This window comes from Aegilops tauschii, chromosome 2 (assembly GCF_002575655.3).
Source record: "Aegilops tauschii subsp. strangulata cultivar AL8/78 chromosome 2, Aet v6.0, whole genome shotgun sequence".
Classification (NCBI taxonomy): Eukaryota; Viridiplantae; Streptophyta; class Magnoliopsida; order Poales; family Poaceae; genus Aegilops; species Aegilops tauschii.
Window position 1 is genome coordinate 39,091,535 of NC_053036.3, and position 71,498 is coordinate 39,163,032.

General features: G+C 45.9%; 3 protein-coding genes, 1 long non-coding RNA gene, 1 other non-coding gene and 1 pseudogene across 5 annotated transcripts; 4 read left to right on the forward strand and 2 right to left on the reverse strand.

Moving 5' to 3' along the window:
- Window positions 1–2,583: 2,583 nt before the first annotated feature.
- Window positions 2,584–4,202, forward strand: LOC109761554 (F-box/kelch-repeat protein At3g23880-like; annotated as a pseudogene).
- A 12,361-nt stretch (window positions 4,203–16,563) lies between these two features.
- LOC109761536 (uncharacterized) lies at window positions 16,564–21,811 on the forward strand. The gene is made up of 6 exons (XR_006669255.2): window positions 16,564–16,714; window positions 18,379–20,355; window positions 20,720–20,775; window positions 20,864–21,316; window positions 21,451–21,596; window positions 21,706–21,811. It is a non-coding gene; the product is annotated as an uncharacterized protein (transcript).
- Window positions 21,812–25,424: 3,613 nt separating this feature from the next.
- Window positions 25,425–27,400, reverse strand: LOC109761527 (uncharacterized). Its single transcript, XM_073507803.1, has 3 exons — window positions 26,879–27,400; window positions 26,448–26,769; window positions 25,425–25,540 (listed from the first exon to the last, which is right to left on the reverse strand). The coding sequence occupies exons 1-3, from the start codon at window positions 27,398–27,400 to the stop codon at window positions 25,500–25,502; spliced, it is 885 nt and encodes a 294-aa protein (XP_073363904.1). The 3' UTR covers window positions 25,425–25,499.
- Window positions 27,401–27,983: 583 nt separating this feature from the next.
- On the forward strand, window positions 27,984–29,598 carry LOC120974907 (uncharacterized). The gene is made up of 2 exons (XR_006670981.2): window positions 27,984–29,054; window positions 29,174–29,598. It is a non-coding gene; the product is annotated as an uncharacterized lncRNA (long non-coding RNA).
- A 1,314-nt stretch (window positions 29,599–30,912) lies between these two features.
- LOC141040700 (uncharacterized) lies at window positions 30,913–31,641 on the reverse strand. Its single transcript, XM_073506817.1, has 2 exons — window positions 31,475–31,641; window positions 30,913–31,384 (listed from the first exon to the last, which is right to left on the reverse strand). Exons 1-2 carry the CDS (start codon window positions 31,639–31,641, stop codon window positions 30,913–30,915), a joined length of 639 nt encoding a protein of 212 aa, XP_073362918.1.
- A 20,742-nt stretch (window positions 31,642–52,383) lies between these two features.
- Window positions 52,384–54,509, forward strand: LOC109761547 (protein FAR1-RELATED SEQUENCE 5-like). The gene is made up of 2 exons (XM_073506818.1): window positions 52,384–54,107; window positions 54,506–54,509. Exons 1-2 carry the CDS (start codon window positions 52,384–52,386, stop codon window positions 54,507–54,509), a joined length of 1,728 nt encoding a protein of 575 aa, XP_073362919.1.
- Window positions 54,510–71,498: the final 16,989 nt, after the last annotated feature.

The window sequence follows — 71,498 nt, forward strand, 5'->3', positions numbered from 1 at the left end:
AGAGCCACACGTACACTTCATCAGAAACAGCAGAAGTAAAATTGCTCGACCATATCAAGTTTGTGAGCAGAGCATATGGAGTGGAGGTTTTTTACACACTTCCCACGGAGCTTTCGGTCCAAGTATGAAGCCTCCTCGTCCTCCTCGGACACAAGAACGCACTGCATATATGACGCCGTTCGCAGAGCAGTGTCACAAAACAGAATAGAAGCAACGATCTTGTTCAAAAATTAAAAGAACCGAGATGAGAGAAGAGTCATACGGTGCGGCCACTGCTGACAAGGGCATTGACCAACACCTCGTTGGGAGAGCACGTCCAACTTCTTTCTGCTCCTCCACCTGAAGAACCCACGGCAAAGAAAACAGGCAATCATCATCATAGCACCATTCTCACGGAAGAACAACTTTGATGAAGAGAGGAAACAAGCGCTTGCCTGGACGTTGCTCTGAACTGAGAGGCCGATGAGCTTGGCTTGGCCGACCTTGTTGAGTGTGACGAACTTGCAGCCGAGGACGATGTGGGAGAGGAGGATGAAGTCGCCGCGCGACTCCAGGTGCCTGCTCTGCTCCTTCAGCAGGTATCGCGTGATGGTCATCAGGTCCGTCCGGAAAGCGTCCGCCGCATGATCCATCTCGTTACTTCGACCGTGGACGATCCTCTCCCTCGCCGTTTACTTAGCCCGGATAGAGAGTTTTGTTGCCTGCGCCCCTGTTCCCATCCCGCCGCCTCCGCCTCCCACGGCGGCTCAAGAGGGAGATCTCGCCTCCGACGCCGCTGCTCCCTCAAGGACCCGCGTGCGTTCCCGCCTCGTGTACGTCTCCACCGTGTTCACACTGCGTTGGAACCGGCGATCCACCTATTTGACACCTATTCCATTCGCCTCTCCTTCGTCTCCGGCCACGCGCTGCATGACTACTCCGGTGCCGCAGATTCAACCCACCCAGCTGTTCGAGGAGAGTGATTGGAGGAGTCGAGGCAACGGGACGATTGCGATGGCACCAGTCGAGGAGAATGGATCGGGAGCGAGGGGAAAGCACGAGATCGGCCAGAAGCCCAGAACCGCCGCTGCGCTCCTGCCTCTCCCGTATCTCCCTCTCTCTCTCTCTTCCACGGCAAGCGGAAGGCACGGGATGGGAGGCATCCCAATCCTCTAGACCCTTACGGCACCCGCAGAGGATCATGTGTGGGTTCCGCAGAGGCGAGCACAAGGGGCGGCGACGAGATCGGGGGCGAGGGGTTGGGACGTGCGACGTGTGTGACGACAGTTTTCGTTCTTGTTTCGAGCTGGGATTGATTAACCGGTCGGTTCCCTCGTTTACTTACGCTGGTTAACTCGAAAAAAAAACAATTAGATGGGGGCGACGTGGGTGGGAGGATGTATCGATAGCTAGCGATAGGAGGGAGGTCGAACCATCACGACGTTCGATTCTCCTTTAATAGTAGAGATATTAAGCTGCCAGTTCAAAACTGAATCTCGGTCGACTCCTCGTAACGTTCCCTCCTCCTCGCTCTCGCGACCGCGTCCCCCCCCCCCCGGCAGGCGGCCGGCCGCGCACCTCTCTCTCCCGCCTCCAGCCCCCCTCTCCCCTTCCTCCGCGCCGCCGTCGCTAGCGCCCGCGGCCAGCCTGGCCCCGGGGTCGCTGGTGGCGGCGGCCTTCCTGCCCTTCCCCTCCCGGTGGCTCCGGCGCGGGGCGGAGTTGCACCGGGGGGTGCTCCTAGGCAGCGGCGGTCCAGCTGGCAGCGGGGTTCCCTGTCGCAGAGCAGGCGGGCGGCTGGGCGGCGGCGCCGTCGTTAGTGGCGGGGTGGCACTGTGGCTCGTCCTGGCGGCGGTGCTCGGCCCAGATCTAGGCCCTGCGGGGCCCATCTGGGCCTGGGCGGGCCGCCGGCGGGGCTGGTTGGCGGCGTGATTCCCGGGATGCAGGGGAGCGGTGTTGCGCGACGGGGGCTGGCAGCACCGATGCCAGCTTGCTGCAGCACGGCCGGCGGGGCTTAGCAGGCCCGTTTCGGGCCTGGCCGGGCCAGGGGTGGCCTGGTATGCCCCGCTGTCGTGTCCGGTCGACTACCGTGATAGTGCCGGAGGCTCGACTTCTCGCACGACGGCGGTGGAAGTGGTTCCCTTCCGCTCGGCATTGGTGCTGTTGTTCTCGTCGCGTGGCGCTTCTCTCCGGTCTTCTCGGCCTCGTGGTGGCCCTCGTAGTGAGACGGCCTAGGCGGCGGTGCAACCGCGGTGGCGCATTGGGTGGTAGTTTGGATGGTTGGCTCCGGATGGGCGGTGGTGTTTGGTGTCCGGGAGAAATCCTTGCCGGTTCGTCCGGCGCCGATGCGGTGACACCGGCGGGTGCCACCATTCCTTCTTGAAGGGCGTCGGTGGTAGCCATCCCCTACTTTCCTCCGCATACCGGGGGAAACCCTACGACTTGTCCGGGCAGCAGCGTCGTCGGCGTCGCATACCTTCTTGGAGGTGCTGCTTGGTATGCGGCACTTGGAGCCTCGGGCGGTGGTGGGGTGTTTCCGGAGGGTGCAGCGGTGGCGGTCCTTCCGCGCTTTGTCGATCTGCCGTTGTTGGCATTATGTTTCTTCTTCTTTTTTTGTCTTTGGGCTTGTTGTGCTGCTCGCCCCAGCGTCGAGATGTATCCTATGTTGGCTTGTTGCTTTGGAATGCAAAGCGGGGGAAACCCTTTTGCGGTCATATTAAGCTGCCCCCCCCCCCTCTGAAGGAGCTAGCCGTGTGGAGGACTAAATCTTGTCGCTTTTCAGCTGACCGGACTCGACGGAGCACTACGATGGCCGGCAAGAGAGGCGCAACCCTGCTTGAGGACCTGCCCGAGGAAATCGTTGACAAGATACTCATCAGGTTGGCGCCCAAGGACGTCGGCCGCTGCCGTGCCGTCAGCAAGTCATGGCGCAGCGCGACATCCACGCCTGCATTCATGCTCGAGCACCGCTGCTGCCAGCCGTTGCTCCCCATTGTCGACGGGTAAGGGCGGCCGGCCAGCCTCGTCGTTCTCCGTGATGCCGGTGCCGTGAAAGCCCTCCACCAGCAGCAGCTCTAGCCTTTCCTCCCGGGCTACAAGCCACTTTCCCAAAATCGCCTCAGAGGCGCTTGTGATGGCTTCCTTATCGTCTCTCAGGGATACACGTTCTACATCTGCAACCCGGTCATCCGCAAGTGTGCTCTCCTGCCGCGGCCTGAGAGGGAGTACAATGTCGTAGCCGGTTTCTACTGCCACCATTCAACTGAAGAGTATAGGGTGCTCTGGGTCTCATGTCCAGACGACTTGTCTAACTCCAGCTTATACATCCTCACGGTGGGATCTGACAGGCCGAGGCACGTCAATGTCAGAATGTCAACACTCTCATCACCTTCAGCGGAACAGGGTTTACTGAGCAAGTTGTACTCTTCATACAGTTCACCACCAGTCCACCACCATGGCAGCCTGCACTGGGGTCTTTGCGTTTACGTCAACATTACAGGAGGTGGCGTAGACATTATTGTGTTTGACACAGAAGCAGAGTCATTTCGGTGGATGCCCGGTCCCATCCATTCCCAGCCATACTGTTACTGGAAGCTGTTTGACATGGAGGAGACGCTTGCTTTCTGGTGCAGCTCGAGGGAAAGGTCTTCTATGGATGTCTGGGTGATGCAGGATTACAAGGCTGAAATCTGGGCTTTCAAGTACCGGATTGACCTGTCAATGGTAGAGGCATCAAGACAACTTTATTTAACTTCTTTCAAAAAGAAAAGGAGACTATCACTTGATTCAACACTGCAGTATTTGAACAATATGGTTGTGCTAAACGAGCGTGAGTTGCTGATCACGTTTAATAAGAAAAATGTGTTGCGCTGGGATATTGATGGCAAGTTCTTAGGTATTGTGAGCATTGGAAAGAATCAGTACTGCATGTCGCTTACGCACCACCGCCTCCAAGAGAGCATTGTTCCGATTCCAGGCCATGATATGATGCAAGAAGAATATGAGGAGCATCCATTCTCCACAGGGCATGCCTGAAAGGTCATGACTTCTGGTTTGCTTTTCTCTTGGACTGGGAGCATGCCTCTTCTTCCTAGCTCTTCTTACCTGTACTACCAGTCAAACATGTCGTTTTGGATGGTCGCTATGATGATTTTGTGCTTTTTATGATGTCCTGATCATCTTGTTAATGTTCTGAACTATGGAGTATCGATGTATGACATTAATAACGTTTTACTACTGTTCCTCGCTGCCTCCCAAATCTACTTCAGTGTTGGCATGGTTAAGATGCACAGATGGCAGCGTTCATATGAGTGACCCGCTCTTGGTCATGCTCTTTGAGCGAATGCATATTTTTGTTGCTGGAATGTTATTGTGGATCTCTTCTATATGCCATTTGTTTGATTTCTACTGTCCGGCGTGCAATGTGGTTGTAACTTTTAAGTTTCACCAGGTTGCACCTGTTCTTCATGTGAAATGTTATTTCAGGCATACTTGCATAGCCGTGCATATCATCATCAGTGTCTTATGAAGGAAGAAATCCTTGGTTCTTTTTGTTAGGGCCTTTTGTTTCCTCCTTTCTTTTTGTGCACAAAGAAACTTCTTGAAGATTTGCTCTCCTGGGGCAAGATGGATATGATGGTTCTTTGTTCATCTTTCCCCGTATAAAATATTTTTGTAACTTGACTACATGGTGTGTTATGGCGCTGCTAGAAGGAGGGCGCGAGAGGGCTGGCCGGGGGCCTTTTTACCCACAGTCGGGCAAGAGGGAAGGGATTTCCTTCTTAATTCTTGCTTGATTAGATTGATACATCTCCTCTCTTTATATAGAGAGGTTTACTTGACTCCCAAGCAAGGCTTACTTGACCCCTAAGCAAGCGACCCTTATCTCTAATTAACCCTAAGACTAACGGGCTATACTGCCAGCCCAGGCCATTAGGCCCATTACGTACTCTAACACTACACCCCACCTGGACATGCAGCTTGTCCTCGAGCTGCAGCCTAACCAACTTATAACCATGACTCGACGCAACACAAACCAAACACCTAAAAACAAGCCTTTTACATGTCGGCTTGTTTTATTACTCTCAACCTGAAACGGACTGGGACGATTTATTTTGGACCCCTTAACAAAAAGTGGACACCATCCGCACGTCGAACGTGCACGTGTACAGCCACCTGGATCCCATGGACACCATTTGGACAAAAGGAGTGCATGTGTATGACCACCTGGAAGTGGTCGCAAGAGCGACCAGCAGAGACGCCCTCGCGGCGGTCGGCGGAATGCAGTGGTGCTACGCGGTGCGCTCCTGTTGGTGACACCTTGCCGTCTCCCCGCCGGACGGCTGTTGGTCTGCACCACACAGAGAAGAGTGGAGGGCTTGCGATGGAGAATGATGAGGAGGGGTGCGCCCCCCAACCGCTGATGTCACAGACTTTGAGGTCGCTGCCCGCGGGGAAAACAGCATGCCCAAGATCCCCGACGCAACGGACGAAATTGAGCTCCTTTGCATAGTGAAGCGCAACTGGGAGGAGCGGCAGCTGCAGACCACGCATCTCCCGCACACACCGACGTGCTAGGAGGCCGCGCGCAGTAGCCTGCAGCCTCACCGCCGCCGACACATGGCGGGTAGTGATCCAAGCAGGAAGCGGTGACGGCGACGGCGGGAACTTGATCTGCTGGATGGGGACGTCCTGGGGAAGCGGTGATGGCGACGGCGGGAACTTGATCTGGTGGATCAGGACTCCCGCCGGCGCGATCGATGCGGAGCCAGAGCTGACTGGCGACGGCTGCTGCGGTGCCACGCCGGGCACGGCGGAGGCCGCCAGGAGCGGCAGCTGCCACTTCAGCCAGGGCAGGGCGGTGGTGGCGGTGGATGGCAGCTGCAGCGGCTGCGGTGCCGCGCCAGGCGCGACGGAGGCCGCCAGGAGCGGCGGCTGCTACTGAAGCCAGGGCGGGGTGGTGGTGGCGGTGGATGGCAGCTGCAGCGGATGCTGCAGTTGTTGGGGAACGTAGTAATTTCAAAAAAAATCCTACGCACACGCAAGATCAAGGTGATGCATAGCAACGAGAGGGGAGAGTGTTGTCCACGTACCCTCGTAGACCGAAAGCGGAAGCGTTAGCACAACGCGGTTGATGTAGTCGTACGTCTTCACGATCCGACCGATCAAGTACCGAACGCACGACACCTCCGAGTTCAGCACACGTTCAGCCCGATGACGTCCCTCGAACTCCGATCCAGACGAGTGTTGAGGGAGAGTTTCGTCAGCACGACGGCGTGGTGACGATGATGATGTTCTACCGACGTAGGGCTTCGCCTAAGCATCGCTACAGTATTATCGAGGTGGACTATGGTGGAGGGGGGCACCGCACACGGCTAAAAGATCAATGATCAATTGTTGTGTCTCTAGGGTGCCCCCTGCCCCCGTATATAAAGGAGCAAGGGGGGAGAGGCGGCCGGCCAGGAGAGGGGCGCGCCAGGAGGAGTCCTACTCCCACCGGGAGTAGGACTCCGTCCCTTCCTTGTTGGATTAGGAGAAGGGGGAAAGAGGAGGAGGAGAAGAAGGAAAGGGGGGTAATAAACATTTATCATGAAATAAGGAAATAAATAATAACTTTATTATTGCCTCTAGGGCATATTTCCTTCAGTCTCCCACTTGCACTAGAGTCAATAATCTAGATCACATCGCCATGTGATTTAATATCAATAGTTCACATCGCCATGTGATTAACACCCATAGTTCACATCGTCATGTGACCAACACCCAAAGGGTTTACTAGAGTCAATAATCTAGTTCACATCGCTATGTGATTAACACCCAAAGAGTACTAAGGTGTGATCATGTTTTGCATGTGAGAGAAGTTAAGTCAACGGGTCTGCCATATTCAGATCCGTATGTATTTTGCAAATTTCTATGTCTACAATGTTGTGCATGGAGCTACTTTAGCTAATTGCTCCCACTTTTAATATGTATCCAGATTGAAGACTTAGAGTCATCTGGATTAGTGCCAAAACTTGTATCTACGTAACCCTTTTACGACGAACCTTTTGTCACCTCCATAATCGAGAAACATATCCTTATTCCACTAAGGATAATTTTGACCGCTGTCCAGTGATCTACTCCTAGATCACTATTGTACTCCCTTGCCAAAATCAGTGTAGGGTATACAATAGATCTGGTACACAGCATGGCATACTTTATAGAACCTATGGCCAAGGCATAGGGAATGACTTTCATTCTCTTTCTATCTTCTGCCGTGGTCGGGGTTTGAGTCTTACTCAATTTCACACCTTGTAACACAGGCAAGAACCCTTTCTTTGCTTGATCCATTTTGAACTTCTTCAAAACTTTGTCAAGGTATGTGCTTTGTGAAAGTCCAATTAAGTGTCTTGATCTATCTCTATAGATCCTGATGCCCAATATATAAGCAGCTTCACCGAGGTCTTTCATTGAAAAACTCTTATTCAAGTATCCCTTTATGTTATCCAGAAATTCTACATCATTTCCAATCAGCAATATGTCATCCACATATAATATCAGAAATGCCACAGAGCTCCCACTCACTTTCTTGTAAATACAGGCTTCTCCAAAAGTCTGTATAAAACCAAATGCTTTGATCACACTATCAAAGCGTTTATTCCAACTCCGAGAGGCTTGCACCAGTCCATAAATGGACCGCTAGAGCTTGCACACTTTGTTAGCTCCCTTTGGATCGACAAAACCTTCCGGTTGCATCATATACAACTCTTCTTCCAGAAATCCATTCAGGAATGCAGTTTTTACATCAATTTGCCAAATTTCATAATCATAAAATGCGGCAATTGCTAACATGATTTGGACAGACTTAAGCATCGCTACGGGTGAGAAGGTCTCATCGTAGTCAATCCCTTGAACTTGTCGAAAACCTTTCGCAACAAGTCGAGCTTTATAGACAGTAACATTACCGTCAGCGTCAGTCTTCTTCTTAAAGATCCATTTAATCTCAATGTCACGCCGATCATTTGGGCAAGTCAATCAAAGTCCATACTTTGTTCTCATACATGGATCCCATCTCAAATTTCATGGCCTCAAACCATTTCGCGGAATCTGGGCTCATCATCGCTTCCTCATAGTTCGTAGGTTCGTCATGGTCAAGTAACATGACCTCCAGAATAGGATTACCGTACCACTCTGGTGCGGATCTCACTCTGGTTGACCTACGAGGTTCGATAGTAACTTGATCTGAAGTTACATGATCATCATCATTAGCTTCCTCACTAATTGGTGTAGGAGTCATGGGAACAGATTTCTGTGATGAACTACTTTCCAATAAGGGAACAGGTACAGTTACCTCATCAAGTTCTACTTTCCTCCCACTCACTTCTTTCGAGAGAAACTCTTTCTCTAGAAAGGATCCATTCTTAGCAACAAATATCTTGCCTTCGGATCTGTGATAGAAGGTGTACCCAACAGTAACTTTTGGGTATCCTATGAAGACGCACTTTTCCGATTTGGGTTTGAGCTTATCAGGATGAAACTTTTTCACATAAGCATCGCAACCCCAAACTTTAAGAAATGACAGCTTAGGTTTCTTGCCAAACCATAGTTCATACGGTGTCGTCTCAACGGATTAGACGGTGCCCTATTTAATGTGAATGCAGTTGTCTCTAAAGCATAATCCCAGAACGATAGTGGTAAATCGGTAAGAGACATCATAGATTGCACTATATCTAATAAAGTACGGTTATGACGTTCGGACACACCATTATGCTGTGGTGTTCCAGGTGGCGTGAGTTGCGAAACTATTCCGCATTGTTTCAAATGAAGACCAAACTCGTAACTCAAATATTCTCCTCCACGATCAGATCATAGAAACTTTATTTTCTTGTTACGATGATTTTCAACTTCACTCTGAAATTCTTTGAACTTTTCAAATGTTTCGACTTATGTTTCATTAAGTAGATATACCCATATCTGCTTAAATCATCTGTGAAGGTCAGAAAATAACGATACCCGTCGCGAGCCTCAACACTCATCGGATCGCATACATCAGTATGTATTATTTCCAATAAGCCAGTTGCTTGCTCCATTGTTCCAGAGAACGGAGTTTTAGTCATCTTGCCCATAAGGCATGGTTCGCAAGCATCAAGTGATTCATAATCAAGTGATTCCAAAATCCCATCAGCATGGAGTTTCTTCATGCGCTTTACACCAATATGACCTAAACGGCAGTGCCACAAATAAGTTGCACTATCATTATTAACTTTGCATCTTTTGGCTTCAATATTATGAATATGTGTATCACTACGATCGAGGTCCAACAAACCATTTTCGTTGGTGTGTATGACCATAGAAGGTTTTTTATTCATGTAAACAGAACAACAATTGTTCTCTAACTTCAATGAATAACCGTATTGCAATAAACATGATCAAATCATATTCATGCTCAACGCAAACACCAAATAACACTTATTTAGGTTCAATACTAATCCCGAAAGTATAGGGAGTCTGCATTGATGATCATATCAATCTTGGAACCACTTCCAACACACATCGTCACTTCACCCTTAACTAGTCTCTGTTTATTCTGCAACTCCCGTTTCGAGTTACTAATCTTAGCAACTGAACTAGTATCAAATACTGAGGGGTTGCTATAAACACTAGTAAAGTACACATCAATGACATGTATATCAAATATACCTTTGTTCACTTTGCCATCCTTCTTATCCGCCAAATACTTGGGGCAGTTCCGCTTCCAGCGACCAGTCCTTTTTGCAGTAGAAGCACCCAGTATCAGGCTTAGGTCCAAACTTGGGCTTCTTCACTTGAGTAGCAACTTGCTTGCCGTTCTTCTTGAAGTTCCCCTTCTTTCCCTTTGCCCTTTTCTTGAAACTAGTGATCTTGTTAACCATCAACACTTGATGCTCTTTTCTTGATTTCTACCTTCGCCGATCTCAGCATCGTGAAGAGCTCGGGAATTACTTTCGTCATCCCTTGCATATTATAGTTCATCACGAAGTTCTATTAACTTGGTGATAGTGACTAGAGAACTCTGTCAATCACTATCTTATCTGGAAGATTAACTCCCACTTGATTCAAGTGATTGTAGTACTCAGACATTTTGAGCACATGCTCACTAGCTGAGCAATTCTCCTCCATCTTGTAGGCAAAGTACTGCCAGAGGTCTCATACCTCTCGACACGGGCATGAGTATGAAATACCAATTTCAACTCTTAGAACATCTTATATGCTCTGTGGCATTCAAAACATTTTTGAAAGTCCCGGTTCTAAGCCGTAAAGCATGGTGCACTAAACTATCAAGTAGTCATCATACCGAGCTTTTGTCAAACATTCATAACGTCTGCATCTGCTCCTGCAATAGGTCTGTCACCTAGCGGTGCATCAAGGACATAATACTTCTGTGCAGCAATGAGGTTAATCCCCAGATCACGGACCAAGTCCGCATCATTGGTACTAACATCTTTCAACTTAGTTTTCTCTAGGAACATATCAAAATAAAACAGGGGAGCTAAACGCGAGCTATTGATCTACAACATAGATATGCTAATACTACCAGGACTAAGTTCATGATAAATTTAAGTTCAATTAATCATATTACTTAAGAACTCCCACTTAGATAGACATCCCTCTAATCATCTAAGTGATCACGTGATCCAAATCAACTAAACCATGTCCGATCATCACGTGAGATGGAGTAGTTTCAATGGTGAACATCACTATGTTGATCATATCTACTATATGATTCACGCTCGACCTTTCGGTCTCAGTGTTCCGAGGCCATATCAGTTATATGCTAGGCTCGTCAAGTTTAACCTGAGTATTCCGCGTGTGCAACTGTTTTGCACCCGTTGTATTTGAACGTAGAGCCTATCACACCCGATCATCACGTGGTGTCTCAGCACGAAAAACTTTCGCAATGATGCATACTCAGGGAGAACACTTATACCTTGATAATTTAGTGAGAGATCATCTTATAATGCTACCGTCAATCAAAGCAAGATAAGATGCATAAAAGATAAACATCACATGCAATCAATATGAGTGATATGATATGGCCATCATCATCTTGTGCTTGTGATCTCCATCTTCGAAGCACCGTCATGATCACCATCGTCACCGGCGCGACACCTTGATCTCCATCGTAGCATCGTTGTCGTCTCGCCAACTTATGCTTCTACGACTATCCCTACCGCTTAGTGATAAAGTAAAGCATTACAGGGTGATTGCATTGCATACAATAAAGCGACAACCATATGGCTCCTGCCAGTTGCCGATAACTCGGTTACAAAACATGATCATCTCATACAATAAAATTTAGCATCATGCCTTGACCATATCACATCACAACATGCCCTGCAAAAACAAGTTAGACGTCCTCTACTTTGTTGTTGCAAGTTTTATGTGGCTGCAACGGGCTGAGCAAGAACCGCTCTTACCTACGCATCAAAACCACAACGATAGTTTGTCAAGTTGGTGCTGTTTTAACCTTCGCAAGGACCGGGCGTAGCCACACTCGGTTCAACTAAAGTTGGAGAAACTGACACCCGCCAGCCACCTGTGTGCAAAGCACGTCGGTAGAACCAGTCTCGCGTAAGCGTACGCGTAATGTCGGTCCGGGCCACTTCATCCAACAATACCGCCGAACCAAAGTATGACATGCTGGTAAGCAGTATGACTTATATCGCCCACAACTCACTTGTGTTCTACTCGTGCATATGGCATCTATTCATAAAACCAGGCTCTGATACCACTGTTGGGGAACGTAGTAATTTCAAAAAAATTCCTATGCACACGCAAGATCATGGTGATGCATAGCAACGAGAGGGGAGAGTGTTGTCCACGTACCCTCGTAGACCGAAAGCGGAAGCATTAGCACAACGCGGTTGATGTAGTCGTACGTCTTCACGATCCGACCGATCAAGTACCGAACGCACGGCACCTCCGAGTTCAGCACACGTTCAGCCCGATGACGTCCCTCGAACTCCGATCCAGCCGAGTGTTGAGGGAGAGTTTCGTCAGCACAACGGTGTGGTGACGATGATGATGTTCTACCGACGCAGGGCTTCGCCTAAGCACCGCTACACTATTATCGAGGTGGACTATGGTGGAGGGGGCACCACACACGGCTAAAAGATCAATGATCAATTGTTGTGTCTCTAGGATGCCCCCTGCCCCCGTATATAAAGGAGCAAGGGGGGAGAGGCGGCCGGCCAAGAGAGGGGCGCGCCAGGAGGAGTCCTACTCCCACCGGGAGTAGGACTCCCTCCCTTCCTTGTTGGATTAGGAGAAGGGGGAAAGAGGAGGAGGAGAAGAAGGAAAGGGGGGCGCCGCCCCCCTCCTTGTCCAATTCGGACTAGAGGGGGAGGGGGCGCGCGGCCTGCCTTGGCTGCCCCTCCTCTTCTCCACTAAGGCCCATGTAGGCCCATTAATCCCCCAGGGGGTTCCGGTAACCCCCCGGTACTCCGGTATATATCCGATAACCCCGGAACCATTCCGGTGTCTGAATATAGTCGTCCAATATATCAATCTTCATGTCTCAACCATTTCGAGACTCCTCGTCATGTCCGTGATCACATCCAGGACTCCGAACAACCTTCGGTACATCAAAACATATAAACTCATAATATAACTGTCATCGAAACTTTAAGCGTGCGGACCCTACGGGTTCGAGAACCATGTAGACTTGACCGAGACACGTTCCCGGTCAATAACCAATAGCGGAACCTGGATGCTCATATTGGCTCCTACATATTCTACGAAGATCTTTATCGGTCAGACCGCATAACAACATATGTGCTCAACGATGCAACCAGGCTGGCATGTTCTAGTTTTGCAGTTGATCCGGGAATAAATTGTTTATCATCGGTAGCCAGCCAAGCCTTTCAGGTTTCCGGCCATGAAACTGATAATGATCTTGTCATACACTCGCTCTAACGCCGCACATGTACACAGTCAACTTACACAAAGTACTCTATATCAGCATCTTCGTAATAGGATACAGGATACTGACAACCATAGCCAAAAGGAACATTGTTAGATTTAATCCAGTAGGATAGACGTGATTAGATCTTAAACCTAGTCATTAGATAACCTAATTGCATAGATAGGAGAAATAGATTAGGATCTTACCACCAATGGAAGCAACCATCGGTGTAGTCGATGTGAAGTCTCGTGTCTACTTGATACAGGCGTGATGTAGGCTTGGGGTAGATTGTCGTAGCAAGTAGCGGCATTCCTCCGGGCGCCACCGACACTGCCCTGGAGTAGGGGAAGAGCTTGAAGATGATCTTCTCGGCGTGCAACGCTCCCCTGATCGGTTAGGGTTTTAGGGATGTGGGGAGCAGGAATAAACCGTACGGGAACGGGTTAGATCCTATGTGCCGGCTACTCCCCAATCTAATATATATGCGATGGCGACAGGGGACCAAAACTATGGTGTCCCCGATCAGGGGAGTTGGGGTGAGGGGAACGTATGTTGGTGTATGGCCCCTCCCCTTAACGTTATCTTTATCTTTACAGCCTGTTGGGCCTTTAAATCAGTTTCAACATTCTCCCCCTTAATCGTTAGGCACAATAATTTTTGCCCATTCTCCATAGAAATGACATATCAGAGTAAGGTGTTACAACAACCAATGAAATGCCATTGAACCTACATACACATAGCACACATCTCATTTTGAAATGGAATACATATTACTTTATGGGGAGTGGTTTATATTAGTGGTCCCATAATTCTAAGATCAAAAGGCTTTCGTTAGACCCATGCCGGCTATATACTCACAAAAATATTGGATGGTAAGCCTTTAGTAAGCAGATCCGTAAGCATACTTTGTCATACTGATATGCTTAACATTAATAGTTTGATCATGCATTCTATGTGGAACAACATGGTACTTTAGGTCAATGTGCTTGTTATTCGCATGGAAAACTGTGTGTTCATTATCGCAGTACAATGTCAGTGGTTTTCTAAGGCGTCTGTAAGGCGTCGCGACGCTTAAGCGTCAGGGCAGCATGCGGCTTAATCTTTAAGGCGTCTGCTAAGGTGTTTAGGTTGTCGCTCTAGTCCATATTGAATGCCTTGAGATTACTAGGCAGGCAGGAAACATAGATGTTGTTGGCGCCAACAGGTAAAGAGGGGAGAAAGAGAGAAACATCCCCGATCCACACACATCTCCTCTTCTCTCGAGTGGCTCCTCTTCAGCAGATATGCTCCCTCTGCAGCAGATCCTCCCCCCTCCTCTCCAACGGCTCCTCCTCCACTCCAGCAGCTCCTCCTCATCCTCCTCTCCAGCAGCACCTCCTCCTCCTCTCTAGCAGCTCCTCCTCCTCTTCAGTACAACAACAACCAACAACAAGGAGCCTGCCAAATTACTTTTCAGTTGTTGCAGGCTATTTTTTTCTGTACATGTACTCCATCCGTTCCTAAATGTAAGTTTATTTTATAGATTTCATTATGAACTACACACAGATGTATAGAGGCATATTTTAAAGTGTTGATTCATTTATTTTGCTCGGTATGTATCCATATTGGAATCTCTAAAAAGATATATATTTAAGAACAGAGGGAGTACATTATATGCACAATCAGAAAAATCTATACATGCAAAATTTGATATGAATTACATTCATAGGTGCAATAAATAAATAAATAAATAAATTAAAAGCCCGTGGCAACACACGGGCATTCTACTGGTTAGGAACAATAATGCAGTAGGACCTCAGATTAAGAGCATCTCCACTCCCCCCCCCAACAGCCCCCCAAGGCCCTTTTTTATTGGCGACGCTAAAAAACGGCCAAGTCGCGTCCCCAGAAGCCCACCTTTTGCCGGTTAAGCCCGAATTTGGCGCCGACGGACCCAGGCCGGACTCGGCGCGCTGGGGGAGCGCCCGGGGGCGCCGGGGGAAACATTTTTGGCACGAAAGCCCGATGGACCCGCCGAGTCAGCGACCAGCCGCATTTCGTCTTCCTCATCGCCTCGTTTTCCCGCGGGGAATCAATGCCAAGGCCGCCGCCAGTCATCCTTCCATTGATTTCTCACGGGCGGCGCAGTGATGGCGCGGTGACGCGTGCCCGCCCCCTCCTGCCACGCGTATACACGTCTGCCGCCCCCGGCCGCTATAAAAGTCGCCCCTCCCTCGCCGGTGGATGCACTCTCATTCGCCCGCAGTCCCTCTCTCGTCGCCGACGCCCCCATCTCGTCTATCTCTCTCTCTTCCCCCGTCTACAGGCGTCGCGTCTACAACCGCCGGTGGGAGAGCGATTCCCCGGCGATGGAGCGGCGGCCAACGGTTTCAGCCGCCGGCACCTGCACGAGCGGGAGGCCTACCTCCTCCACGAGGCGAACTACCCGGCGCCGCCAGACATGCGCGTGCCGGGGCAGTGGAGGCTCAGCGCCGGAGGCGTCCCCGCCCCCCGCAGCCAAATGAAGCCGACCGCTTCCACGCCGAGATCGCGCGCGTTCGGGCCTCCCTGCCGGAGGAGGTGCGGGGCCTTCCGGAGTACGCCGCTAGCAACCACGCGTACTGGGCGGCGTACTTCCAACGCGGCCAAGAGGAGCAGCTCGCCTCCACCAACAACGCGCCGGTGAGGGGGCGCCATAACACCGACGGCCGCCGCCTGTGGTGGGGCGTCCCCGGGCGCACGCTCCACTTCGTCCTCGAGCACCTCGAGGGCGGCAACGAGCCGCCGCTCGAGTACCCGGCGGCCCCGGCCCCGGTCCCCCGCGGGAGCGGCGGTCATTGGCTGTCGAGGCGCATGGCGGGCGGGTCCTCTTCCTCCTCCTCCTCCGGTTCACCGGCACTCGCCAACGTCAAGGCCGAGCCCGTGGAGACGCTGCTTGGGCGGCGCACCCGCGGCAGCGCCCTCGTCATCAACGAGGGCGTGCGTGGCCCCTCTGCTCCCTCCTCCCGCCTCGTCAAGCTGAAGACGGAGCTGGGGCTCGTCGCCGTGAAGAACGAGCACGAGGACATGGCCGCCGCCGATGAGGCCGCCCTCAAGTGGGCGCGCGAGGAGTACGTCCGGCTGGAGATGGAGCGCCAACGCCGCGCCCTCGAGGAGATCGCCGCTCGGCGCCGCGGCCGTGACGAGAGCGGCGTCATCGTCCTCGAGGACAGCGACGACGAGGCACCGCCGCCAACCAAACCCGTCTGCCAAGGCGACCTAGGACATGGGTGTAGCAAGGACGGGGGCGGCGTGAAGGAGGAGGAGGACGACGACGGCAGCGACTACAGTGCCTTTGACAAGCTCTTCGGCGGCGGGGCGGCAGCGGCGTAGTAGTCGTTGTTTTTTATTTTGTTTTTAAATTATATTTTTAATATGTAAAAAAATGGAACGCCTAAATTTCGTCGAATTCTGTATCGTGTTTGACCGAATTTTGGCTAAGTATGGTTAAAAAAAAGCGTCTGGGCGACCTTGGGGCGGCGACTGGAAAACCTACCACCCCACACCAAATTTATCGCCGGTTCACCCCAGACGGGGCTCTTTCAAATCCTCGGGGCGAAGTGCTGGAGATGCTCTAATTTGTTTTCCTTCGTTTCGTTGGTTCATCTCCGGCATTTCAGTACTTCCACATCGTCTCTCCTCACCCCCGCCTGCCACTGAAACTCACCCTTTTCCAGCTCAGGAAAAAAAAAACTCGCCCCTTTCCCTTCCTCTTCCTCGTCGGCCGGGGTCGGCGTCGCCTGCTGCCATTCGCCGGAGACCCTCATCGTCCTGGCCGCCTACAAGGCTCGCGTTGAGGTACTCGCATTTTCTCCCCTCCCGCATGCGTTGAGGCAGCAAAAGGCTCGCGTTCGATTTAATGCCGTACGTCTTGGCTGATGAAATTGGGGCAAAATCCGGATTCAATCATGGCCACCGGGTCTAGGATCTCCTTTTGGTCGGCTAGGGTTTGGGGGGACTTGAGCCGCTCGCTTTCACGCGCTGATTTTGGGTCGATCCGTCACGCTCATTCCTAGACATGGGCTCGGTTTCTACTCCCGTTAGGGTTTGAGGTTTTATAGCAGGATTCGTGCGCACCAGAGGATTGGTATCTCTTTTGGTCTCCTCTGCAGTGTGGAATTGGGCTTGTGATGTACCACAAAGCCTTTCTCTGTTATGGGGGAAAGGGGGGAATTTTGAGCAAAAAACAGGGGAAATACAAACAGCCACATTCAGACTTACTGCATAAGAGACAAAATGAATGTAGGTGAGTTAGTTGCTTTAGATTTTGTAAGGGACGTTCGCAGTGGAGCTTGAAGAACAGGTCACTGATGAGTGGACTGCACAGATTTGTTGTTCCGGGGTGATAACTGGACTGCGACAAGAACTTGGGAGTTTGGGGTGGTGTCTGTTCCAAGGCGACAGCTGACAACCATGCCGCCTAATAGGATGCTGTATCAGTGAAAAACATGGTACTGTATTTAGGTTAATGGGATTATTTGAAGTGGTATAGCTGTGGATGTAAATTACATGGTTAGTAAAAAATAGACTCAGCGGATAGTTAAGAGAGACTAATAACTTGACCCTTTCCTTTATCTAGTACAAAAAATCAAGAAATGGGCATTACATCATTAAAGTAATACTCCCTCTGTAAACTAATGCATGATGTTTTAGGTCACTGCTTAGTGCTTAGTGACCTAAAACATCATGTATTAGTTTACAGAGGGAGTACATGATTGAGCAAAAAATTGAAGTATAACGAAACTTGCACATAAGGTAGGGAGAAATCTGATGTACTTAAGGGATTACACTCGCTAAAGTCACTGATGAAGATCATAATTATTATTTTTTCTTTCTTTTGTAGCGGACAGAGTGTTTTTATCATCTTGCTAAGCTATCAGTTGTCGTTGTCCCTTTTTTCTTCTCGAGCACACATCTAAATGCGCGTTGTTGTGCATTAGAAGGCAGTGTACACGCCACCAACTGTGGAGTTTTAATTGTCCTTTTTTTTTGTGGCACATTACCTTGAAATCAATATTGTAGCCAGCCTGTCAAAGGGTTCCTCCTCAAAACACAAAGGAGAATTTTTCAGGGAGTATTTAAAAACTGAGAAAGACACAAAGAGAAGATGAAGACACAGGTTTAACCAGAATCCACTGGAAAACTAAGTTGCGACTAACTGGGAAATTGAACCCTGCTGGGACCTGGGAGGGCTCTCTGATCAGTTCAGCACATATTTCTTGAAACTGATCTGCCACATGTTTAGCCTATGAATTATCTGATGAAGCCTAAATAGATTATATAACATATGCATTACATTTTGAGTGCTCATGGTCTTTCATGTTGGTAAAGATGGCTAGATGGCATTGCTAAGATAGCACCAGCGTACACACCCTTATGTAGCAAGAAGCGCTCACTGCTCTTCTGTTTAAGAATGTACTCTTGAAAGTTCTTAATTATAATTTTGTGTTTGTTTGGTGCAGATTGACAAGCTACCTTTTTTGGTCTATTGCTTGTTCTTTGTTGTCTGGAAGTAGTATATCTCACTCCATACTACTATGAATCTTGATAATAAGTGTCAGCAACAACAGCTATCAGGCTCAAGTTCTGCAAGGCCGCGGACATTTTGGACCAGCTATCCAACTTGTGGCACCAAATATCAGTATTACCATTCAATTTTGAAGAGAGCTGTCCACTGCCAGAATTGCTCGAAGGCCTTTATAGCACATGCTTTAACTGAGCAACCTGTTCCTTTTGGTCCAGATCAACAGTTTGCTGAGGTGTGGATAAGTGCAGGAGTATTTTCAGAAATTAGATTGCTTCAGAAGTTCGAACCTGGGCAGATCTGGGCTCTCTACAGTGACATAGATAAGTTTCCCAATTGCTATGCCTTCATAGAGAAAGTTGATCTCGAGAATAATGAGGTACATGCAAAATGGCTTGAACTTTGTCCTGATGGAGAGATGGAGGAAAGATTGGTAATAGATCGAACGGTTGGGTGTGGAACCTATAGGGTTTCCACCACCCATGGTATTATGATTTACACCGACACGAAACCTTTTTCTCATCCTGTACATGCGATATTCACTGGTAGAAGGAACTCTTATGAAATATATCCTAGGAAAGGTGAAGTCTGGGCCCTTCTCAGGGGATGGGATATTGGTTGGAGTCCAGATGCTCACAACCAAAAGAACTACAAGTATGAAGTTGTTCAGGTCCTCTCTGATTTCACAACTGGCACTAGCATCATTGTGATGCCACTTGTCAAGATAAAAGTCTTTGTTAGCTTATTTATGCAGTCTGAAGTGGCTACTCCATACCTGATACCTCAGGATGACACAATATGGTTTTCACATTATATCCCCTACCGTTTGATGGGTGCAACTGAAAGCAAAGGCATTCAGGAAGGAGCTCTTGAACTTGATCCTGCAGCGCTTCCCGTTAATTTGGAACAGCCTCTCACATGTCTCGTTTCAGAAAGCATGTCAGTAAGAGGCTCGGAGTTTGATGCCAAATATGCTGGTTCGTCTGGAGGAAATAAATCTCACAAGGAATCCAAAGGGGCTGGGGAGAGACAGCATGGTACATGCATGAATGGAGGGATCTTTGCAAAGGCACCAGTGGTAGAGAATGGGGAGCATTACACTCCCTCTGCTGTAGAAGGTACGGATGTTGATGAAGAATCTGATGATGCTGGAGTAGAAGTATTATGTACTGATTTTTTTAACTTCGACCAACTTCGAGATGTAAGTCAGTTTAGACCCAACCAGATCTGGGCTGTCTATGATACTCAAAGCTTTATGCCAAGATTTTATGCTCGGATTACAAAGGTACAAATGACCCCAAAGTTTAAAGTACACTTTGTTTGGCTGGAATTTGATCCCACAAATAAAGCAGAAGTGACATGGTCACGTGGGGAACTGCCTATTGCGTGTGGATGTTTTAATCATGGAGCGTCAGACACAGCTAAAGAAACTAATATGTTCTCCCAGATTATTTCCTGTGTGAAAAGAAAAACAGGAAACTTGTATGAGATATATCCTAGGAAAGGTGAAGTTTGGGCCCTTTTCAAGGGATGGGACATTGGTTGGAGTTCGGATGCTGACAAGCACACAGATTTTGAGTATGAAATTGTTCAAGTTGTTTCTGATTTCACGACAAGCACTAGCATCATTGTCATGCTGCTTGTAAAAATAGAAGGCTTTGTTAGCTTATTTAAGCAATCGAAAGAAGCAACTCCGTTAGTGATACCTCAGGATCACACGCTCATGTTTTCACATTGTGTCCCTCATCATTCAGTGAGGGGAACTGAAAGAGAAGGTATTCCAGAAGGAGCTCTTGAACTTGATCCTGCCGCGCTTCCCCCTAACATGAAGAGGCTTTTGCTTCTGTTGTTCCAGAAAGCAGATCAGTGGAAGGTCAGGACTTTGGCACCAAATACAATCATTATGCTGTAGAAGGTACTGATATAATCAGCACTTTTTTTGAATGATACTGCAAGAATATCTTTGTAACCCACTTTTATTTATAATTCATAGAATATGGTGACACAGTCTAGCTGCACAACACTAATCTTAAAAAAACTATTTAAACCAATGGTTGAATGTTGATTATAGGTTGGTCTACATTGTACAGTGCAACAACGGAAAATTGAAAATGGACAACAGGACATTTCTTACAGTTCTGGTTTATATGCTATGAAGTGTTGTGTTTAATTAATATATTGTGTTTGTGCTGATCTGCAACATTGTTTGTGCCAATCTCTTATTCTATTGATGTTTCTTATTTAGCAGTTAATTGTTACAAAAATGTTGTTACATGCAGATAGCATTACACCGCTTGCAGACAAATGTCTGCTGCAGGAGATTCTATCTGACTCGGTATTGTCTATATCCTTTCCATCCACATCGATGTTCAATATTCCGTTTAGTACTTCTGATTTATTGATGGTATTATATCTCTTGCTAGCCTGCCATGGCAGTAAATGAGCACCAGGAAGCTACAGTATCATTGGGTGCAACCACCAGAAAAAACAATGATATGAAGTTTACCCACATCACTTCTGCCAATTGCGCTACCCTTCCTATGAAACATGGCTGTTCCTCTACTTCACAAATCGTATCCTCAAGGCGCAAATTGTCTCAGAATTCTTATGTTGTTGATTTGACTGATAATGCGACTATGCATGGACATTTGAAGGAACATACTTCTGCGAGACGTAAAAAGGCTAAAATAGCAGACAATGTTTCTTCACAGTTAAAACATAATGTCGAGTCAAGAGATCTAACTGGATACCAAGGTGAACAATCTACACCTCCATCAAGGAGAAGTACTATTGAACAAGCATGTGAAAAGAATGAGGCTATTCAAGAAAGATGCGGAGGCCAGGAATCTACTACTGTACCGGCCTTCTTGAAGCTGGTATGCTGCTTGTGCTTGTTCTTTGTAATTTGATTTTGTCTTGCGCTTTGCCGAGCAAGTGCTATCTTGTTAGGATGTTTATCTTTGCACTCATGTATGAGATAATAATCCTTAATTTCCGATATTTTTATTAGGCTCGAGAAAAGCTCAGTACTGCAGAGTACGGAGAGTTTGTTGGATTTATGAAGGCCTTAAAATTGAAAACCATGCACATCAAAGACCCACTTGAGGCAATAGCGAAACTGTTTTCTTCTCCAGGGCGACTCGCACTTCTTGAAGGGTAAAACTACATGTGTTGTAATCTTCATTAATTCATTCTGTCCAGGACCTAACAGACAATAAAACTATTACACCTTTGATATATATATCTTTTTTTCATCTGCTTACAGGTTCGGGGTCTTTGTTTCTAAGAATCATCTTCCGTTATATGACCAGCTTGTTCGAAAATATACTCTGGCTAATACATAATGACATCATCAGTTGCACTTACTTAAAGGCATGGTTCGTTCCGCTCTTTTATTCCGATGTCATTTATTAAATGATAGCTTCAGTGTGCCTTAACGTTTATGCCTAACTATTTGCCAACAAAATACTTTATTATTCGTGATGCTACCTCTTTTTTTGACACGATTCGTGATACTACCTCTATTGTCAATAGATCTCACTTTGGAATGTGCAGTCAAACTTCTAAATCTCTGACCACTAATACACACAAAACCATTTGTATCTGTATGAAAATTGTATTGGTAGATTCATTACCGAAGGTACTTTCATACTGTTGTTTTCCCATCAAATTTTTATTTTTCAATAAAGGGCACTTTTATTATCTCAAAAAGTAGCATCAAGCGGATACAAAACCTTATGAGGAACACCCGGCCTCTACATAACTAGAATACACACAGCCAAACACCAGAAGTCTGACAAAAAGAAAGGAAAACAACTGAAACATTGGCAATATTAGAATCCTATAGACCGATACTATGCATATGCCGATTGGTGGACCGATCCGGAGATTATGTTGACACCCATGTTGGGTACAAACCTCCGTAGCCACCTGCTCCAACCGCGTACACACCGTCTTGAACAACGGTTGGTACTCCGCTCGTTGTAGTGCAGACCACGTATGAAGCGAGTGCGTACAACGGAAAATAACCTGCAGAGGAGAAACATTTTTGTCGTTAAAAACGAAACCATTTCTACATAGCCAAAGCGACCATAGCAAGACATATACTCTCACCCTTATTAGTGTTTTGAACCTATTTGAAATTCCGTCCAACCAATGACCAAAAATATTGGCAACACTTGTGGGCGGATACAGATCAACGCTATTTGGATGACTGACCGCATAGAACATGCAAACTTGCATTGGAAAAAGAGGTGTTTGATTGTCTCATCATGAGTACAGAAACAACACTTTTTACTCCTTGGCCAGTTGCACCATGCGAGGTTGTATTTGGTTAGCACAACTACCACATGAAGATTTTAACTTTTAGTGGATTCTTCGCCTTCCAAATTTTCTTGTTATTACTCACCGGTACCTCAGAATGCGTGAGCGCACGGTACATAGAGTCTACTGTGAAAGACCCTGATGTAGTAAGGTTCCAGCGAAACACATCCCGGCCTTGTGTCAGGCTAATCGAATCCAGACGGGATAACAGATTATGCCATGAGATAAGTCGGGGGCCAATCAAATCACACCTGAATGAAATATTTGGCGGGGGTGAACTGAGCACCTGCACAATTGTATTATTCTTATCGCGAGCAATGTTGTACAAGGCTGGATATTGTTCTCGGAGACTGATATTACCGTCAAATTTTAATACGTAACATATAATTAGACAAAGAAATTGTCACATGTGTGTTTTGGAGAATGGAGATTGTGGTCCAAATTAACAAGTAAAAAGAAGAGTATTGCCCGGAGAAAATAAATGGACATTGTACCTGTTAAATTTGTAGGTGAAAGACTTGGGTGATCTTTCAATACAAATGATCCTTGATCATCTGCAATAATTTAGGCCTTCCATTTTTTTTGTTAACTCTGTAAGCTCCTGATGGCATCATGTCACCCCTATGAATTTGTTTTATTCTCCCCTTTGCGTTCCGTTAAAATCCTTTATTGTTATAGTATTATTCTTACAATTGGGATTATGGCACTTAGTTAATGCAAGTTTGTTGTTTAATATTTCAAGGAAGAAAGAATAGGATAATATATTCTTTACTCTCTTATCAAAATCTTTTCTTTTTAGATTTGTCCGTACAAGTTCAGCTGTTAAGGAAGGTGGATGGTTAATTACAGGCAGTATATAGAAGAGAGGGAGCTGTGCAGATGATACTTAAGGATGAGTGCCTAAAGTTCTCTCATCAGATTCCTTGCTTCCATCTGACAAATGGAAAGGGGGCTAGCTTCGAGGTTGTTTCGAGCTCGATCCTTACTCAGTGCATGAGAGGTTTCTCGCCACTGATTCAATGTGAGATAACCCTGTTTATGGTGAATCTTTTGGAAGCCTCTTTTGGCGGTGGAACTACAAGTCTACAAGACGGAAGGTTCTGCATAAGCTGATGACACCGTATTTCGAGCTGCCTGGAGTACTCAATGTACCGGTGATGTTATTCTGCGTTCCTTTAGTCTCCTGCAGCTAGTGCCTCCTTTAGTCTCCTTTAGTCTGGTGTTTTTTTTTTTTCGTTTTGAGAAGCAGAGAAGGTGTATGCTGTTGCGGAGCAGCAAACTGAAGTAATGAGCCTGCAAATGTTGAATTCCCAGGGCTCTGCTTGCTTGTGCACTGCCTTCATGGTGATGGTAGAAAAACTTCCTTCTCCTAATCACCCAGATTCTATGGTACAGTGCTGTCCCGCCGGGCTCAGAAGGTGACAAGGCATTCGACAGAGCAAAGTCAATCTGGCACTAGGCATTCACCTCAGGTGATATGCTCCTTTGTTTACGGGGTCCAAAACTCCTGTTGCAAAAGAGCCATGTCAATCTGGAACAAGGTATTTGACAGATTTCACAGGGAGTCGGGGACTCAAGCATATCTGTAGCTAAAATGCTTTGCATACTATTCCTGTGTCCTGGCAAAGTACGCTGATGTGCACTACGCTGATAGTGGAGTGCAGGTTGTTTGGCAACGTCATTTTGTATGAAAAGCGCTTTCTGCGAAGGTGAAATGAGATGACTAACTTGATTTGGCCTTTTAGCTTCTACAATTTCTACGAGCGGCAGATGTTATGAAATGGACCAATTGAATTATCTGAATCAAGGACGGAAATGTGCAACTAGCTTGAGGCCATCCTTTACCTTGCATACACAGACCGATAAATCTACATGGCACCTACTACTTTTATCTTTCTACAGGACAGCAACAGTTTGAGACAGCTCCCCAAATTCAGGTCCTAACAAAACAAATCATAATATCCTTTTTCCAAGCATGATCAGGTCAGAAAATAAGAAGAATAACAAGACAAACATTGCAGCTCATGTACGAAACCTGAATAAAGCTCATGTGCAGAAACGAGATTTATTTATTGTTGGAACCTGAGTTTTGTTCACAGGTTATTCAACGCGAGTAAACATGGCTAAATCAAACGGATATCACCACCAACGTGGAGTTTCAAGTTCTACAATGATTTATTCCCCAAATAGCAGATCATATTTTCCTTATCTACAAGATTACAGCAGTTCAGACAATTCCCAACACCTAACAGTTTCAGACTTGAACAGATTCAGCTAACTGTTTTTCAGACTAGAACAATTTCAGTAACCTGTTTGTCAGATTGTAACAGCTTCAGTAAGACAAGTAGATTAACACCCCACTAAATTAAACCCAAAAAGCATCATCGATCTGCACCAAAATCTGAACAAAATTCAATCAAAGACCATCGATCTACAAATATCGCAGAATCGTCGACTCATTGCAATAACGGAATAACCCCTACAGTGAAATGCTTCGTCTATGAAGCACACCAGAAATCACATCTCAGAATTACAAAATTGTTCAGTCATTGGACGCAACACTCTCAGCAGTTCTGAAACCAGAACGGAGCAAGTTTAGTTAGCAGAAGAAACAGAGAGTTTTCTGAAACTCTATCTATCTATCTATAGGCAAAAGTAGGCGCCCAGTTCTGTTGTCGTCCAGGCAGCGGAACTTGTGGACATGTGAACTTTCAGGACCCCCGCTCCGATCTTCCTCTACTCTGCGTGGACATCCGGGTGTCGCAGATCATTGTAGGCTGAATTAGCAGAAATTATGAGCCAATTAGGCAGCAGAACAACAATTAATAACAAGACCAAGAAGGAAAAAAAGTTGAAACAATATAATGTGCAAGGAACTAAAGATTTTATGTACTATTTTAAGATACTAGCTGAATTGTATTCACAGGTTAGAGAATTAGTATCTTCTTCTCTGCAAAGGTGAAATGGGATGACTGAACTTGATTTGGCTTTTTAGCTTAGATAATTTCTACTAGCGGCAAATGTTATAAAATGGAACAACTGAATTATCTGAATCAAGGACAGAAATGTGCAACTAGTTTCATCCTACTACTTTTACCTTTCTACAGGACAACAACAGTTTCCTAACAAAACGAATAATAATATCCTTTTTCCAAGCACGGTCAGGTTAGCACTCGACGAAGCAAGACCCCAAATATCATGTTCATGCAGCAAAAACAGATTCAAGAACTACAGTACATTTCTGAACAATTTAAATCTCAAAGTCTTGCAAATAAAAAAAAGAATAACAAGACCAAGATTGCAGCTCGTGTACAAAACCTGAATACAACTATGTGCAGAAACGAGATTTATGTAGTATTGTTGGAACCTGAATTTCGTGAGTAAAATGGGCTAAATAAAACGGGTACCACCATCTTCTCTGTTAATTTCAGATCATCTTTTACTTATCTACAAGATTTCCACAGTTGCAGACAACTAACAGTTTCAGACTTCAACAGATCCAGTTAACTGTTTTTCAGACTAGAACAATTTCAGTAATCTGTTTGTCAGGTTGTAACAGCTTCAGTAAGACAAGTAGACTAACACCCCACTAAATTAAACCCAAAAACATCATCTATCTGGAGAAAATTCAATCAAAGACCATCGGTTTTCAGTTCTTGTCACCATTAGGAGAGAGGCTCTCACCAGGGGTGTCGGCCAGGAAGACGACAATCTCGAGGGTCTCGCCGTAGCCGCCGTCGGGCAGGTCGACGACGAGCGGGGTCAGCCTCCCATGGCGGCCCGCTCGGACGCACATGGCGATGTTCGGGTAGTACACGCCGGCGCCAACGAGGAACCCCAGGTCGTCCCTCAGGCGAAACGCGGACCTCCCCCTGAACCAGAACTGCTGCCAGCCTCCGTCCTCGGGGTCCTCGGGGTAGTGCCCGTCGTTGAGCGCCCGCACGAACCGGATCAGCCGTTCCGGCTCCGGGTAGATGACCCCGAGGAGGTATCCGTATGGAGGATTCTGCAGTTAAAACAGAATTGAACTACGGTTCAAGAAGAATTCGCTGAATCGCCGAAAGCAATTCAAGAAGAAGAGGTATCAAGAAGCGGGTCGGTCATGGCAAACTCACCGGCGGCGGGGCAGGAAGGGCAGGCATGTCCTCTCTGGCGGGGATGGGCTCGACGACCCAGTACATCATGGAGCTGAAGCTGTTGTCGACGCTGACGCCGGCGTTCCAGCGGATGTACCTGCCGTTGGCGCGGAGGTAGCGGCCGCCGACGTTGCGGAGCAGGACGACGTCGTCCCCGAAGCCCGACCCCACGGCTTGCCACATGACGGCCTCCACGCCCGGCTGGTCGTAGTCGCGCAGCTCCGCGCGGAGGCCCCTGTGGCCGAGCCTCGCCGGCGTGGCCGTGGCGGCGAGGTAGCGGCCGTAGGCGGCGCTGTGGAGGAGCAGGCGCTGGCCGCCGCCGTAGTCGCAGCCGACAGCAGCGTCGTCTCCGCCGTTGTAGATGTGCACCGCCCACACCGCGTTCAGGGATCCGTGGATCTGGCTGAGGGTGACGCTCTCCCCGTCGTCGGCCGCGTGGAGGTAGGTGCGGTGCACTAGGCTCCGCAGCCGCACGTGGTGCCCGTCCTGGAAGCGGTCCATCGTCGCCGGCGCTGGAGATCAGAGGCGGTGGGCTGCTGCGCGGCGGCGGTGGAGGGAGGGCGAGGGGTTCTTGGTTTCTTGGGGCTCCGGCGAGGAAAGCTGTTGGTTGAGGCGGTTACGTTGGGCGCCAAGCCGCCAAGGCGGAGGTATTTCAAAGCTGCCGCCGTCCCGGGCTTCGAGTGCGAGGTGGGCTTGCGGGCCCATCCCACATTACCGAGCGCCGTCTCTCTCTATTCCCGAAATCACTAATCGAGGAGCGCTCCTCGCAACGATTAGTCGGGGAGCGCTCCCCGCGCGCCAAGTGTCACGCGCGGAGCGGTCGGGAGACTTTTCCGAGGCGCTCCGCGCGCGACACTTGACGCGCGCACGGCGTTTCTCGTGTTTTTCGGTTTCTGGTTTCCCTTTCTGTTTTTTTTTCACTTTAGTCCTTATACTTTTAATGTTTTATAAAACCTTTTGATCTGTTTTGAGATCTGTTTCTCTCTGGTGTGGGTGAACCGTCGTGGAGCACTGTTCTTTCTTTGCCGTCGTCTCCGCCCGTCGCGGCCGCCGCTCTTGTCGCGTGGTTACGGCGGTCCCTATCCCGGCCGCCGCGCTTGTTGCCTGCTCTTACGGTGGTCCTTCTTTAGCGTCGACTGCGCTTCCCCGTTCGCGTGATCGCCGTTCCCAACCGGTTGCCTTCGTGGGTTCCCTGTTTTCCTTTTTCCTTTCTCTTTTTGTTCCCATTATATTTCCGGGATATGGAGATTTATGGGGTAGTTACGGGTGGGGACTACCAACACTATCAGATGTCAAGTTTCAACTGGGTTTTGTGGGATTAGTTCTTGATAATCATTGTGTTCCTTGCAGTTATGGCTTGTCCTTTTTGCCGTATGCCTGGTGGCCCGTGTTCTTCTGTTGATTCTTCTGTAGATGGGTTCAGTGTGGTCCTGGATCGGCGTTGTTGGAGGCGTGTTGTAAGAATATCATTTTATAATTGTTCAATTTTTGGCACACACGCTTATTTCTTTTGGTGCTGCTCATGCTGTTTAGGTTTTGATTATGATCCTTGTTTTGATTTGTTGTGCAGTATGTTCCGTGCAGTGTTAGAGTTCATCTTGCTCGTTACATCGAGGAGTGTAGGGCTTTAGCCATAAAGAGGGGTGACGAAGATACTGATCTTGCTTTTCAGTGCAATGAGGGTTATTTGTATGGTGTTTTGTTTAGTCATGGTCAGTTGAGGAGCAAATTCCATGGTCCTTCCTGGGAACGATTGGTCAATGATTATGGTGTTCGTCCTCGTGATATAATGACCATTAGGCTTGAACATTATGGAACATGGATTGGTATTGATTTTTATCGTGTTGGTCGTGGAGATGCGTTGTCTCCTTTACCGTCTGCTGGTAAGGTTTATTTTTAAGGAAGTTTTTAGCTTGTTTTATTGCACATGATGATTTTTTGTTCCCTTGAGCCTGTGTAATTATATTTTGTAGCTCTTGATGGTTTGAGCGACTCCGAGATGGAACTTGTTGGGAGTTGTTATTACACCCGTGGTGTTTTTCTTAATTATCAGCAGATGTATTTCATGAGGTGTCAACTCTTTGATGATGTCTACATATCCTGTTGTCCTTTTGTTCACAGGATTGATTCCATGAATGTTAATGGTCATCATATGGTCAAATTTTTTTCCACTGTTTTTTCTTTGTTTCTGTTTATTTATTTATTTTTATTATCTCTTCTATTTATAGTTTTGAATTTCTGTTCTATTTCTGATAGCTTGATGTTTTTTGTCAGGTTATTCCTGGTATTGTTGTGAGGAGTTTGAAGGAGTTTGTGACTTTTCCTAGGACTGGCGTTTTAACCCTTGAAGTTACTTTGGAATCTGGTGATGATGATATATATGTGAGCACTCCTTGCTCCTACTTCATTGGCTTGGGTAGTAGAATGGTGTTCAAACAGGAAGGTTTCAGTGATTTTCTCCAGGCATTGTCTATTGAAGTAAACAACTTGGTGCTGATAACTTTCAAAGAGCGTGATGTGAGGCTTGTTGTTATCTTCAATCTTCTGCCGCAGTGATGTTAGTTATAGCCTTTGAACATAAATGGATTTTGTTTAAAAATCTATGCTACGGTTTAATGTTGTCTAGATACATGAAACGATATGAACCTAAGTGTTCATTGCTGTTGTATGTTTGTAGAAGAGGTATGGCTGTGCATCTCTTTTAAATATGATTTTTTGGACAAATGTTATTTAATTGGGGTCATAGTTATCAATACAGTGGAGGCACGTGTGTTGTTTACTCTGAGGCACGACTGTGCATCTCTTTTATGTGAGGCACGTGGATTAAGCAAATGAAGGCACGGAATTAAAATCAGTGCAGGCACGGTGGTGAGGAGGCACGGGTACACTGAGAGGTACGTGTGTGCAACGCCAAAGTTGTACGGGCGAGATACTATGGGTTTCATGCGAGAGGCACGTGTGTGTGTAGTACGTAGAGTTACTGTTGGTTTTATGTGAGGCACGTGGATTGAGCAAAACGGAGGCATGGAATTATAGTCAGTACAAGCACGGTTGTGGAGGTACGAGTATACTGAGAGACGCGTCTGTGCAGCACCAAAGTTGCATTGGCGATCACGCGTGCGGAGCACGTAGAGTTACTGTGGGTTTCATGTGAGTCACGTTGATCCAGCAAACAGAGGCACGGAAGTGCAGTCAGTACAAGCACGGTTGTGTGGAGGCACGGTTTTGAACCCTCTTGCTGCTGTCAAGATTCTAGAGGCACGGATGTACGGCAGTAGAGGCATCGGTCCGAATATCTGGTTAGAGGGGCTCGGTTAATGATGCACATGTGTGTAGTCTCTAGGGTCACGGGTGCGTGGCACCACATGCATGGATTGAGTAGACACTTAGTGAGTCACACTTGTACATAGGTCAGTTGCACACAGTAGTGTAGTCTTGTGGCATCGTGCAGAACTGGTGTACGGAGAGGAACCTGTGTGCAATAGAAAGGATGTTCTAAATGGACGGAGCGGTGTTTGATGTGAAATGGAGGCAAGGATTTTTTTCCAATGTGGTTAAAGTAACAAAGTTCTCGTCGCTTGTGACTGTGTACCGAATGATCTTCTGCAATATTTATGAATTGTTCACGCCAATGTTTAATAAGCATTGTACTGAAAGTTTACAACGATATCATCACATATTCTTGTAAATGCACGATGCATCTTGTAAAGGTTGAGTATGAAAATTATAATACAATATCGTGCGAGATATCTCTCCTTCTATAATCATGGATACAATATATGCTTGCTCAGTACTGGGACATAACTTACTAATTGCATTTAGACATGCAAAACGTAGTACGCATTTGTACATGAGCACACCACTGTGTTCAAAGTTCAAACGTAAAATAGTAATACAATACACACAACATCTTTGAGCAACAATAAACATATTTACAACATAGGTTCATACAATCTAAATTATGATAATAGTAGTTCCTACTAGTTTAATGTAGAGATCCATTTTCTCGCAATTTACCAACCACTATTTCCCTTCCGGCGCTTCCAGCCGCTGGAAGATCCCTCGTCATTGCTCTTACGTGGGCGGAGTCTTTCTTTCATTGGTTGTTGGTGGAGGTGACGTAGCCCGTTCTTGATGATTAGGATTCTACGGTACAACTCGTAGCTAACATACCCGTCCTTTGCCGCGTACTCAAGGTGTATCGGGGAAAGTGGCTTCCACTCCCAGAACTGGTGCTTCTCCTTTGGGAATGATTTCTTCATGTTCTTGTATGAGGGGTCGATGATGGCCGCTGCAAGGTCAGCCATGGAGTCCCTTTCTCCACCACCCTTGATGCAGAATAGCCTCTGGATGTCGACGTGGCGCTCGTCTGGAATTTTGATGCATGCACGGGCAAGCATGGTCTTGTCGTTCCTGGTGTCGACTCTAGTGAAAGTTACCGCTTTCCGTTGCAGGAAGTCAACTAACGCCTGGGAGCGCTCGGATCTGCAGTAGTGGTATAAAAGGACATGCTCGCGCATGGCAAGTTGGACGACGGCGATCCCTTGTCGTATCTAACTGCTCTTACGTGTGTACTCGAGGTCGAGGCCGACGAACTTGTTCTTCTCCTCCTTTAGCCATTCTTCGTACATTTTGATGATCCGCTCCACGGTCCTTGGGTCGTTGGTGTACACCACCTCGAGCACGGTTGTACTGTGGGTAGTGATGTGTTCGGTGAGTGTTGTTAGTTTCCCGTCGTCCATGGCTGGAGGTGTGCGGTGGTGAACTGCGGCCGGCGAGAAACTTTCGAGGAAGAGGATGGAATGGAGTCGGAAAAGTGAAAGGGTTATTTTGTCGTGCAAAAAAAGGAAACTGCCAAAGAGCAGTTGCTAGTCACGCGCCGGTTCCAGGCGTAGAATTTCGGAAACAGGGGTTTGTTTTATCTGTCTTTTTAAGATTTTCACTTGTCTTGTTCATTGAATTTTTTTATTCGTTGCGTGCTGCCTGCGTGATCCATCTTTGGCTGTGAAAGTAGTCGTGTAAACGGTAGAACACTCAGTAGATGCATGGTCGTGCCTTTGTTGTGAAAACGTTTTTTTCAATTAATAATCTTCCTTGGTTAGGGAGGCATGGTTTTTATGTTATTCGGTGCACAAGTGTGTGTTTAGGAAAAGTTGAAGTAAATATAGTTTGGACTTGAAAACGGAGTCCTGTTTGGTTTTTAAATGAGATATGTTTCACTAGATGGTTTGAATAAGTTTGATAACATGGCATTGGTAGAGGTTTTGAATCACAAATTGATTCTTGTTTCGTTTGATTTTTGAAAATGAATCTTTATGTTTTTTGGTTTTTTGAATTGTGAACTTTTCAAAGGATAAGAACTACATTTTTTCGAATGAATCATTTCGATAGTTCAAACAACATTTGTTTCAAAGGATCATTCCGATGGTTGAAACAGCAAGTTGAGTCTCCGTAAGAGCTACATAAGTTGCAAAAGATCATTCCGATAGTTCAAGCAAGCACATGGTCCATAATAATTAAATTACTCTACCATCCTAACTAGGAAACTTATAGTAATCAGTGTTTTGCTCCTGGGGGCATCATCATGAAACGAGCGTTGAACATTCTAGGAGATACACTGTTTGCTTCCATTTTAGGTGCTGGTTCCGACGGAATCTACATAATGCGCTGAATGATGATGGACACAGAACGATCATGGCGCTCTTTGGAAGTGATTAGAACAACGTTCTTTTCAACGAAGGATGCAACTGATATGAAGTCTCTGAAAGAAGACTTTTCTATTACCATCCTGCCGTCGTTTTTGGAGATGTAGTACGACGAAGGAGTGATGACATGTGTAGGTTCATCAGGAGCTTCAAGGGTTACCCTGCCATTGGTTGGCATGTCCACCCATCTCTTCAGTGTTGAGACAACGCTCCTCGGAATTTTCTAGAAGAAAATCGAAATTAAATAGAAATTAAAACCGTTGATTTGTCACTTGGACAATAAATAAAAGAATGTCTGAATATGGTGAGTGCACAAACATTAAGAAATTCCATATTGGAAGTAATATAGTTCCTGGCATGTTCAGGTTTGTGTGTTAACAGGTAAAACAACATATTAAGAGAACAACGGAAGTTTTGTTGTTTTAGGTTTGAATAAATAGGTTCTTTATAATTTTACATATAAGCAATATTACGTCAGTATTGTTTATATTACATATGAGCAAAATACGTTTGGTATTTTAACAAGGACAGTTGTAACCAAGCATGACGTAGTCTTTGGTGTTAGTGTGAGTCAAGACATGGATAAATGGACGGCAACGGATGAAAGTATGTCCGAAAAGGCGTTGTAGAAAGAATCGTGTCTGGTCGTAGGTAAGCTCAATATCCTTAGAGTAGACACAACAGTGAACATGGTCGAAATCGTCAGAAGAAAGATCGTCGAGAGCTAGAAAAAGAAAAACCTTTTAAAGTTAGATAAAGTTATATCCAACACGGGGTTAATATTATTCAGTTTGATTCATGCATATAAAATTACAGCGAAAGAAGATAAGTTTGTAATATAAAAATATAGCGAAAGAAGATAAGTTTGTAATGTTTGTAATATTAAATACCTACCAACGTGGGGTAATGGAAGCAGCCTTTTGTTATCTCGATATGTTTGTATTTCGAGATTGAGACCCTCGTCTGGTAGTTCAAATTCTATGCGGTCTCCAGCACGAAGTTCATAATCAGCCGCAAAGATGTTCCACTCACCACCACAGAACTTTGTGTAGTTCGCCCTATGCTTAAACAAAGCATTGTAAGACCTTCCTTCATGTGTAAGAAGGGCTGGCTCTACCTGCTGTTTACGCAATTTTCTTGCTTCTTTCTTCTTCTCTTCAATGTATTCAGCGAGAAAAACTCTGACATTACAAGGTACATACTGGAAAAAATAGTGCAAATAACAACCTGTAAGTATAAATTTGAACTCGCGTACTATTAATGTTAAAAGTTTTCTTAAATTGGATATGAATTTTTGATAAGAATTACAGATAACAACATAATTGTATTATAAATTAATGGACACAGATTTTTGGCATATGTTGACCAATTTTAATTAGAACTGAAGATGCATTATAGTAATCAAGGCATAGGCAGGCAAAACTAATGGACTATATTAATCAGGGCATAGGCAAGCAAGCTAATGGAAAATGAAAATACAAGGCAGGTGCGAAGAAGTGGCAGCAGGGGAACCTAGTGTAGGTGCAAGGGGGTATGGGTGACAGTGACGATTTTTACTGTGTTGTAAGCAACTAATTTGTTAGTGATGCTTACTAACCATGCGGCTCCAGCAATTTTCATCAAGAATAACCTCAAACTCCTGGAGAACTTCAGGGTGTGCTTCGCAAGGGCCGTCTGGTTGGCGGCAGGTAGGGCAAATCATACCTAAATAATTCAGAAAAACTATGTTAAGAAAACAAGAATATCATAACAATTTAAAAACAAGCTTCAACGTGGAAGGTAGACAACGACTAGCTTCAAATATGTTAGCCATATTGAAGGCAGGCAACAACTACAAATTTAGCATAAATCTTCTCATCTACTCCTTCGAGAAAAGCAGTATGACAGAGTTTATTACACTTGTTTAGATTTTCAAATGGTTTTTATATTCCTTTAGAGAATGAAGTCGTTGTACCGGATCTGATGCTTCAATAACTATCAAATGAAAAACCTAAACGTAAAACGTAAATACGGATCGGAGCATGCTGCTTACGCATATGCTTTTTACCTGGGACAAAAGAAGAATGAGGGTTGACGAACGGAGATTTGGGTAGGGGAAGCTTAGGGCAAGCGCACACGGCTAGCAAAATCTACGAGAGAGGCATGGCTTGGAAGTTAATCAAGAGACCCAATAAAAACTCTACAATAACTTGTTTGAAATGAGACTGTGTGCGGGGAAGAAGCACGAACCCTAGAAGTAGGCGGACGGATAAGGCAGATGGGTTGTGATGGGAAGCTTAGGGAAAGCACCCACGACCAGCAATCTACGAGAGAAGTATGGCTTAGAAATTAATCGATTGTGTGCGGGTTAGAAGCACGAACCCTAGAAGCAGGAGATGGAGAAGAAGCACGAACCCTAGAAGCAGGCGACGGAGAAGGCAAATGAGTTGTGTTGTGGCTGAGGGAGTCGGAGCTTATTGAAATATAAAGGAGACGGGAGAGAGCAAGAGTAGTAATGAGTGCTTCTTGTTTTATTTTTTATTCTGCGAAATGGAATGAATGCTGGTTGTAGATGGTGTGCTGCATTCCGAGGTGTTATGGGGACACGAGATGTTTGACTCGTCCAGTTGCCTCCCATTATAGTTGTCCAGATGTGCTGCCTCCGAGCGGAGTCTTTTACGTGCCTATCCTGCCTCACATACTTTCTGTGAGGCACGGTTATACATGCTGAAAATCATGCTCGTGCTTCTGTGTTTTTTTAATCACATGTTTAATCAGATATGGTTGGGTGTTTCTTTAGGAGAGGACCGGTGATGATGTTATTAGATGCACGGTCGTTGTAACAGGAGAGGCATGGTCGATATGTCGGGGGATGCAAATTGACGGGAGGCATGTTGGTTGCTAATGAGAGGCACGTTTGCATCCGAAATCGAGTCACGGTTCGTGACTTTGGTATTGCAATTTTTTTTCAGGCAGTCGTTGACCCAGGGGAGTCACTGTTTTTATGTACGCTGGCTTCAGGCGGGAATATGTATGATAGCCCACGGTTATATGTATGTCAGAAGCATGGACGTGCTTTTGTTTTGTCAATGTTTCTGGTGGTACGCAGACATGGTGCGTTGATGTTAGTGAGGTTTGTCTTTAACCAAAGTGGATGCACGTGTGTGGCTTTTGTTCTGGCGAACCGTGCTTCTATTTTTGTTCACTCCTAGTGTAGTATTTGTACGACAGGGTCATCTCGTTTGTCTCTTCGCATTGTTCTCTCGGTCAAGATGTGCTGGTGACCGATGGGATGGCTATTTATTGTTAGTATTTATTGTGCCAGATACCGTGCCAGAGTTAACCTAGAGGCTCCTCGATTACAGCGTGGCAGTCGTGAGTTTTGAAGTGCATGGTTTCACGAGCTGCAGAAGCACCATCGTCCATTCACCGTTTCCTTAGCAATTAAATGGGTGCATGGTAACTGAGTCGTCTCTCCCCAAAGGTTAAGTAGTGGTCTATTCCTGGAGGTTATCGCGTCTTATTCCCTCCAGAGAAGTGCAGGTAGCTCCCGTCATCCTCGCCTCGTATGAGAAGCACAGTCAAACTCCATTGTCGTCTCAGCCTCGGTTCCATGGACGACTTCAGGAACACTACTGAGCGTCTCTTTATAGATGCTGATGGTAATACCAAGCTCGATGTGTTGTACACCAATGAGCCCCACAAGGTGGAGGAGATTCTTACTCTCTATGAGGAATGGCTGCGTGAGGACAGGTACAAGTTTGTTGGTCTTGATCTGAGTACACACGAGAGGATTATTTTGATCGTAGTAGAAAAGTTGCCGTTATGCAACTGGCGATGCGCAAGCATGTTCTTGTTTATCACTTGTGGAAGGCCAGGACGGAGTGCGCTGCTCTGAAGGATTTCCTTCGGAACAAAGGTATAATTTTCGCTAGTGTCGACGTCAGGAACGATAGGGATGTTCTCGCAAACAGTTACCTCAAAATCCCAAGAGAGTGTCACATCGACCTTCAAGAGGAGCTCATGATCAAAGGAGGCAATCTAAGGGATTCAATGGAAGATTTGGCAGGAGCCGTCATAAACAAATCTTACTTGAGTATGAAGTCGTCTTTTCCACAAGGTCTGCATGACTACTGGGAATGGAAGCCGCTTTCCCTTGAACACCTGAAATATGCGGCAATTGTAAGTGAAAATTTCGTCTTTATATTTTTGTTTATTGCAACAATAGTACTTTTTCCCCTTTACGCATATCTTCATTCTCATCCGCTTTTTATTTTAGGATGGGTATGTTAGCTACGAGCTCTACCGCCGAGTTCTGTCTATGAAGGACATGATGCATCCTCGTTGTCTTCCCGACCCCGGACGCCGTTGATGCTTTTGAGCAGAACTCCAATTGAGTAGAATGGTCCCGGTGGTCTGAGCAGAATGGACTCCTGGAAGACTTTCATTTCTTTTTTTGTATAATTAATTAGTACTTTTAGTTCAATCCTATGGAGTACCGTCTCATGTTATGTGAATATAATTTTTTTATGTTTTTTCATGTTACAAGTTCATTGTTGACGTCTGCGCGAGTTCATGTATATTTAGAGAACCTGTTGAAGTGGCGCATATGTATTGTTTTGGAGAAGCGCGTTTTGTGTTTGGCTTTTATTCAGTGTCGTTTGTTTGTGTTTGTATTGTTGTCTTTTACACATTCGCACAAGAGAGGCACGTCTGCTAACGTACGAGGCAACATTTTAGTTTCGTGTCTTTGTGTGCTTTAGGACCGTGCCTCGAGAATCCGGGCATCCGTGTATGTTCAGGCTTCACTTCCGTGGCTTCTTTCCGTCTATGCATGTACATCCGTGACACACGCCATGTCTGTAACGTGCTGGTTTCACACGGCAGTTCCTCTTGACACTACACAACCGTGCCTTTGCCACCACTCTTTTTTGGGTCCAGGTTGTTTGTACCCGTGCTTCGATAACTATGAGAAGCCGCAATTCCGTGCCTATATACGCTTTAATTCGGTGTCTCCTGTAAGTGCATTTGCGTGTCTCAGGCGTCATGCTGGCTGTGACTCTACGTGCCTTTGGTGCGAGACGCCCGTCCGTGAGGGGACGCATATGTATTGTTTGGGAGAAGCGTGTTTTTTGTTTGGCTTATATTCACCGCTGTTTGTTTGTGTTTGTATTGTTGTGTTTTTCACATTCGCACAAGAGAGGCACGTCTGGTAACGTACGAGGCAACATTTTCAGTTTCCTGTCTTTGTGTTCTTCGGGACCGTGCCTCTAGAAGCCCGCATCCGTGTCTGTGGAGGCTTCACTTCCGTGGCTTCTTTTCCGCTATTCATGTACCTCACGTGACACACGCGATGTCTCTATGTGGTGGTGTCACACGGCAGTTTCTCTTCAGACTACACAACCGTGCCTCTGCCACCACTCTTTTGTGCGTCCAGGTGGTTTGTACCCGTGCCTCGAGAACGCCAATTCGAAAGCCGTACCTATGCGACAAAAGTCGCAATTCCGTGCCTGTATACGTTGTAGTTCGTGCGTCCTGTACCCGCATTCGCTTGTCTCAGGAGACACGCTGGCTGTGACTCTACGTGCCTGTGGTGCCAGATGCCTGCTGTCCATGAGGGGATGCGGTGGCTGTGACTCGTCGTGCCTGTGCTTCTACACGCTCGTGCCTCTAGACACTTTAAAACTGTGGCTCTTTCACTTCTACCGTTGATTCGCTGCTTGTATTTGATGTATCCTCATGTGATACACGTCACGTGTCTATGTGTCTGCGGTGTCACATGGCTGTCCCTCTTGAGAGTTTGCAACCGTGCCTCTCGAACAGAGTGTTCTTACCGATGCCTCTGCCACCTCTCTTTTTTGCATCCAGAGGATTTTTATGCAGAGGATTTGTATCCGTGCCTCCAGAATGCCAATTCGAAAACCGTGCTTGTGCGTCGGAGAAGCTGCAATTCCATGTCTGTACGCAGAGGGTGTCTAGCCGTGGCTCGAGAACGTTAATTGCAAGGCCGTATTCGTGCCTTGCCAAGCCGAAGCGCGTGCCTGTAGAGGCTACGTTTCCGTGCCTTTGTTGCCTGCATTCACGTGTTTCTGGCGAGTTGCTGCCTGTATCTCTACGTGCCTGTGGTGATACCCGTGCCTGTGGAATAGACATGTATGTGTGTCGTGTGCCTGCATACCCGTGCCTGATACACACATATGTGCGTCTTGTGCCTGCATACCCGGGCCTCACCTGAAACCAGCCTTGACTATTGAGGGACAGATGTTGTGAATCTAGCTAGATGAGGCACGGATGAGTTTTGGCCTTCGGATCTAAGGTGTACGGCTGGCTGTTTGTTTGCTTCATTGGATTCTTCCGTTGGTGGTCTTTGTTCAAAGGAGGAATTGATGACCGATGTGCCGGCTGTTCGATGTGACTATTCAGTGTGTCAGTTACCGTAAAATAAAGTTCGAGGCTCCTCGATTTCTCCACGGCATCAAATATTTGTGCACAGCCACGACTTTACGAAGTGCATGGTTTTATGAGCTTCGGAAGCACAACCGTCTATTCGCTGTTCCTAGTTCACACGTTAATGCGCATTGTAACTCAAAGGTCCCTCGCCAAGGTTAAATACTGGCCGTGTTTGTGAGGTCTTCACGTCGTATTGTAGCCACAGAACATCAGTCAGTTCCCACCCTCCTCGCCACTCCCCAACCTTGTCGCAGGGTCTTAGGAATCTCCGTTGGCACCTTGCTGCTCGTTGCCATGGATGACTTTTTGAACACCACCGAGTACCATCCTATAGTTGCCGATGGTAACACGAAGCTCGACGTGTGGTACACCAACGAGCCTGGCAAGGTGGAGGAGATCATTGGCTTGTACGAGGACTGGTTGCGCGAGGAAAAGCACAAGTTTGTTGGTCTCGGCATGGAGTTCACGCGAAAGGATTGTTACGGGCGTAGAAAAGTCGCTGTCATGCAACTGGCTATGCGGAATCATGTTTTGCTCTATCACTTCTGCAGGGCCAGGACGGAGTGTCCTGCCCTGAAGGATTTCCTTGAGAATAGAGGTATAACTTTCTCTAGTGTGGGCGTCAGGAATATTAGAGATGCTCTTTTTTCAAGATTTCATTAGAATTCCAGAAGGGTACCACATCGAAATCCAAGAGAAGTTTATGATCAAAGGCGGCGAAGAAAGGGACTCCGTGGAGGACTTAGCAGGAGCCATCATTGACGAATCTTATTCGAAGCTGGAGTCATCTTTTCCAGAACTTCTTTGTCACTACTGGGATTGGAAGCCACTTACTTTTGATCACCTGAAATATGGAGCTATTGTAAGTGAAGATTTCATTTTCATTAGTTTCTGCCTTTGTTGCTAGAACAGTACTTGTTCTTTTTGTATATTCATGTTTTCATTTGATTTTCCTTTAGGAAGGGTATGTGAGCTATGAGCTATACCGCCGGTTTCTGTCGATGAGGGACATCCTGCATCGTCGCTGTCTTCCTGATCTCAGATGGCGAGGACGTTTCTGAGGAGTAGTCCAGGTGGAAGTGCTGGCAAGATGGATTGTGTGATGAATTGGTTATTTGATAGTTATTGTATGGGGTAATATTACATAGACTGATGAATTTGTAATTGTGGTTGTTTTATTTTGAACCGGATGGAGTTGACTAGTTTGGAAATTTAAGTTTATTTTCGTTCCATTATGTTTTTCTTGATTGGGTGCCTTCAAGAATATTTTCCTCTATGATTTGTTGCTACGAGTTGGTATAAGATGAGATGTATTAAGGGGAGCACTCAGATGTGCACTTTCATGATTCTAGGCAGCGCACAGTCGTCTGTTCAGGGAGGCATTGTTTTTGTTTTAGGCAAGGCATGCTCTGGTCTTATTAGTTTGCTAGCTTCTTCATTGACAGGTAGGGGCTTTACTTTTGCTTTGTGTTTGTACTGTGTTTGTCATGGTTGTTTTTATATTGAATATACGGTTGTGGTTGTGTGCTTGAAATGTTTTTATGCAGAGCTTTAGTGTGTTTAAGATTCTTCAGATTTTCTCACTTTGCTGTCTGTTTCAATATGTGTTATCTGTTTCAATATATGTTGTCTGTTTTAGGCACGGTAATCCAGTGTGATACTTGCTGTGGGAGTATTGTGTTATCGACGGTTGCGTTTCTGTGTTTCTATTATTGTGGTGGTACTTTGATTTTGAAAGGCATGGCCGTGAAGGCATTGGATGCATTGTCGTATGTTTGGTAGAGGCGTTATCCTTCCTTTGGGTATTAAATTCGGAGAGGCACTGCGTTATGTTAGTATGAGTCACTGTCATGGTTGTATGTTCTGTAATATTTCTAGTTAGTCCGCTAGTGAAGTCACATCTGTCTAGTTAGTGGAGGCATGTGCTATGTTATGTTGAGTCAGAGTTCTGTCTGTTGTTCGCAAATGCTTTCTCTTACACGTTCGCTCGGAGAGGCACGTCTACGATGTTACTCAAAGGCATGGTCGTGCCTTTCTTTCGAAACATTTGCTTTCACTTATTTGCTGAGAGAGACTCGTCGTTGAAACTTGTGAGGTCACGGACCTTTTACAGTTGAAGTCACGGTCGTTCTTCTGTTTTGGTATTTTTTCAATTTAGTCGTCTATCACAGAGGATGGTTCTTCTTTCGTTAACTTGAGCCACGGTCGTGCTTCCGTGACTCATTTGGCTTGGAGAGGGACCGGTGTTAAGCTGTCGAGAGGGGACGGTCCTGTGTTAACTTGTGGCACACTTGTGTGTGTCAGCTTAGTTGTCCGTGGTAAGAGAGGCACGTTCTACGTGGATAAGAGGCACGACAGTGCCTCTGTGACCCGGATTACTGGAGGTGAGTCATTTAGCTCCTTCGTCAGATGCTTACGAATTGATAGTGTTTTTTCTCTGTGTTTCAATTGTTTCTTTTATTATGTCTTATTGAAGTGAGTGGTGTTCCAGTGCAAGGAAGTGATGTGTTGAATATCATGTTTAGAACTTCTGGAAAAAATACGATTCTTATTTGTAAATGTTTGTTGTTCAGGAATTTTAGACTTGACCATTTGAACGCACAACTTTGTTTAACGGGATCCCTAGCAGATATCTTGGACAGACACAAAAATAGGTGAAACATTGTTGTGATTACATATGAGTCGATATGGCTGGCTGAAACAATGTTCGGATGGCTCCAGCTAAATTAAGGCACATTTAAGCAGTAGTCATCTTCTTCCAACTCTTCTTCTTTCGCGCCGGATATTGTGCTTGTCGAGGACGATGCTCAGTGCCTCAAATACATGGCCTGTGTTGTGGTTTGATGTTATCATTTTGTAAGTTAGTTGTTCTCTCATCGGTTTCACATGGATCTGCAAACACATAACCGTGCAAATTAATAAAATTTATTGTAAAACTTAATGTTCAGCTGGCTTGGATGAACGTATGTTGATGTGTTGTCAATGAGAGTGAACTTACATTATTGATAAAAAATGAATTATTATTCAAATTAATGAGCGGCATCAAATGCTTGGTGTAAATAGCAATGTCATCCCTGAAAATTGAGAGCATTAATGTCTGTGATTAGAAGGTGAACAATAGGTATGGGATGTGTACTGGAACAAAAAGATGCATGGTTTAAATAAGGTAGAGCTACAGTTAAAAGAAACTTACTCTCTGTCTGAGTTACATACACTCTGCACAGGTTTGACATGAAAGGAGGCCATGGTGTGAGGATAGTTGTTGTAAGCAGAATAGTAAGCTCTCTTGAAGTTTTCGATGACAATGTCCGAGTGTTCCTTTATACCGTCGCAATTGATATAAGGACACAGAATTTCAAAGCGACGCATTGCAAGATTCACGATGATGAGGTAGATAAAATGTGGATCCTTTCTCACAGGTATTAAGACCTAAAACAATTAACAGGGAATAATATCATTGTAACAAGAAAAACTTGTAGAATCAAAGACGAACACTGGGCAGATAGAGTGAGTAGGGTGAACTCACGATGTTACATTTGTTGGGCAGCCTGTACCCAATAGTTTTTTCCACAATGTGTTCCTTGATTAGTTCTGTGCTTGCTCCTAGAACTTTAAATTTCTCCTGCAAAAAATTGAAGCTGTGTCACTCAATGTGGTAGTAGTAGTAAATGTGGTTTGTTATTATTATTTATGAGAAGCAAGAACTTACAGAAGCGTCCATGTACATTATATGCTTGTGCACAAATGCTGGCGTTGCGTAGAATTGTTCTTTCATGAGCAACGCTGAGTAAGCATCGACCACGAATGAGTTGATATATCTGTATACCTTCATTGACAAACCTAAAGTTCGATGATCGGCCCAACGTCGATCGACGGAGAATATCCTCTTGCTGTAAAAAAACAAATGAATTTTAAATCGTAAGATTTTCTTTTTTAACATAAGAGGAAATGATTAGTATTCAATTTCAATAGTAGAAGAATCGAGCCGAAACACTTGAATATGATAGCTTTAGGCAGAATATATTGCATTAGTAAACGAAGGGACCAAAACTTTACTGTAACAGGAACAACGAATTCATTACCTATCATTTTGCTTGATACCTGGCGTATTGTCGACGATTGTTTCATACACTTCTTTCTCCTCGTTTGTGGAATCTCTTATTTCCAAAAGTTGGCAGTGATCTTGATGGCCATTCCCTTGGTCAGTGAATCGAGTCTGTTCTAGCTCATAATGATGTTGATGAGGCTGGAAGACATGACCACCGGAGTTCAATTGACCATTACTAATTTGCAGACGACCCTCATTATAATTGTTGTTTCTTTGGTACATTAGGCGTTGTGGTTGGTGCTGCATGCGCAGTTCTAATGTTCTGACAGTTGGATCACCAGTTGAGCTTGAAGGAATATCTATTGGAAAATGCTGGAGAGGATGGCCGGAATACTGCATGCTGTTCAATTGTTGTTGCAAGGCACAGTAACTTTGCCCATTAGACCTGCCTCTGTGTGGTTGCTGATTGTTCTGCTCTTGAGGTTGGCGTTGTTGGCACCGTGTAGTGCTGTTATTGTGAGCATCATTGTGTTGGGGGTAGTGGGCATCACGGACAGTGGTTTGTTGCTGGTACTGCTTGTGACTTTGGTTGTTCATCGCATATGGTGAGCGCTGGCTTTTGTTTGAACCGCCGTTATTCTGAGCACCAGGATGTTGGTAGAAGTGGTTTTTGATAATAGGAGCTGGTTGGTTGTAGTGTCTGGACAAGGGAGTTGCTGGTAAACTTTGGGACAAGACAGTTTGAGTTAAACCTGTAGAGTATGACGTATCAAAGGCCTGTGTGAGGTGGCTACCGCCTGACATTGATCCTGATCTGCTGGGTATAGGTGGCTCTGGATAGTTAGAAAGGGAAGATCTAGCTGACGAGCTTGAATTCTTGGCCAAGTGTGAGACAATATCAGGTTGGCATTGTTGTGATGCTACTTGGTTATGAAAGGGTTGTTTCTTTTTTTTTGTTCAGTGACTCTGTCAAGTTGTTCATAGATAGATGGGTCAGACCATATTTGATCATCATGAATGAATCCACAATTAAGGAGGCCTCTGTGGTTGTTAGCTTGTAGAGACTGGTCGTTTGCAGTTTCTGTTAAATTATGTGGAGGCTCCAGTATCCTAACTCTTTTCATAGGAGGCGGTGTACTCTTGTTACCTGGATCTTCTGACTGCTTTAAGGACCTCCTCTTGTGAGCTGCCATTTGTGGTTCCGGTTCTGGCGGTTGTGCGCTTGTGGTAATAGGGACGCTGTCTGTGGCATCAATAGGTGGTTGCTTCGTACACTGTTCATGTTCTTCTGCAATGTTATTGTCTTTTGCATTGACAGATGGTGCAACAACCAGTGGAGCATCCCTAGTGGATGGAATTGCTTTTCCCGTGTCCAGTACTGAGCCAGAACCGCTGGCAGAATCACTGGGGACTTCTACTGTAGGAGCAAGGGAGGAAGTAGCTCTTGTGCGTTCTGTTTCAGCAATGTTCTTCTCGTCACTCAAAGTTGAAACAAGATGGACCTTATCTTCCTGCAGCGAAGAAGAATGTTGTCCAGTGACATTGTTTGATTTTTGTGCAGGCTGGGATACAGTGAGGCTCTTTGTGTTGGTTGAAGAGTTGTTGTGAGCGCTATCAGAACCGCTGGACCGTGCAGTAGTTGGTGACGTTTTCCCAACGTGATAAACAGGTGCTCCAAGTGTATCTGTTGAGATTGGATCAGCCAGTAATTGTTTGTCAACCGCAGAGTGCGAGGCTGATGTTTCTGTTGCAGTAGGTTTTGCTGTTTCCTCCAAGAGTTTTTCCAGTGGGCTTGTCAGAGAGTTGTGGTCTGCAGATCCTCCAGCAGAATTTTGGGTTTCAATCGGTACAGAACACTCGGATGAATTTTCACCTATCATTATAATTGCCCCGCTCTCCAGCATCTCGGATGTTGACACGAAGGGCTCATGGACCGGCAAGCCATCAAGGCAGTTGTGCAGATGGTATGCACTTTGTCCAGATGAATCTTGGCTTGTTCATCAATGTCCTCTTTGTTGTGGTCGATCCTGTTCACTTCCAGTAGCAACTTAATCTGGGTTGATGATTTTAGGCGTGAAGATAGACGAATTTGGGACTGCTCTTTGTCGTACGGATTCTGGGATTCTGGGTCAGGGGTATCGCAGCAACCCTTTAAATTCTCCAGGGAGTATGATGTGGCATGAAGGACACTGGTTGAGCCGCTGCTGGAAGAACTTTGACTGCTTGTCGTGCTAGAACTTGGAAGCGTAGAATATGTTGAAGGGAGTGATGAAAAAGTTTCTTTTTCATTTGAGTTGTCCTGTTGCAAGTTACAATAAACTCCCTGGTCTCTGGTCTTGGTTTCTTTTGCACTAAGATCCCTACCAAGTGAAAGGAGCTTCTCCAATTTCTGCTAGAGAACTGGTTGAAACCGCGAGAAAAGTTCTATGTACATTTCATTGATAACTTTGGCAATTTTCATCTTGGCCTGGAATTGAAAGAATTATTAACACCGAGAATGAAAAGAAGTTATTAATACCGAAAATGAAAAATATCTTGTGAACTACTGTACGTTGTGTCAATAATTGCAGAAAGGGCATGGAATAATGTGCGCAGAAGGACACATGGTGTGCTGCGGGAAGCGCGGCTAACAAAGTCCATGAATCATGGTGAACACATTCCTTGAAAGAGCACAGTCGACCTACCTTACAAAGCATGGTTGATCTACCGTCGTAGGGAAGCAGTGCTATATTTAACACAAAGGCACAGCTAACGTACTATAGGAAGCACTTCTATATTTAACACAAAGGCACAGTTAACGTACTATAGGAAGCACTTGTAGTTTTAACACAAAAAGCACAGATGACGTACTATAGGGAGCACTTCTATATTTAACACAAAGGCACAGTTAACGTCCTGTAGTTTTAACACAAAAGCACAAGTAACATACTATAGGGAGCACTTCTATATTTAACGCAAAGGCACAACTAATGTATTATAGGAAGCACTTCTAGTTTTAACACAAAAGCACAGCTAACGTACTATAGGAAGCACTGTTAGTTTTAACACAAAGGCACGGGTAACGTATTATATGAAAGCACTTCCAGTTTTAACACAAAAGCACAACTAACGTACTGTAGGAAGCACTGTTAGTTTTAACTCAAAGGCACGGCTAACGTATTATAGGAAGCACTTCTAGTTTTAACACCAAAGCACAGCTAACGTACTATAGGAGGCACTTGTATATCTAACACAAATGCACAGTTAACGTACTATAGGAAGCACTTTTATATTTAACACAAAAGCACGACTAACGTATTATAGGAAGCAGTTCTGGTTTTAACACAAAAGCACAGATAACGTCCTATAGGAAGCACTTCTGGTTTTAACACAAAGGCACAGATAACGTCCTATAGGAAGCACTTTTATATTTAACACAAAAGCACAGCTAACGTACTATAGGAAGCACTTCTATATTTAACACAAAAGTACGGCTAACGTCCTATAGGAAGCACTTCTGGTTTTAACATAAAGGCACAGCTAAGGTACTACAGGAAGCACTTTTATATTTAACACAAAAGCACAGCTAATGTACTATAGGAAGCACTTCTCGTTTTAACACAAAAGCAGAGCTAACGTCCTATATATAGGAAGCACTTCTGGTTTTAACACAAAAGCACAGCTAACGTACTATAGAAAACTGTCTGGATGAACACAATAGGACATGTATCTGTTTCGTAAAAACTTAGGGAACATCATTTCAAACATAAAATCAGGTGCAGAAGCTGGAAATCAGTTACGGAACAAAGTTTTTCTTGAGGCACAAATTCTTCTATGTAGGCTTCTAGTCTGGGACTCATTTGGAAAAATGGCGCCTGAAAGCCAGGCGGTGGTTGGAAAGGCGTGCGCCTAATGTCTTTCAGCTGCCATGTGGAAGGAAAGAATTACAGTCAAGTTAAATTAATACATGGCAGCTAAGTCATTATGTTGAGTCGAAAAGTTCGCCAAAGGAAAATGATGAAAAGTTGACTCACCGTGTGTTTCCCAAAAATTCCGTCCTCTCTTGACAGGCTGTCTATGTTAGCATAATTCTTAATGGCCTCTGTGTCCCACATGACAAGTCTTGCAGGAGTGTCAGGTTCCAGGTCCATAATCTTCGTATCCAGGTACTCAAAATACGTTATCTGCAAGTGGGGAAGAAGTAAAAATTAATCATGTTCTTGTAGCTGCTTGTGGGTATAAATAAGTGTACAAGTTAGTGAACGAACCAATGGAATCAGGAGGCAGCCACACAGGGCGCCTGCGAATCCTTTGTCCTTGAAGGTCTGGAGTGATGTCACCAGTTTCTCTGTGACAGCATTGGACCAATAATATGATGATATGTTACTTGCTGGTCCTTCTAGAGCGGCTAAATAGTCGGGGCTAACGCAATCATATGTCGTTGGGCATAGAAATACTGCTGTTGCAAACATCACGAAACCCCGTTGAAACACTTCTCCTGTCAGCTCTGGGGTTATGAGATCAGTTAACTCTCTGATGTTTGGAGCGTGCCCAACACACCGAGTTTCAGACTTAACCTGACATCTGAAAGCTTCTGAGCATTTTCTAGGGATAATCTGCCCGCCCAGTGGAATTCCTAAGATCCGGTGCACGGTGTACGAGTTGATAAGGAATCTGTATCCACTAGGCAGTATGAAACACCTAGAAGGGCAATCAAAATAGCGGACAAGCCAGCGAACGAAACACCTTGGAAGCTCGCGATAGCACAGATCTAGAAGGTATCCAAAACCAATATCTCTGACAAGCTGTTTTTGTGGTTCTGTTAGCTTTTCACAGACAGAAATGAATTTCTGGAAGCTAAGTTTTGTGCTGAACTCTTCTTCGTATTCACCCATTGCAGCAGCTCTGTGGACAAAGATAAGAAATGACCTTTAGCAAATGTATTGTTGAACCACATGCTTTTCTGGCAGAAGCTTACATATAAACGCCGAGTCAGCAAAACAGAGATAAATATTTAAGCCGTGATTAAAAATGCAGCTAGAATGAGAGGCATTGATTTCCAAAGAAATTTCAACGACACACGCGAGATGCATGATAAAAAACACCTACTTCGAGGCAGCAAGCTGCTTCTTTGTCCTGTACTCCTCAACAAGCTTTTTGTGCGCTGCACGTTTTAACTCGATCCTTAGTCTCTCTGTCTCTAGTTGGTCATGAACCATGAAATCTTGGGTGACAATCTCCGTGCCATCGACAGACTGAGACTGAGTCTTCGACAGCTGTGGGGTGGAGTCCATCTCATTGAACTCTACATAAGAGGTCATGAGACGTCATCGTTACTAGGTCAGCTATGTAAGACAGTTGGTAGCATTGCATGTGAGACCATCATCAACAAGTTGGTTAGCTAAGACGGGTTCTAACTCTGAGTTAGTAACTGCTTTGCAAAAATGGATGTAAATCCTTTGGATCTCTGCTATAGATTGCGGATCTATACAAATAATTTGACCTGTCTCTAATTGGTTAGCTAAGACGAGTGCTTAACTTTTGCATGGCTGGAGATATAACTCAAGTTAGCAAAACCACAGCGCAAGCATGCAGTTGGCATGGTTAAAGTGAGGTTAGCTGAGTCCTAATTTTAAATCCATAACCCCTCTGCTGTTAAGACGGCGCAACAGTTTGAGCACGGACCAGCTGAAGATAATTGGATCCAGAACCGATATTCAAATCGCGCCCCACCTGCTGGGTTGCGCACATGCGGTGTGTACGCAGCCCGCTGAATTGCTAGCACCGGTAATTTTTTTTGTTCAAACGTTGAATCGGTGGCATAATCATGGTGAGGATGCAATGGATTACCTGAACAGGAGATCCACGACGAGTGAGATGAAGGAGACCGATAATTTTTCAGTGACGAGCGAACTCTGCGGAGGGATCAGGATTGGCTTTCCTTTGGAGAGCTCGCCTGTCGCCACCGATGCTAGATGGAGAGAGATCTGGAACTCATCTGCGGACGACCGCACAAGTTAGTCAAATACTTGGAGGAACTATTTGAGAGCCCACATGTCAGTATGAGTTTGAAGTCCACCTACCACATTTTCTCACCTCAGATGGAGGTACTCCTCGTAGGACTCATATAAGGCCGACCCCACAAGTTAGTGAGAGACTTAGAGGAATTAGTAACTGAGAGCCCACTTGTCAGTGTCGTCGACGGTCAAGTGAAGGCGACCTACCACATCTCGTCACGCCCAAGAAACATGCCCATCTCTCATGCGTCGCAAAACTCACCCCACATATCAGGTTATTCTTCTCCTGCACGCAAAAAAATGAAGTAGCCTCTCTCTTTCTCTCTCTCTCTCCCTCTCTCTTTCTCTTTTCTCTCTCTCCGAGATTCAAAATCATTGAAGGGGATCGCTGACAAACTATAGGGAAGCAGATCCCCCCACAATTTAGAAATGTGTGACTTCCGAACAATCAGTGCATAAGATTCGGCAATCAAAGGTTAGTAAAAAAATTATCAACGCACCTTTTGCGTGGCGATTCCTGATACACGAGATTCAATTCGTTGATGAATTTGTTGTGGTCGGGATTCATAGAATAAAACTGTTTAGTTTTACACTGTAGCTTTGATTTGAGTTTGTTTCTTGTTTTGTATCCTCTCGTCCTTGTAATACGAGGTTGTTACTTTTGTTAGGTTTCATGGTTATCTTTGTGTTAAGTGTTGCACAAGCAAATTAGCATCAGAGGATCTCCCTTTGGTTGAGGTTGTAGTTTAATTAAAAATTATTGTATGTATATATTTATATATGTTAATTATATAGAACTAAAATATATATCTCTGTTGATATCGACTTCGAAAAGTTTCAACACTGATACTGCAGGTTTATAACCTTTATATTTATTACGTCTCTTTTTCGGGGCAGATGTTCAGGAGTGCGTCATCTGGTCAGGACAACAGGGATGGTCGGTCTTTGAACGACATCGGCAAGGATTATGGGAGGCAGGTAATAGTAAGGCAGTTGAACATTAGTGTTTGGTCTTTTATTTCTGGGACGTTTGCTGTCAAGGTGTCACCACTGAGAACACCAAATAGTAGATCATTAACAACAACAAAAAAGATTTATATATCCTGGATGAATGCTGTAATATCTGTTTATCCTGTGCATCTACTCTGCAGTTGAGTATCGAGAGGTGGAAGAAAAAAAAATTACTACAAAACGAGAAGAAGATCAAGGATGCAGATGCTGTCAAACACGCACATGCCATGCGGGCTGGAATAATTGCAGTCAAGAGTGGGATACAAGTTCTTGGCAAACGCCCCAACCAGGAGCATGGTGTGCAACAGACACCTGCCGAGAGGAGCATTCTAAGCAGCAGAGACTCCACTAAGCAGATTGTGCAGGTAACGACGAAAACTTCAAACGCTGGTTTTAACGTACGTGGAAGTTTTAGTCGCATGTGCCTCTAATTATTTTTTGGTTTGAAGACACAGATGCCCACAAAGGCACAGAGCGGGCATTGTGACGGCCCAGCGTTTGTAGGCGGTCATAATGAAGAGGTGCAGGGTAACATAATTTCCTTTGATGCAAGCAGAAGGATCATTGGCAACAAAAGCATTGGTGTTCAAGGATTCGGTACGGTTTGCACAACAAGAAGAGCCCAACGACAAAATCAAACATAGGAGCAATAAGCTCTACCATACAGCAGCATCAGAAAGCAATACAGGTGACAACATATACGAACGTGCAACAACATTTAAAGCAAATGTATATTTTTTTGTGAGCAATTTTTTCTTTGTTTTCATCTGGTATATTTAAATTGCAGTATCTTCCACACGCAGGTGTACGAGGAAGGAAGCAGGTATCGCGGTAGTCCACGAATCGATGAAAACATAAGGCAAGGTCCTTTGAATGGATCACCTGTGGCGTTCAACATGAGGGGTCCTTCCAAAGGATCTCCGATGGCATTCAAAATCGTCAGCGAAATCACCAATGCACGGAGGTTGTCGCCAAGATTTTCTGGACAAGAGAGGCATGGGAAAATAAAGGTGATGTTGGAACTATGCCTTTTCAATTCAACACACAAACAGTTTTATGGGAGAATAGGGTAAAGTGGAAAACAGGAGGACGGCTGTCCGTCTTGTACGACTGTATGTGCAGTTGTTCTTTTATATAGGATGTTGTTGTGCCTCTCCGGTTGTATGGTGTAAACAGAAGCACATATGTGCCTCTTTGTGCAGATATGTGTGTAGCATGGTCACATTCGTGATGTGAACAGTGCCTCTGGTGTACCGCTTATACTCGGTGAAGAGGCACGGGTCTGGTTTTGGTATACCAGATGAGCCCTGATGAGTCATATAAATCTTTTGTTTAGAAATTAAAAAAAATGCATATGCTGCTCTGGACACCTAATTCTGTTTCTTGCCATGTGTTCAGGATTTGGCGGAGGGGATAACAGATGAGGGAAAGAAATATCATAGTGCTCCATCCATTTCGAAGGAAACACAACATTCACAGCAGCAAGTAGCGTACAGCGCCAGCACGGATTGCATGGTAGAAGCAGCACAGTCCCTTGGTTGCACGAGTGCCGGAGAAACAGGGAGCAGCATTGCACAATGCAACATTGGAGAGGCAGACTCATTTATGGATTTGGCCGTGCCATGCAGAAACGACGCTGCTGCGTGTGACAAACAACAGAGCAGCAGCAGCTCCGCTGTAAGTGGACCTGTGGCTAGCGATGAGACTGATGTCGTAAGAAGTGAGTGCGATCAGACGAACGAAGACACGGTAGACAGAATCATCATGGCGCCGCCGACCATTGTAGAGAAAGAAATGGATGACATGTTTAAAGAAGGCATATACCCAACGATTCAGGAGGTCACCGAAGCGCTCGAACCAGAGGGTGGTATGGTATTCGGATCATTGGATGAGTGCTTTTTGTTTTTCTGCAGATATGCTAGAAAGGTTGGCTTTGCTGCCAAGTGATCAACGAGCAGAAGATCGACATATGATCAGTAGCTTGACAAGCAGGTGTTTCAGTGCACCAAGGAAGGGCAGAATAAAACAACTGAGAGACATGTTAAGGAGAGAAGGAGCAACTGCTTGAGTCGGACAAGCTGCCCAGTCCAAATAACAGCCAAGAGGGATACATATAGGAGGAAATGGTACCTGAAGAACGTTCGTTTAGAGCACAACCACCAGCTTCACCCATCTGATTGGATGCTGAAGTTCATGAGATGCTATAAGAAGATGACACCTCAGGAGAAATTCTTTATACAAGTGCTGCAGAAGGTGAGGTTAGAACCAAGGAAGGTTATGCAGATTTTTACTGCCATGGGGAAACCGAGGCGAGAAATTATGTTCGACACGATTGACATAAGCAACATTGCATGCCGGGACAGGGCTGGAGAGCGCGGCACTGATATCGCAGACACCATGAAAGTGTTTGCTGATATGCAAAGGCGGAGGCCAGGATTCCACCATGTGGAAGAGACAGAGAACAATGTAGTGCGCAGCCTGTTCTGGACAGATTCCTTGTGTAAGATGAATTATGATCTATATGGAGATTTCGTGTCTTTTGACACCACATTCTCTACAAATATATATGGCTTGCCATTTGCACCAATTATAGGTGTCGACAACCACGGGTCGACCATCCTGTTTGGAGTAGGCCTTTTGAAGGATGAGAAAATAGGGTCATTCAAGTGGCTCCTAAGCACGTTTGTCGAGGCAATGGGAGGTAAAGAGCCGAAATACATAATAACAGACCAGGACCAGGCGATGAAGACTGCAATAAAGGAAGCTCTTCCGAGGACGAGGCACAGGTTCTGCTGGTGGCATATTAGGAAGAACCTGAAGGAAAATAACGCATCAGTGTTTGCGCAGCACCCAGGGATGTCTGATGATATATTTCGAATCGTCAAAAACTCACTAGATCAAGACGAGTTTGAGCGTGCCTGGAAAGCAGCAATTTCTCTGCACAAGGCGGAAGGCAACAAACACCTGAACACGCTATGGGAACTCCAAAATTTTTGGGTGCCGGCCTACTTCAAGGACTGTTTCTATCCTTTCTCGTCAACAACCACTCACAGTGAGAGCACGAATTTGATGTGGAAGAATTACGTCGACCACAAGGACACTATAAAAAGGTTTGTTAATGCGTATCACACGATTCAGCAAAATTGCCTCGCCATGCTTGACAAGAAAAGACACCGAATAGAAGAGAAGGCACCATCACTAGAGACGAGTTTTCCGATTGAAAGACAAGCAAGTCAAGTATACACGAAAGAAATTTTCAGGAAATTCCAGCTAGAGCTACGGAACCAGACTTACTTCAAGTGCTCTGACCTGGCAAAGGGGAGGCAGTATTTTTTAAAAAAGATTATTGATCCTGGAGAAAAAGTGTGGAAACCATATCCGGGCGAGGAATTTGACAGTTCTGAGTTCGGGGTAGATGTGGATGAGCAAAAAGAAATATACAGTTGCAGCTGCAAGAAAATGAGTAGGGATGGCATTCAGTTCTGCCATGTGCTTAAGGTGATGGACCAAACAGGCATGATCGATCAACTTCCAAAATCCTTTGTCATCCCCAGATGGACCAGGAATCTATCAGAGAGTCTGAAAGTTCTGTCTACAAGTCAAGGTGATAGCATGACCATACAAGACGATGAAACTATGAGATTCGGCCTCGCTTACGATGAGTTGTCGGATATCTGTTCAAATGCTTGCAGAAAAGAGAAGGCATACCATGTGCTGTGTGAGTGTATGGTAGATATGAAAATAAAAGTCATGGCAGCACTTGCCGAGGAACCAGACACATGCATTCTTGCCGAAACTCTCAAGAACCCTCCCATGAGTGGCTCAAAGGGTATGAAAAAAGGAGATCGAATCAAAGCTGGTTCTGAGAAGAAAGGAAAAGGCAACAAAGCCGCATCCAAGTGCGACCGTTGTGGAGTAAAGGGTCACAGGAAAACAAACTGCCCGGATAACCCAGAAGTCCAGGAGAGGATGAGGATTGAAGAGGAAAAGAGGAAATCGCAGCAGGAGAAGAGGGCAAGGTCAATGAAATGGCCGGCAACACCGACAACACCATCGGGGACATCAAACGGCTCAGGACAATGCACTCCAAGCCCAGGAGGAAGACGTCAGACGCCAGCAACTCCAACGACCCCACTGACAGGAGGGAGCATTTACCAAAGTCTTGCATCTATGCCAGAATCAAACATCACACAAGCCAGGCACACAGAATGCGTACAGGGAAGCCCGGGACAAGGCACGGAATCTGCGCAGTCCATTTTCAGAAAGGAAAGGTCTGAGTGGAGACTTTTTGGTACCGGAGAACAATACGAATAGAAAAATTAAAAGGTAATAATGCAGCTTAAACAGGACGTAAGCAAAAAACAGTGATGACCGCAATCTGTCGCTTTGTTTTTATGTATGAATATTAATTTTATAGGTAAATAGGTTGAATAGCTACGCAGAAGGGTGGGGTTGCACAAGGGTCGAGAAGGAAGAATGGATCGTTGAACATTCAAAAACAAGGCCGCACGTGGAGCGATGAAATAGCAAGCAATTGGTGGGGAGGGCGGGCGGTTGTCGATTGTTTATTTTCTTGTGCTGTGGTTATAAGAACGGCTTGTAAGTTAATTTGCTGCAGTTATAGAAACAAAACAAATTTAAATAAGAACGCCTTTTGCTTCTTTATGTATTTTTTACTCGGCGGACAAAAATATCAGAGGCACAGGTTTCCTTGTTATTTTCCGCAGCCGCGTCGGTTTCTGAACGTGGATGTTGTAAGCATACAAGCATGCTTCTCTGCTGCGTGACAGAGAGATAAAAATAACCTAAGGGCACAGGTAGCCACGGTCATGCCACCGGTGAGTGTTCAACCGTGACTCTCACGGTTGCATGGTCACGCCTGCCATTATGGAACGAAAACGTTTTTAAGCACAGAATCTGGGTCGTGCTTCTGGGGCTGCATAACCGTGGCTTTTGTGGTAACCGTGCCTCGCCTGTTCTAACGCATGTTCTTCTGTTATGAATGCATGACTGTAAGTAATTCAAATAACCGTGCTTGCGATGCGTGTCCAACCATGCCTCATGTGCCTTCACGCGGTGCTTCTGTGATGCAAAGATTTCAAACACAACGGGTCACGGTTGTGTTTGCATTTCTGTTTTACAAATGGATATAGTGCCTGGCAGTAGGTTCACGGCGTTTGCTGTGGGAGAATCACGTCTTTACATGCTACTAAAGCACGTGGAATCATGGCCGTGCCTATGTGTGGCATGTAGAACAGTGCTTTACAGTGCCGAAGGCAGGACCGTGTGTCTCGTTCTTGAAAAGCCGTGGTTCTGCCATCACTTCATTCACTTGGTTTTGTCCGTGTTTTAGCAGAATCATCTGCAAAGCAGAGGCACGGCCTTGAATCTTCTAGTGACTTAATTGTAACATGCACGTTGGGTTTCGGCAATTAACGCATGGACGTGACTCCACGTAAAACACAAGCATGCCTCCCTGAGCATCTTTACCGTGCCACTCCTGGTTATAGATCAACGGATGCATTTGGAGCACAAAGAGACACGAAGGTGATCTCTGACTTGAAACACTGACACACTTGACGGTTCGTGCATTTGAGTTAAAATCTTACAACGAAAACAATTGTAACACGGACAGTCGTCCGATTCTATTAGGTTTCCGTAATAATCGCACCATCGTGACTCCGGGTAAGAATAAACCATGCCTCTCCACCGACTCATTATGAATACAATTAGAAAACCTCTGTGCGTGACTCTATGTAATTAGAAGACCTTTGAGGGCTTTATGCCCGTGCTTGTGACCCTTGACACTAAAACATAAGAGTAAACGCCCGTGCCTCTATGCTGTATGCACGTGCTTATGCTCGTACAAGGAAATACGCTTTTAAAAACAGGGTCTCTCGTATAGGCCATTCCGTGCCTCACAGAGTAAACGCCCGTGTCTGTGCGTAAGACAAAGGTTAGCGTGACTCTATGTAATATCACCGACCATGCCTTTACGTGCTTCATGCCCGTGCCTGTGATAATTTTGATCCCGCGTAAAACGCAAGTATGCCTCTCTGAGCCTCCATACCGTGCCTCTCCTGGTGTTAGAGTCAACGGAATCATCTGGCACACAAAGAGACACGAATGTAGACACGAACTGTTCTACATGCCTGTGTGGCATGTAGAACAGTGCGTCACAATGCCAAAGGCAGGCCCGTGTGTCTGGTACGTGACAATGCCAAGCCGTGTCGTGTGTCTGGTACGTGACAAGCCGTGACATGAGCGTTTTAGAAGAATCATTTGCAAAGCAGAGGCACGGCCTTGAATCTTCTATTGACTTAAATGTGAACGTGTCCGTGGAAAATTTTGTTGCTCGTAGAGGCAAGATGACTGTAGAACCGTGCTTCCGGCATCAAACAGATTCTTCTATTGAATGTGTGCCGTAAATAATTAAAACACGGACGGGCACAGCCGTACCTGGTCTGCGTCTTCAACCGTGCATCTCGTACCTTGAAAGCCGTGGCTCTATTTAATGTTTCAAGCAGCCACCTACCTTTTACTTGTTACGAGTAGTAATTAACCCGGGCCCTCACGTCAAAAGAAAAAAAGAGGTAATTAATCTGGACCCCTCCGCTCCCCGTCGTGGGTATTTTAGTCGTTTCATGGGTCAACAGGCTGTAATCCATTTCTCCAGATCCATCTCAGTGAGCACTGGTCGTGGGCGGCGCCACCCCAGCAATGGAGGTGGAGATGGAAAGCGCTGCTCATAGCATCAAGAGGTCGAGAGTGGTGCCTCCGGCGACGCCACCTTCTGGTGGTGTGCTGGTCGTCGGAGGGGATGGAAGCGGCGACCGTGCTCCCTCTCGATCCGAGGAGGAAGAAGAGGGATGTCGTGCGGACCGCATCAGCGACGGCGTCCTAGGTGAGATCATCTCTCGTCTTCCCATCAAGGATGGCATCCGTACTCGAATCCTCGCACGCCGCTGGCGTCCTTTGTGGCCCACCGCTCCTCTGAATCTCGACTGCCGCGAGATCTCTGTCTCTCATCTTTTTAACGATGGAGAAAAAGTTCATATCGAGTCCATATCTCATCTGTCCGCCTTCACCAAGGAGCGCATTCGCAAATGCTATTCCGGTCGAAATCCTGTCTCTGATGTTGTCAGTCTTCCGGAATCCATTCTGTCCGGCCATGCTGGCTCTATTAGCCACCTCTCTGTCCTGGCGTGCTACCTATAGTGCAGACCCTCCACCGTTGATGCCTGGCTCCGATCCTCGAAGCTGAACAATATCCAGGTTCTTGAGTTCTACTACCTCTGCCCAAGATTTCTGACGCAAGAGGTAACATTACTGGATCTATGCACTTCATCTACGCCCTCGGCACCGGAGTCCGTGTTTCGGTTTTCTTCCTCTCTCCACACTCTGGCCTTTGCTCTTTGCCAAATACCGGACAATTACGTTGGGATGCTTATGCTACCACTGGTGAAAAGACTCTCGCTTGTGGAAGTTGACGTAGCAGACACCTCGCTGCAAAGCATAATCGACTCTAGTTGCCCTGCACTTGAGTCTCTCCTGCTTGTTTGCAATAGAGGAGGTCGTCGTGTCACAATAAACTCGTCTAACCTTGTAAGCATTGGCATTTGTTGTCCATACGGAGAACTCATTATTGAGGATGGCCCTTCGGTTTGACAGTTGATTGTTGATTGTCTGGTCTACGACTGTTCGTAACTGTTATCTCTGCACCTAAACTGGAGGCGTTGGGTGAATTCGTGTTCGTGCCTCCCTCGACGCGTCTTGAGGTACTGCCTTTTCTTCATACTGGAACATAGCTGCACTTGTTCCGATGTTTGTTCTATTAATTTGATGGTCTATGTTCTATTCTTCGTGTAGAGTCAGGACTTGGAGTTAACCGATGTCTCTACGTCTGAACCGTATCCATGTCGTCTCACGTGTCTTGAGGTATTGAGTTTTCACGATACTTCCAGCTTCACTTTGTTTGTGAGGAAACAAGTTTTATTTCATCCAACCTTTATTCTATTAGTTTTGTGATCCACCTTCTGTTATTTTTCATCAAGGGTTTGAAGGCAGTCAGTCAAACAACAATGCGTCAATCTATGAAGACCTTGCTTATTTATATCGATTATAAGGTGGACATTGTCGTTGAATTGCTGCAGTGCTTTCCAAAACTGGAGAACTTGTTTGTCGAGGTGATGATCTTTAGAAATGTGCATACTGTAGTACTCATTCCTTTTCAAAATGCTTTTCTTAATTTTAACTGAAATTGATGCACCCATATCTACACATGATTTATTGTTGGATATATCCATACATAGACAAGTCTATGTCTAACTTCTTGTTACGGAAGTGGTAGAACTAATTGTTTCATTTGGTTTTTTGATGGTCTGTATCTCTTTTTGTAGACGCTAAGTATTTTCAACCTATCATTTATATTTTAGGGATCGTTGATTTCTCATGGTGAAAAAAACAAATGGCGTCGTAAGTACCGGCAGTTTCTCAAACATCACGACGTTTGTCTGAAGACAGTATCGCTGGAAGATTATGTTCACTCCGGGAGTTACGCTGAATTTGCAATGTTCTTTGTTCTTAGTGCAAAGGATCTGGAGACCATGACCATTAAGTTTACCTCCCCTCCCGCAGAGTTCACGGGAGTGTTTTATGAAAAGCAACAAAGGGTTCTGGAGTGGCATAGAAGGGCTTCTAAACGTGCACGTCTTAGATTATCATCAAGTTGCAGCCACGCGCGTCCGTATTTAAGAACGAGGAGTGTTGAATACCTGGATTTGACAGTTCCATTTAGGTGTGGATGCTGAAACCAGGCCTTGTGTTAGTTGACCAGGTGTATGGAGTTATTTGTTGTTGCGTTCTCTTGAGCTTGGGTTTTATGTAAACTTTATCAGAGAACCGTTGTAGTCTTTGCACCGTGTGTAGGCTTGTGTGTTTTTGTGTTGCGTGCAGCCATGAAGGAAGTGTGTGGTTTTGCGGCTTTGTACGGGCCGAAGGACTATAAAATGTTGTGGCACCAAGGTTAAAATATATAAAGTAGTTTTAATTTTTCAGTGGAGAAATGCTCGCTGTACGTGTAACCGTACCTGTGTTGTATGTATGATAGTGCCTATCGTATGTACCTGTCATGCACAGAATGGATGCACATCCGTGCCTGTGTTGCAGGTAGAGGAGTGCTTCTCGTATGTACCTGCCATACACACTGAGGAGCTGCAATTGAGCCTTGCACTGATGGAGCTGCATTTGAGCCGCTGCACTGTTTCTGCTCCTCGTTCTGTGGTTATAAAAAACGGCTTGTAAGTTTATTTGGTGTAGTTGTAGAAACAAAACAAATTTAAGCAGAACAGATTTTGCTTGTTTAGGTATTTTTATTACTCAGCTGAGAAAATATTATAAGGGCGATAGGTTTGCTTGTAAATTTTTGCAGCCGTTTCTTTATGAAGTTGGATGGTGTAAGAATACAACCATGTGTCTCTACTGCGACACAGGAGAGATGAAAAGAGCTGAAAGCATAGATAGCCACCCCAGTGGTCAACCAAACCTGTTTCACGGGGCGTTACGTAGTGCCTCTGGTGACCGCACAACCGAGTTTCTACTCAACAGGCCACACCCAAATGCGTCTCGAGGATTCTAGCCGTGACACTGCAGACTCACAACCATGGTTTTAAGCTTGTCGTGACATCGTGATGTTTGTTCTTTGCTTGAATAATGTGCCTTCCATAGCCACCCTACTGTGCGCGTAGCAAAGGAGCAACGCCAGCTGATAAAGTGCTTTTTCTGCTACTAAAAGTGTGGCCCTCGTTGCATGACTTCCATGCGTTTGACAGTGGCTCTTTGGTACAGAACCGTGGTTGTTCTTGCCCGTGCTTTTAAGGACAGTGTCTCTTGGATCGGTCATTGATTGCCTCAGAAAGTAAACAGTGAGGGTTCACATCTGAATCCAATTCTGTTATGTTTCTGTAGTAAACGCACGAACGTGACTCTGCCTAATACTCAAGTATGCCTCCATGGGCTTCTCGTCCGTGCCTCTCCGTCTAAACGAGTCGACGGAATCATTCGGAAAACAGACACAAGCGAACATGACTATATATAATACCACATGATGCCTTTGTGGATTTGATGCCCGTGTCTACGACCCTTATTACTAAAATACAGAAAGTCATAAACGCACATAACCGTGGCTGCAGAGACTTTATCAAGAAAGAAGCGTGACGCAACTCAGTACGGAACCGTGTCTGTATGGACTTCACGTCTGTGCTTTTGAATACAAGGAAATAAGCTTTAAAATCGCGTCTCTCATATAGGCAATTCTGTGCTTCATAGAGTAAACGCCCGTGGCTGTGCGTAAGACAAAGGTTCAGTTCCGTGGGCTACACGCCCGTGCATCTTCGTCTGACCGAGTCTCATAGGCGAGCATGACTCTGTGTAATACCATCGACCATGCGCAATAAACGCATGATTGTGACCCTGCCTATTACTAAAGTATGCCTTCATGGGCTGCTCGTCCGTGCTTCTCCGTCTGAACGAGTCGACTGAATCATTCGGAACACAAACACAAGTGAACATGACTCTATTTAATAACAGACGATGCCTTTGTGGATTTGACGCCCGTGGCTATGACCCTAATGACTGAAACACTGAAACACAGAGAGTGCAAGACCGTGCTTTTAAAAAACGCGCAACAGCAGTGACATCTACAATTATGTCCCTGCACTGTGCCTAACCGTACCTCATGTGCATAACCGTGCTTGCGATGCGTGTCCAACCGTACTTCATGTGCCTTCACGCAGTGCTTCTGTGATGCAAAGATTTCAAACACAACGGGTCACGGTTGTGTTTGCGTTTCTGTTTTACAAATGGATATAGTGCCTGGCAGTAGGTTCCCGGCGTTTCCTGTGAAAGAATTACGTCTTTACGTGCTACTGAAGCACGTGGAATCACGGGCGTGCCTGTGTGTTATGTAGAACAATGCGCGTCGTATCACTTCACGGCCGTTGTGTCGTTCGTGGCAAACCGTGGTTCACTGAATCATTCGGAACACAAACGCTAGCACAAGCGAACATGACTCTATATAATACCACACAATGCCTTTGCGGATTTGACGCCCGTTCCGGTGACCCTTATCACTGAAACACAGAAAGTCACAAATGTACATAGCCGTGGCTGCAGAGACTTGAAGCCTTTTTAGTTAATGAAGTGTACGGCATGAGCAAAAGACCGTTTAGCCATCGACCGAAATACCGAGTTCGCTTTTGGCAAGGTTACAGATTGAGCAAAAAAGGTACGGGCACTGTTTCACCACACCTACGTAAATTCCAAACCGGAAAGTGGTGGCAACATCTCACTCCAGCACTATTTTCAGCACTTACAAGTGAATGGATCCTTTAAATCCAGGTGCTCAACACATGCGTGCCTTAGATCCAAGTTGCCGTGGTTGCAACTTGGCGACAACCTAAGGCAAGCATGTTTAGAAGCCTTTTTGTCCCACTGAAGCACGTCTTGTTGCTGTTTGTAGAATTCTTCCGTGAAGACTTCCTGAAGAAGAAACTTGATCCTCATAGTCTGCAGCTATGCTGCGTTGAGAATAAAGAATGTCGCAAATCGAATGCTTTTCTTGCATTGAACATAGCTTTCTAGCGTCAGTGACTTCAAACGAACGTCATGATGGTGCTTGCAAGAACAGTTGTTCGCAAGACTTTCTTCATTAGAGGCTATTTCCTGAATAAACATGAATATTTGAAATGGTTAAGCTCCATAAAGAGTGATTCTGCCGGGAGAGCAAGTGAAGGAATAATTCTATAACCTCTGTTGTAATAAAAGCTTTTTTTAGTTTGTCCTAATACTGGTCCATGACTATATACACCTTTGTCCATTACATACAAATGTATGTGACGTTTTTTTGTTGTTGGATGGAGTTCTACACCATGCATGGTATGTGTTTTGCAATTTGTGTGAGAAGCATGACCTCGATATACAGGTTTTCCAAGCTTAGGAAGTGTTCCACCAAGGAAAAGACTGCGTGCAGGTCATAATCCATGCTGATAGACAACGTCTTGATAGAATGAACCGCTGTGGATGTGCTAACTGTCGGCAAACACTTCATGTAGAATAAAACATAATATTAGTAGAGTAAAGGTTGAATTGCATGGAACTTGTTCGTACCAATGAATGGAGGTGAAAGTATTGTTGAAAGTCAATACCTGAATAATTATACGGTCATTTGTGACGCCGGATTCACAGAAAATATTCGATAATTTGCCCATGACATGCAGTTTAGGTGCAGAGGTGATAACTATCCGCAACTTTTTGCAATCACCATCACAAAGCAACCGTTGAAGTGACGGGGCATCTTCTATAACAATTTTCCCATAGTAACCAGAAATGCCGATGCTTATAAGGTTAGGGGAGTTTATTCTGATGCAATGGTGCCCGACTGTCCAAACAAGCAGCAGAGACTCAAGTGTAGGAGAAGTAGAGTTGATGATGCTTTGTAATGAGACGTCTGATACATCAACATCTACTAGCGAGAGTCTCCTGAGTAGTGGTAGTTTAAGCACCCGTACATAATTGTCTGGTAACTTGCAAAGAGCAAAGGCGATGGTTTGGAGAGAGGAGGAAATCTGAGGGTTTAATGCTGGTGGTGATGGCATGAGCGAAGGGCATGAGAATGGCCCTATGTCATGTTGTCTCAAGCATGGTGGGAACAGGTAGTAAAACTCGAGCACCTGGAGATTGTTCAGTCTTGGGGATCGAAGCCAGTCGTCGACCGTGGAGTGCCTGCAGTCGAGGTAGGACGCCGGAATGCAAAGGCGGCGAACTGCACTCTGACGCCCGGAGAGGATGGCCTCTGGAAGGTACGAATCATCATAGGAATTATCTTCACCGACATGTTCTCCTCTAAAAAAAGTTCCAGTGTATGTTACACGCACGAGTTCCTCCGGTGTGGCGGAGTTCGTGGTGACCAACTCAAAATGTACTTGATCTAGAGGGTTAAAAAGATGTGGGATAGGGATCTCACGGTAGTCCAGATTCAGAGGAGCGGCGCGCCAAACAGGGCGCCACTGACGTGCGAGGATTTGAGTGCGAACGCCTTCCTTAGTGGACAGACGGGATATGATCTCACCGAGGACACCGTCTGGGAGGTCGCTGATGCGGTCGGGACCAGACTGCTCTTCTTGATCCTCAGATCCAGTAGGCGCACCCTCGCCGCTTCCAGCCGCTACCGCCAAACCACCAGAGGAAGGCGTTGCCGGTGGCGCGAGCCTCGCCCTCTTGGTGCTCGGGACACCGGAGTTGACCTCCATCTCCGTTTTCATTGGTGGGATCGCGCCACCTGTGAGCGCCGCTTTATGTGGCGTGGATTTGGACAGTCCAAGAAAGAGGGTGTGGCTAGGGTTTTGAGACGCCGTCCGTCCGCCTTAAATAGCCGGAGCCTGGCCTCTGGCGACGAGCCAGGCCGGCGTCACCGGAGGAGACGTCCGTCGGACCCTTGGGTTTCTGTGGCGTCGCCATGTAGCGTTCACACCCGAATACGTGGAGACGCCCGTCGAAACATTGTGTTTCCGCCATCAACGCACGAACGTGGCTCCACACAAAACACAAGCATGCCTCCATCATCATCCCGACGGTGCCTGTCCTGGTAATATAGTCAACATATGCATTTGGAACACAAAGAGACACCAAGGTGACTCTGGATAATTACATGTCATGCGTTTGTGAGTTTGACAACCGTGCCTGTGACCTGGAACACTGACACACAAAAAGTCGTCTTCGTGCGTAAAGGATCATGACGCTACTAAACATACAAAGTCGCCTTTCGTGCATTTGAGTTAAAAATCTTACAACGAAAACAATTGTAACAAGGACAGTCGCCCGATTCTACTAGGTTTTTGTAATAAACGCACAAACGTGACTCCGGGTAGGAACGAACCATGCCGCCGTGGGCTGGACGTCCGTGCCTCTCCTTTTGACCGAGTCCACCGACTCATTCGGAACACAATCAGAAAACCTTTGTGCGTGACTCTATATAATAGCACGCCATGCCTTCGATGGATGTATGCCCGTGCTTGTGACCCTTGACACTGAAACACAGGAAGCCACGAACGTCGACATCTTTATCAAGAAAGAAGCGTGACGCAACTCGGTACTGAACCGTGTCTGTATGGACTTAACGTCTATGCTTTTAAATGCAAGGAAATGAGCTTTTAAAATTAGCGTCTCTCATATAGGCAATTCCGTGCCTCATAGAGTAAACGCCCGTGGCTGTGTGTAAGACAAAGGTTCAGTTCCGTGGGCTAGACGGTCGTGCATCTCCGTCTGGTCGAGTCTCACAGGCGAGCATGACTCTATGTAATACCATCGACCATGCGCAATAAACGGATGATTGTGACCCTGTCTAATACTAAAGTATGCCACCATGGGCTTCTCGTCCGTGCCTCTCCGTCTGAACTAGTCGTCTGAATAATTCGGAACCCAAACACAAGCGAGCATGACTCTATATAATACCACACGATGCCTTTGTGGATTTGACGCCTGTGCCTGTGACCCTAATGACTAAAACACAGAGAGTCACAAACGTACATAACCGTGGCTGCACAGAGTGCTAGCCCATGCCTTCGTGGGCGTCACGTGCGTGCCTCTCTTTCGTACCGAGTCCACCGTGCTTCCGGCATCGAACAGATTCTTCTAGTGAATGTGTGCCGTAAATAATTAAAGCACTCAGGGGCACGCCCGTGCCTGGTCTGCGTGTGCAACAGTGCGTTTCGTACCTTGAAAGCCGTGGTTTTATTTAATGTTTCAAGCACCCATCTACCATTGACTTGCTACAAGTAGTACTTAACCCGTGCCCTCCTGTCAGAAAGAAAAATAGAAGAAGTAATTAATCTGGACCCCTCCGCTCCTCGTCGTGGGTATTTAAGTCGTTTCGTGGATTGACAGGCTAGTCCATTTCTCCAGATCCATCGTCTCTCCAGATCCACGCCACATATAGCGGCGCTCGCAGGCGGCATGATCCCAGCAATGGAGATGGAGATGGAGGTCTACTCCGGTGCCCCGAGCACCAAGAGGGCGAGGCTCGCGCCACCTGCGACGCCTTCCTCTGGTGGTTTGGCGGTAGCGGCTGGAAGCGGCGAGGGTGCGCCTACTGGATCCGAGGGTCAAAAAAGCAGTCTGGTCCGGACCGCATCAGCGACCTCCCGGACGCCATCCTCGGTGAGATCATATCCCGTCTGTCCACTAAGGAAGGTGTTCGCACTCAAATCCTCGCACGTCGGTGGCGTCCTTTATGGCGCACCGCTCCTCTGAATCTCGACTGCAGTGAGATCCCTGTCGGTCGTCTTTTTAAGCCCCTAGAAACAGTTCATATTGACGTACTGTCCATGCTCCCCAGTAAGGATGTCATTCGCATTAGATATTTTGGAACTCGGTGTAGTTTTCAACCTGACGTTGATGGTTCGTGCCTTCCGGAAGCCATCCTCTCCGGTCATGGGGGCACAGTTCATCGTCTCTGCATTCCGGCGTGTTACCTCCACTGCAGACCCTCTACAGTTGACGCCTGGCTTCGATCCCCAAGACTAAAGAATCTCCAGGTTCCCGAGTTCTATTACATGTTCCCAGGTTTTGTGGGAAAAACCATCACACTACCACACGAAATCTCTTCGTCCGCGCCCTCACCGCCGACTTCCACGCTGCTGTTTTCCTCCTCACTGCACACCGTCACATTTGCTCTTTGCCAGATACCTGATAAGTATGCACGATCATTTAAACTTCCACTCCTCAAGAGGCTTTCATTTTTGGAAGTTGATATATCAGATGTCTCACTACAAAGCATAATCAGCCATGGTTGCCCTACCCTCGAGTGGCTCCTGCTTGTTTGCAATAACTTGGACCACTACATCATAATAAACTCAGGCAAAGTTGAAGTCATCTGTATCCTTTGTGAGAATGGTGAACTCGTTGTTGAGGATGCGCCCTCACTTAAACGATTGATTCACGATATTCAGAGCCGGCACTTGCAGATAACTGTCTTTTCTGCACCTAAGCTTGAGTGTTTGGGTAATTTTTATGAAGGATTTCCTGAGTCCAAGATTGTTTTTGGCTCTACAGTTATCGAGGTACTCACCTTTTGCACTATACTCTTTACTTGCATTCTTTGCAGTGCCGAAGTTTCATGTCACGCGACCTTTTATCCAGCTAATTTTATGATATGTGCTTGTCGCAGGCTTTGTCTGTAGTCAGCCTATCAATGGCGGTTCAATCTGTGAAGACCCTGCTTATCCACATGTCATTAAATCTGAACAAGGTTGTTGCCTTGATGCGATGCTTTCCTAGCCTAGAGAACCTGTTTATCGAGGTAACGATTTCCAGACACATTGAAAGCACATACAATGCATAGCGTACTATATTCGAGGCCTCTATCTCCCTTTGTAGTCGTCGAGTATTCTCACTCTTCATGCATTTTCAGGGAGGAGTATGCCGCGAGGAAGGTGTAACAAATAAGTGGCGCCACAAGCACCGGGTGTTTCTCAAACAGCATGACATTCGCCTGGAGACAGTAACGCTGGAAAAATATGTACACTGCAACAAAAACATTGAATTTGCAACGTTCTTTGTTCGGAACGCAAAGGAGTTAGAGACTATGAGGCTTAAGTTTCTCTCCCCCCAGACAACATCACTGAAGGATTTTATGAACATCAAGAAGAGGTGCTTCAATGGGGCAACAAGGCTTCTAGATGTGCTCATCTTATATTGTCAGGGTATTGTAGGCATATGAACTTGGATTTAAAAGTAAACATCTGGACAAACCAGTGTCCAATCATGGATTTGCCGGATCCATTGACCTGTGGATGTTGAAAACGGTTATCCGGCTGTCAGAGATAGGTGTTGTTGCGTGCTTTCCAGTTTGGACTTCGAGCTTGTTCTTTATCCATTGTCTGTAAGGTTGTCAGGAACTTGTTTTTGTGCTCTTCAGCCGTGAAGCAACTCACAAGCTCAAAAAAACTATCAAGTTTTCATGTTTTTGTGCACCGTGTGTATGTTTGGATTTCCTTTTGTGAATAGAGCGAGCGACTAAAATCATCTGGAACACGCAGTCACGTGTGATGTGACGGCCGTGCCTCTCCAAATAACTCGTTAGCTGAAGTATTTTACAATACAGAGGCGGGCGTGCCTCTTGTACCTGTAAGACTGTGCGTCTGTTGTCACTGCACGGCACTTCCTTTGTGCATGTCCGTGACTCTGTGGTGAACGTTTGGTTGAAACACGCTGCACAGTCTAGAACATAGTGTCTTGTAGAACCATGACAGTGCTATTTCTGCAAATCGAGACGTGCCTGTCGTGGAACCGCTGTGCTTGTGCTTTGCTTAAAAGCGTGCCGTCGCTATCTTTTAAATACAAGGAAATATAGATAGCCACGAACGTCTACGCCTTCTATATCGAATAATATACGTAACATCAAGAAAGAAGGATGACACAACTCAATACGGAACCGTGTCCGTAGGGAGTTCACGTCCGTGCTTTGAAATACAAGGAAATAAGATTTTAAAAACAACGCCCCTCGCATAGGCCATTCCGTGCCTCACAGAGAAAACGCCTGTGGCTGTGCGTAAGACAAAGGTTCAGCTCTGTGGGCTAAATGCCTGTCCATCTCCGTGAGCCTATGTAATACCATCGACCATGCCTTTTGAGCGCTTCAAAAACAGCGTCTCTCTAATCTGCCACTCATTGCCTCACAAAGTAAACAGCGAGTGTTCATATCAGAATCCAATTCTGTTCGGTTTGCACAATAAGCGCATGAACGTGACTCTCTCTAATACTAAAGTATGCCTCGATGGGCTTCTCAGCCGTGCCTCTCCATCTAAACGAGTCGACGAAATCATTCGAAAAACAGACACAAGCGAACATGACTCTATATAATACCACATGATGCCTTTGCGTCAGACAAAGGTTCAGCTCTGTGGGCCAAACGCCTGTGCATCTCCATGACTCTATAACATACCAAGTTCATTTGACATCGAAACATGGCCCAGCCAGTTCTAAATGAGGTTGATGGTGATCATCATCCTCAAGTCACGGCGAGGGGTGTTTGCAACAGTGAGTAGGATGCCCTGACCTACCCGAAGATTCTTGCCATGAAGGAACTTCTTCCACCCCGCCCGGTTGAAGACAGTGCGACCGTCCGTGTCCACTGCGTAGGCACAGGTGGTGATGGAGCCCGTTCTGATAAGGCGTAGTCCAGCGGCCATGCCTTCTTCATGCGTCTCGATGCCACAACTAACAGATAACCTCTTAGGTAATTTCTGAAAACAGTTGATATGATATATGAGCATGTCAGGTGCAATTATCAGCAAATCATATACTTGAAGACACATATATCATTGGATTCAACACTGAGCATATATATCATCACATCACTACACTAGACGCTAATCATCAAATTACTACAGTAATTAAGCATATCATTAGTTTACTACGTACACTAACCATATCATCGCATATTACTACACTACGTAAGGATATATCGCATTACTACAACACATGCATACCATAAAAAATTCTGCACTAAATGAATTCTACACATGGCATATCATCACAGTACTACAACATGCATATCATATCAACTAGTACAGTTATTAAGCATGCATATCATGTAATTACCACAGTAAGTAACATACCATGAGATGTTGTTTAACATTCGTCCTTGTGAGGCAGGTCACGAATGGCATCCCGACGTTGTCTTCACGTAGCGGAAGCATGTCCCAGAGGTTGCACATTTCATCGCCGCTCAGCCTCAGTCTTTGGGCATAGAGTGCTTCATCAAGTGGGTTCTCATCATCATCTGAATCCTCGCCATCGTCCTCTTCATGAACTTCATCCTCACTGTCGGAAATCAAATTCATATAGATAACAGAAATCCTGGGCCTTTCTCCTCTGAAGGAGAAGCTGATCAATTCACCCCCACTAAGACGCAAGCGTGCGATGAAACGATCCCATTCATCTCCTCCAATCTGGGTTATCATTCGCCCCTTATCGACCTGCATAGTGTACGGCCCCCCAAGAGCGTCAAAGGTCACGGTGTCTCCGACGAGCTCATTGAATGCCATTCTCACATTGCATGGGACGATCTGTGCAAGATAAAAACAAATAACAAACACAATGCATTAGTGGAAATAGCAATAAAAAAACAAAATTAATGAACTGTCAGAAGGTTCATACAAATTGTTACCGCTGCAAAAACAAAAGTAGGCTGGAAGTAGATGCCGAACAGCGTGGCAGTACAAAGGTTGGTCCGGCACCGTGACTTGCACAGTCGACACGGTGCTTCCTCCATTCTACACAGAACATATTGAACTCTAAGTTGAATTGTACGCTACCATAGTACAATACACGGTGCTTCCTCTCTTTTCCCTCGTACGGCTCAGATCCTACACTACGACATCCATCAATCTATCAAAGAACCATCATATCCATCAACAAATCATCTACCGCATGTATCAAATAAAATTTCTGGATCGGATCCGCGCCCGGAGGGAGACGCATGCGGTTTGGGAAGGGAAGACGATTCGCGAGGGGGATGAGGGGAGATCTCACCTACTTGCCGGAGTTGGCGGTGGCCGCGTAGATCCGGCGGCGAAGAGATGCGTCGTCGGGAGCTGGCGGCGGCGCTTGTCGAGAAGGGAACGAAGAAGTTGAAAATGATGTGGAGTACTAGGTGCACTTAGCCAAATGTGGTACATGTGGTGGCGCGTTTGTGTGGATGACAAGGGGACCCCACGTGTCGGTACCCATAGAAAAAATTTGGCATTTCCAACTGCCTCACGGGGATTCGAACCAGGGCCGTGCGGCTGTGAGGTAAAGGGTCTAGCCAGTTCAGTACGGAAGACACACGAAAAAACCATGCACCGAGGCTGTGCTCCATGTGTGGCATAAGTGGTCATGTGAAGCTGCAACTCGGACCAATGTTGATATATGTTGTTATTAGCTAGGGTACCAACACAATTTATTGAGGAGACGCCCGTCGGACCACTGGGTTTCCGGAGCAATGGCATGTGGTGTTCACAGCCGAATCTAAGGAGACGCCCATCGAACCGTTGGGTTTCCCCAATAAAGGCACGAATGTCATGCAACGAAAACAATTCTAACAAGGACAGTCGCCCGAATCTATTAGGTTTCCGTAATAAACGCACAAACGTGACTCCGAGTAAGAACAAACTATGCCTCCGAGGGCTTGATGTCCATGCCTCTCCTTTTGACTGAGCCCACTGACTCATTCGGAATACAATCAGAAAACCCTTGTGCGTGACTCTATATAATAGCACGCCATGCCTTTGAGGGCTGTATGCTCGTGCTTGTGAACCTTGACACTGAAACACAGGCAGCCACGAACGTCAACGCCTTTATCAAGAAAGAAGCATGACACAATTCAGTACGGAACGGTGTCTGTATGGACTGCACGTCCATGCTCTTAAATACAAGGAAATGAGCTTTTAAAAACAGCGTCTCTCTTATAGGCCAATCCGTGCCTCGCAGAGTAAACTTCCGTGGCTGTGCGTAAGACAAAGGTTCATCTCCGTGGGCTAAACGCCCGTGCATCTTCGTCTGATAGAGTCACAAGCTAGCGTGACTCTATGTAATACCACCGACCATGCCTTTGAGCGCTTCATGCCCGTGCCTGTGACCCGAAACACTAAATCAAGGATGAGGCGGCTGCAATGGCACGCCGTGACTTTCTGGGACTCACGACCATGCGAGCAATATACTAGACCAGCGTCTCTCGAATAAGCCATTCTGTTCCTCACTGAGTAAACAATGGGTGTTCTCATCTGAACCAATTCCGCTGGGTCTCTGCAATTAAAGAACGAACGTGGCTGTGCGTAAGACAAAGCTTTGCCTTTGTGGGCTTAACGACCGTGCTTCTTCATCTGATCGAGTGGACGGAATCATTCGGAACACAAAGACAGGCGAGCATGACTCTTTATAATACAATACCATGCCTTTGAGGACTGTACGCCCGTGCCTGTGAACCTTAACACTGTGACACATACAACGACAAACCTCCACGCTTCTATCGAATAATATACGTAACATCAAGAAAAAAGCGTGACCCAACTCAGTACGCAATTGTGTCCATAGAGAGTTCATATCTTGTGAACTTTTATTAACAAGAGTTCGTGTCCGTAATACCACTGACCATGCCTTTGAGCGTTTTATGCTTGTGCCTGTGACCCTTAACACTAAACGCCCGTGCGTCTCCGTCTGATAGAGTCACAGGCTAGCGTGACTCTATGTAGTACCACCGAGTATGCCTTCCTGTGACCCGAAACACTGAAACAAAGAAAGGCAGGAATGTCCACACCTTTATGTGTGCACGAGGCATGACTCTAGTTGGTTCAAAAACTTTGGCTGCAGAG

What these genes read in the sequence shown, in the direction of transcription:
- LOC109761527 (XM_073507803.1), bottom strand. Translation starts at nt 27,400, where the DNA reads ATGGACCGCTTCCAGGACGGGCACCACGTGCGGCTGCGGAGCCTAGTG. An exon ending in CCCTTCCTGCCCCGCCGCCG is followed by an intron (nt 26,770 to 26,878) that starts GTGAGTTTGCCA and finishes TTTTAACTGCAG; the next exon opens with AATCCTCCATACGGATACCT. An exon ending in CTTCCTGGCCGACACCCCTG is followed by an intron (nt 25,541 to 26,447) that starts GTGAGAGCCTCT and finishes CTGCTAATTCAG; the next exon opens with CCTACAATGATCTGCGACAC.
- LOC141040700 (XM_073506817.1), bottom strand. Translation starts at nt 31,641, where the DNA reads ATGGACGACGGGAAACTAACAACACTCACCGAACACATCACTACCCAC. An exon ending in TTCGTCGGCCTCGACCTCGA is followed by an intron (nt 31,385 to 31,474) that starts GTACACACGTAA and finishes CCACTACTGCAG; the next exon opens with ATCCGAGCGCTCCCAGGCGT.
- LOC109761547 (XM_073506818.1), top strand. Translation starts at nt 52,384, where the DNA reads ATGGGGAAACCGAGGCGAGAAATTATGTTCGACACGATTGACATAAGC.